At 42.9% G+C, this 72,089-nt stretch overlaps 1 protein-coding gene across 1 annotated transcript; it reads left to right on the forward strand.

Annotated features, from left to right (window-relative positions):
• Positions 1 to 422: 422 nt before the first annotated feature.
• On the forward strand, positions 423 to 29,547 carry MTURN (maturin, neural progenitor differentiation regulator homolog). The gene is made up of 3 exons (XM_037836982.1): positions 423 to 899; positions 10,575 to 10,697; positions 27,986 to 29,547. The coding sequence occupies exons 1-3, from the start codon at positions 738 to 740 to the stop codon at positions 28,094 to 28,096; spliced, it is 396 nt and encodes a 131-aa protein (XP_037692910.1). The 5' UTR covers positions 423 to 737; the 3' UTR covers positions 28,097 to 29,547.
• The last annotated feature ends 42,542 nt before the right edge of the window (positions 29,548 to 72,089 follow it).

Consider the following 72,089-nt stretch of genomic DNA (forward strand, 5'->3'; position numbering starts at 1 on the left):
TTTCTCAGATCTCAATTCTGTGGGCGCCAGTACATTTAAACCACATTCAGGAATACGCTTTTCCTGCCTCCTAACTCTAGGTAATCGCTAACGGAGCAAGGAGCTCTCACCACTTCACTAGAACCGGTTGAGCGGGGTGGGGCGCCGCGCTGTGACGTCACCAGACTCGCGAGCCGCGGCGCAGGTCCCGAGCTCCGGCGATTGGCTGGGGTCCATGACGTCACTGCCCGGGGAGTGCTGCGCTCGCGAGGGCCCCGGCAATCTTCGGGCTCTTTTTTTATTTTTTTATTTTTTGAAAAAAAAAAAAAAAAAGAAAATAGAAGAACCGGAGGAGGTGCGGGCAGCCCCTGTGCCGCGCCCCGCCTGCTGGCGCCCGCCCCGGCCGCGCCAGGCTCTCGGGCGGCCCGTTTAGGGGCGGGAGAGGAGGCGGGGCCGAGGAGGAGCCACGGCGCCGTACGGTCCCCGCAGCCCGCTACTCGCAACGTGTAAACAGTGCCCGCCGGGAGGTGCCCGGGGACCGCGAGGGAGCTGGAGCCGCCCGGCCCAGGCCCGCGCCCGGCGTTGCCGCCCTCCTGTCCGCAGAACCCGCGCCGCGCGGAGCCAAGCGCAGCGCTTCGCTGCCGCCCCGGGAGGAGGGCGCCGGAGGAGAAAAAGGAGGGAGGGAGGGGGGCGGAGGGAGCGGAGGAAAGCAGCGAGCGCCGAGGGTGAGGGAACGGCGGCGGGCGAGGCGGGCGAGGATGGATTTCCAGCAGCTGGCTGATGTTGCGGATAAATGGTGCTCCAACACGCCCTTCGATCTCATCGCCACCGAGGAGACCGAGCGCAGGATGGATTTCTATGCCGACCCCGGGGTCTCCTTCTACGTGCTGTGTCCGGACAACGGCTGCGGGGACAATTTTGTGAGTGCCTGAGGGAGGGACCGCGGGAGCGGGCGGTAGTGGGGACGCTCCTTTGGCCGGAGCTCCTGCACTATGGGAAGGTTGTGGAGCCCCAGATGGACAAACGTAGTCGGCTCGCCGCCGTGCACCCCGCTTCTCCTCGCTCCGCCCGGGAGGCCCCCGAGCTGGGCGCGGCGGTGTCCGCGCTCCGGGTATGGCCAGGTGGGCGGTGGCAGGGGCGCGGCGCGGGGAGGCGCGCTGAGCGCCCTTCGGGCCGGGGAGCTGGACTAAGGCAGGAGGCGTAGGGTATCCCGGAGTTCATCCCCTATCCCTGCGGGCGCTGTTTCGAAGACGCGACCCCGGGGTTAGTGCGTAGTGCTTGTCTTGGAGCATACCTGGGGCGCCCACTGCGTCGCAATCGCCGGGCTGGGCCCGAGCGCACGGCCCCTCCCGCAGGACCCGGAGTTCGGAGCTTCCAACACCCAGCATCCGGTCCCTAGCTAGGCATAGCGTTCCCCTCCTGGTGCGCGGACACAACTCGAGTTCCTTCTGCCCGTATAGAACATCCCTCCCCCCGTGTTATTCCCTGTGCTGCGTGTTTGGACACAAAGCCTCTGACCACACTAGCGATGCCTGATCTCCTGGACCTTCTTTGCGGAATTACACTCCGAATCTAAAAAAGCGCACGCGCGCGTGCGCACACATCCCAACACACATACACACACAGGCACGGGCACGCCTACCCCCACCCCTCCTCCTTCCCTTGCTTTCACTGCTCCTCTTTGAGCTGCTGGCGAGGTGCGTGTGGCCCGGGCGGGTTCTGTCCGGCCGAGGCAATGGCCGCAACCCTGTCAAAAGCCTTTAGTTTTTCGAGATGAGGGGCAATCCCTCCTCTTCGGTCTCGGAGGGATCGGGATCTAGAACTGCGGTGTCCAAACCTTCGACTTTGTTCCCTGCGCACACTTGGGATCTTGGCGCTGGCAGTTTAGAAAGGAGATGCGGAAGGCAGGGGAGTTGGAGTGGGAGGTGTGAAGACGGGATGAGGATGACCCTTTATGAAGTGTTTGTAAGGACAGGGAAAATAATGGTCTCCGAATGTAAGATGGAGGCGACCGTGGGCTCGGGTTACGGTATGGTCGCCGGCCTGAGCCTGGCGCTGGCGCGGCTGCCGCCCCTGCGGACAGGGGTGGGGCGGCGAGGAGGCGCGGCGTCTGCGCTGGTTCCTCAGGTGCGGGTGAGACAAAGCGGGGCAGTAGTCCGGGCGCCGGCTTGCCCCCTGCTAGCCCACAGAAACTTAGCGAAGGAGTTAGAGAGACAGCAAGATAGCCTTTCTTGGTCCAGCAGAGGTCAAGGCTCATGTAGGACTGGGCTATAAAGCATGCTCCTCCCACACACCACACCACCCTTCCCACCAAGTAGGGGAAGAACCTACAAGTGAGACGCTGTAGAAGAGGGATGGACTTGGATGACAGCCAGATTTGAGTTCTGGCTGTATGACTGAGCAGATGCCTTCCCTTGAGCTCAGTTTCCATATCCAAAAAAATGGGTGATTATGTAAATAATGCTCAAATGGTCCCTGACCCACAGAAAGGGTCCCATATATGGAATTTAGGTTTAGTGATCTCGGGTTCCCCAGGATTTAGCACTTCTGCCCCCCGCCAAGAGCCTCAGTTTTCTTAGCTGTAAAACGGGGTTAATCACAAAGCCTCCATCACAAGGTACTTGTGAAAGGCAAGTAAAATATTATATATGTAAGTAGCCAATAAACTGTAGACATTCTGTGTTATTTATTGTATCGAGTGGAGGGATCATTAAAAAGAGATTCACTCTCTTGCAAAAGTGTAAGAAAGCACCAGGGGCCAACTAACTGTGCAGAATCTAAGGCTTTGATTAGAGATCCCTTTGATTAGATATCAGGGCTTCCTTAATCTGCCAGTGTCCTTTACTCATCCTTCCTGTGTAAAACAGGGCAAGAACCCCTCTGTCCCCATGGTTCACATTTTATGGGGGAGAGTTCTGCACAGCCTTCCTCTGGGATTTCAGGGGGCATACCTAAAGAAATGACTCCAGGGAGAGTTAGTAGAGGAAAACATGAGATTGTTCTCTTGCCTTGAATAACTATATCACACCATCATTCATTAAGATTATATCAGGCCTTTTTTTGAGGCCACTTGTATTTTATATATCTTGCATAAAATAATTAAAAGTATTTATTTACTGACAATTGAAACATAAAGAAGATAGAAGATGGGGAAAAAATAATTCCTTGGGTAGACTGGAACTTTTCCAGAGTTTCTGGAGGCCATAATGTACAAGTTGTCAATCACAGGCATTTTCTTAGTACAACCCTGTCGGCGAACCTAGCCCAAGGCAAGCTATTTGCCTCTAGTTATGAAACTCAGGCACAAAGTGTCCTACCTATGTACTTTCCTCTTTTTTTTTTATTTCCCAGGAAAATCTGTTAGGCTTTAGAAGAAATCTGAGATTAGTAGAATCCTTGTTATCTGAAGGATTTGTTAACAATAAAAATTAGTATTTACACAGCATTTCTCAGTTTACAAAGTGTTTTCACATCATTCATGCAGCAAACATTTATTGAGAATTAACCTTGTACCAAGCCAGGGCTTTCTAGATTACAAATAGGGTCATGCTCCTGGGACCATTTTACTCCTCTAGGAAACAGTGTTGCATAGCGGTTAGGAGCACAATTTCAGGCTACACCCCAGTTTTCACCCCGGCTCCTCACTTCTAACTCTGTGCCTTGTGTAAGTTATTTCACTTCTCTGTGTCATGATTTCAACATCAAAAATGGGAATAACATAAATACCTCCCTGGTGGGGTCGTTTGAGAACAGTATCTACCTTGCACTAAGTGCTCTGTAAATGTTAGCCCAGCTTATTGTTATCACTGTAATTGTTACCAGCATCCATCTAGTTGCTCAAGCTAAAAATCTAGGGGATATCCTTGACTCTACTCTGTACCACTTCCCACATCCGGTTCATCAAAAGTTCCTCCAGTGTCACCTCCCAAAATATCCAGTGTCCATCTATTTTTCTCTTCTCCCATGCTGTCACACTAGTCTAAGTCACTATCATTTTTCATTTTCTCTCCTAATTTGTCTCCTTGTTCATAATGCCCACCTAGCCACCCTGAGCCAGTCTCCACATATCATTCACTCTGGATCCACTTAAAATATAATCCATTTGTTGTCACCACCACTCCCTACCTTGCCTAAACTGACTCCCATCACTCTTACAATTTAAGCCCTTGCCCTGGTCTCAGGGCCTCAGGCTCTGTCTCCTGCCACCTGTCTGAACTAACTATGGACTGTTCTTCCCCCATGTTCCTGCCACACCAGCTTTTCTCCTCCTCAGACATGCCAAACTCATTCCCATCTCAGGGCCTTTGCACTGGCTGTTTCTTCTCCCTGCAGATCCTCACATGGTCATTCAAGCCTTCCTGTCCACACACTTCCTCCTTTTATTCTTATTGTTGCACTCATTATTACTTAATATTCTCTTGTTTGTTTTTTGCCTCCCCCTCTAGACTAAAAGCTCTAGGAGAGCAGAGATCTTGTCTGTTTTATTCATCACTGTATCTCCATACATGACACCTGGAACTGTTAGAATGCGACAGGTGCTCAATTCATGCTTGTAAGAATGAATGAGCGAATAAACGAATTACAGAGTAGTGTAGAAAACGTTAAATTTCAAGAATAACAACTGCAAAGGATAATATAATAATGATAACAACTACTTATGTGCTTTCTGTTTATCAGACACTGTTTAAGGAATTCGTATATACAATCTCCTTTCATCTTAGCAGTAATCCCACAGATATGCTCTGTAACTATCCTCATTTTACAGACGGGAAAACTGAGGGACAATGAGGTTTACTAACTTTCCCACAGTTAGTTAAGTGGTAGAGTGACTTGAAATAGCCCTATGCTGAGTACATAGCATCACACCAGTGACAACAGGGGATGCAGTCTGTGGGTTCAAGAGCAGCTTCTTATTGGGCCTCACAAAAATTCTGTAAGGTCGGTGTTAATTATTCCCATTTTATAGGTGAGGAAACAGGCTCAGTGAGTTTCATTGATTCATCCAGGACTGTACTACCAAGAAGTGCCAGAGCAAGGGCTCAGGTCTCTGGTTTCCAAGCCCAGGGGCCTATCTTCTCCACCTTGCAGAACGTTTCCCAGGCAGCAGTAGCTCTCAAGTCCCCCAAAACAAGAACTTCTTTTTATTTTTCCTTCACTTTAGCAGCTCCTGAGTCCCTTGAGCCCTCTTCCCTTTTTCGTTTCACAGGCCATCCCAGCCATGTCATCGCTTTCTAAACTGCTGCCCTTCCTCGGCCTCTTTCTCTGTGCAGCCCATGGTTAGTCCCAGGATAAAATGAAACTCTAAGTGCCCTGTCAGTGTTGAGAGTGCAGGAGTGGGGCTGCCCTGCCTGGCTCTACAGGTGGAACTACAGGCTCAACTGTCAGGGGAACTCACTGGGCCTGGTGGGAGGGGGAGTGTAGCTCACAACCAGGCTGGCATGTTCCAGTCTTCTGCCAACTTGGAGGTGCTCAGGGCTTGAGGAAGGGGAGTTGGCAGCCATGAACATGCCAGACCGACAGACAGGGGCGCACGTGTGTGTGCATGCAGTCGCGTGCTGGCTTATAAGCATGGTGACACCAGCTGCTTTCCTTCCTTGTCACAGGCCAGGAGAAATGTGCTCCATAAACAAAGAGCACTGCCCTGCCTTTCGATGGGCCTGTGTGCTGATGTGGAGGGACAGAGGGACTTGGGTCCCTTTGACCATTTCTGCCAACCCATCAAAAACATGTTCAGATCTAAAATTTTGTATAGTGTAATCCCTTTTCATTACAAAAACAAAGATAGCAATTGTTGTATTACTAAAGGAAAATATTTTATTTATGGAAGGACCATGTGGTTTAATTTTATAAGCATGTATGTATATGAATATATGTATTTTCTCCCCATTTGTGGTCTAGGCATGTCTTTAGTCTTAACTATGTGACCAAATAATGTTATTTTTTTGTTTTGAAAAAAGGAAATATAACTTGTTTAAATGAGAATGAGTGATATTTATATGGTGGTATAGTAGAGAGAAAGTACTTTCTTGTCTAAATTAAACTCTAACCAGTTTCCTCATCTGTCAAATGGGAGATAATTACACCCACATTATATAATTGTTGTGAGGACTAAATGAGGAAGAGTATATGTAAACATACTTGGTAAAGCATAAAGCATTCCACTATGGTTGTGCATTATTCATATAAAGAAATTAATTCAGGGAAAAATATATGTTCATGGAATGGTATTCTTGAGGAGAGTAAAGTTATGTCAAAATGAATTCAGATAGTCAAGAATAAGCATTTACTGGGCACCTGCCAAGTGAGAGGCACTCTACAGGTTATCTCCTGTAATCCTGATAAGCACACTGTAGTACTAGTACTTTCCCCGACTTACAAATGAAGAAGCTGAGGCTCGGTTTGCACAGAGTGCATTGAAAGCATGCTCTCCTGGGTTGACCCTTGGCTCTGCCCCTTGCTCCCTGTGTGATCATGGGCAAGTTACTTAACCTCTCTGAGCCTCAGTTTCCTCATTGGTAAAACGGGTCAGCACAAAGAGCAGGCAGGTTGTAAGCATACCAACCACTCTTCCTACCCTGTGTGGACATCTTTAAGGTGGCATCAGATGACTTGTGGCTTTTATCATCTTCTGCTGTCAGTTCTGTGGATAGGAATCAGTATTAGATTAAGCCACACAAACTTAAAATGGTCTCCCCCATACTGATGAGGGCACAGAACCCACACTTCAGTACTACAGTGGGAGTGAGGTGCCCCTTGACAGAGCAGATAGCTGTGTCCAGAGAGGAGAAGCGGTTGTGTTCTCGCTCCCCTACCACCCCCACTCCCTACCCAAGCACCAAGAGAACAAGCAGTGAGCCTGTTTCACTCACCATGGTACACCTTCCCCCTCCAGTACTTGGAACCGTAGGGGCCCACAAAAGGTGCTCAAAAAGATATCTGTGGAATTGAATTACCTTGGTGATCTAATAACATTTTTGGATAAGCTGGATATTCTCGTCTCTACTGTAGAAAACAGAAAGGTGCTCATTTTCGTATTTGCAGGTGACACGGTTGTATTAAGCTGAACAAGCTTTCATAATAAACTCTGGCCCAATTTAATAACAAAGAAGGGCCACAGATGGTCTATTCAGAAATCAAAGTTCTTGCCAGTGATTTTCTACTCCTACCAGGCAGGTATCCGTAGGAAAGAACAGGCTGCTCAGAAGGGCCCTTCACTGCAACTCATGTGTCCTGAGATTCAGGCCTGGTTTTACTCACTAATGGCATTACTTAGGTGCTTTTGGAAAGGTTTTAATGTAGCACTCCCTGTCTTACCCTCCCCCTCCCTGCCCCAATATGGAGTTAGCCAAAGTTCTGCTATGCTGGTCCTTCTTGAAATGTGGTCTTAGAGATTGCAGCAACAGCATCACCCCAGACCCTGTTATAAATGCATTGTTATAAATGCATATTCTGAGGCCCACTCGAGACCCCCTGAACCAGAAACTCTGGAGATAGGACCCAGAATCTTTGTTTTAGCAAGCCCTCCAGATGGTTCTGATGCCCTCTAAAGCTTGAGGACCACTGCTTTCCTCTCTTTGGATTTCTCCTATAATAACAGGGAAGGTCTGTCATCTGCCTTTGCTCTAACTACCCTGTTGGAAAGTCATTACATTATGTACTTGGTTTATATTTGCCAGAAGGTTACATTGTTCAAAGCTGGAAATTCTCTGATTCCTATTAGAGTTTTTTTCATGACTAAAAGTGGGTGTTTGGTTACACATGCTTAAAATATTTTCCAAAAATATTTTCCATGGTTGAAATTATTGTGACTCTGCCCTGCGGTGCAGGATTCTGGGTCTTCAATTGCCCATTTCTCTTTCTGTGAGACTGGGGCTCAAGTTCTGTTTCCAGGAGCATCAGCCCTGTCCCTAAGTGTTCTCTCTGCCCTCCCCTGGTAGAGGTGGGTTCCACTTGGTTTTGGAATGGTCCCCTCTGTTTTCCTAAGAGATAACCATCCTCCCCGTTTCTTGCCTGTTAATTCTCCTGAATATCTGCTCTGTGTTTATCTTTTGGATGCTGCCTCATGGGAATGATCATGCTTCTTTCTTTGCATTGGGTGCTAGAAAACTTCAGAGCCAAATCTGTGGTCCATCTGTAGCAAGTGGACAGCCTTTAGAGCTTGCACTGTTTGTCCTGATCTCATTCTTGGTTTTATTTATTTTTCTTCCATTGTGTTCCTTGTACTTATTTTCCCAACTACATTTTCTTAGTTCATCTTATCTGGTATTCTGTGGATCTTTGCCAGCTGCCTTAATTAATTTTTGGAAGGAAGCAATTTAAATAAATAAAATTGAATACGTTTTGTTATGAGATACGTATATAAAACAATTAGCATTTAATAAATGATGGCTGTTAAATGGCCATGTGGATCTGGGTCTGCTAACAACTCCAAACCCCCTGCTCCTTCCCTGTGTCATATGGGACAGGATTCAGTTAAAACCTTTTTAAACCCACAAAACTAACAAACTGGGAATACAGGGCGATGTAGACAGCCAAATGAAAGAAATTTAAGACAGACTGGGCAGAAGACCCTTTAGTAGGTGTTAAAGCTTCCTTCTCCAAGATCTATTCATAAATCAACAACTCCAAAAGTGGAGTAATTAAAAGTGTGGTATGAACAATCTCCTCGTGAGGTTAGTGATACAACAGAAACACTTAGCTAAGTAATCTGATTACCAAGATACTAGACACATACGATTCTGTTATTGGGTGAGTGATACACTTTTCTCAGTTTACTTTTTAATTTAAAGCTCAAATACACTTTAAAAAAGATGAGCATACAGGTTTTTCGTAGGTTCCCCTACTTCTTTTGCATTAACCTCAATCCAGGTTGCCTTGGATATTGTTCTCCATGAAATCACATTGGGTATCTGATGTGCTCGGCACATGACCTTAGCCTCCTTGCAGGAGGGCAGATGCAAGAGGGAAAGAGGGTGCTTGTGTCTGCTACGGAGCCAGCGGCATGCCACAGCCAGCCACTGTGCCAGGCACTTCATGAACTTCTGACTTTTTCTCTAATCTTCACAACGCCTCCTGGGAGGTCAGGCTTAACTTTTCCCATTTTGAGGTGCATGAAGTAAGATGGAACTTTTTAAAATTTGACTGTGCAAATAGATGCTGAGCAGAACACGTATTAAGGTAGGACTTTGTTGTTCTTGTTGAATCCCCACTGATTAAGATAAGAATCAAGTGAGATAATGGATATAAAAGTGTTTTGTACTGTTTATTATACTTTTGTACTAAGAGTTGCGTAAATGACATTTCAATGGCTTGCAATGTTAAGGGTCTGTAATAGGGAATAGCATTTGAGCTGTTCTCTAAAGTTAGAGATTTTACGAGTTATCTTTATTATCGAGGAGGAAGCTACTCTAGAAATCTACCTGATTGTCAGAAATGGACCTTTACATCCAAGAAACAAAAATAATTGAGGTATAAAGAGGGCACACTAGCATCTAGTTATCCTCTCTGGAATCTGAGCAGTATTTTAAGTTTATAGATCTAGTTCTTGGAACTTCTGCAATGAAGAGGAAGGAAATGAAGTGAGTGACAGACATAACTTTCTGGTGTGATGCCCTCATCTGGCATATTAGTAGAAGAGGGCAAGTGTGTGCTTACCATGGACCATTTCTCCAATAGGTCTCATCTCTGCCACCTGTTCCTTGTCTCCTGTAATCTGCCCGAGTCTCCTTTCCTCCCAGGCCTCTACACGTTTCACTGGTATAGAGCTGTCATCAGTCCCCTCTAAACAGTGATTCTTGGTACCTAACATATACCCTAAAGTAATCCTGGTAGCCTGAATGCCACTCCCTTGTCTAGCCTTAAAAAGGTACTAAAACTGATATCCCCATGTGGAGGAAAAAACTTGCCTAGCCTTAAATAAAAATAAAATCTAAAACGGGTCTCCTCTCCCTATGTGTTTCTTTGTGAAGTGATTCTTGGATGTGATGCCCTCTTAAAGCATTGTAAGTGAAGATAAGGTTTTAGAAAGCCTTTGTTTCCTGGTGATTTAGTGAACTGACTTCTTGTGTTCTAAATTCATTTCATTTTGAAGTAAATTTACCATCATCACCCGCCACTCACTGGCTCATCTGAATAATGAAGGCCAAATTCCAAGTTAGTAGATACCTAACTGTGCTTAATCCTTCAGCCCTAGCTGGAGGCAAAGTTAAAGATTCTGCAGGCTTTGGTTTCTCCTCCATCCTGTTTTAGAGATATCATTAAGCCTGCACTGGAAGGTGAGCAGTGGAAACCATGGGTGCTGGAATATCCGTCCCTCTGCCCTTTTTACTACCTGTGAACAGACCTGATGGCAAATTGAGCAGGTGAGATTATGGACCAAAAGTTGGGGAGTTTTTATAGATTATACATTTTTTTTTTTCATCTCTTCAATGCAAACAAATCAAGAATGAATATATTGATTTTACTCTGGAATGGAGGCCTTCTTCAAATGTGTCTAATTTTAAAACAAGAAATCTGCTTGGCTTTCTGTATTTCCCACTGAGTATAATGACTTACATGTCTTTGTTTTCTCCTTTCCCTCTCCTGTGGGCTCGTAGCACGTGTGGAGTGAGAGTGAGGACTGCCTGCCTTTCTTGCAGCTAGCGCAGGATTACATCTCCTCCTGCGGCAAGAAGACACTCCAGGAAGTCTTGGAAAAAGTCTTCAAGTCTTTCAGACCTGTAGGTGCCTATTTGGCTTCTAAAGATGGCTTATTTTCTACAGTTATTTTGTCTTGAATAACGTGGATTGTGGGGAAAGTGGGCAAAACCCGGGATGACTAATTGTTTTTCTCTTGTCTGTCCTGTGGCTTAAAGATAGCAGTGAATATTAGGAGGATGGGGGCAGGGAAAGAGGGGAGAAGTAGGAGATGTGACACAGCTGTTTGTTGCAGGGATGATGGTTATTTCTAGCATCACTTCAGTTACGTTAAGAATCCCTGATAGGGTGGGAAGCAAACAAATCCTTTGTGAGACAATGAGTATTCCTGTTTTCCAGTAGACATAAAACCAAAATGCTTGGAAGTGCTATGGAGCTGCTCACGTAATAGTGGGACCTATATTTGGAAGATTGTCAGAAGGCTATATAAAGGATGTACCTTGATGTCTGTAGGTTTGGAGAAAGAAGAAATTGGATACTGGTTCTATTATTTTCCCTTTTCATAAACTTTCTAGTGGAGAGCTTGCTTTTTGCCTCTCTCTCTTGGGATTTAGCATTCTCTATGTCTGTGGCTAGCTGACAGCCTATTTTTGTTCTAGCTGCTAAACATGTAAAATGAATACCAACCCCTAATTTGAAGACTGTTTTCTTCTGTCTTCATTGGAAGATAAAGTGAGATAACCAATATCATGACACTTCCCCCAGGTTTAGTTCCCTGCTTACCATAAATATTCCGCATGCTTGATGATACTTGTTCTGGAATTTCTATTTAATTCTTTTTCAATTCTTTCTTTATGGTAACTACTTCTCTGCTTTTCATTTATTTCCTTGACCACAGTAAGCTTGGTTGATTGTAGACTGTGTCTGATATTCCAGTATTTCAAGTCTTTGTTTGTCTCTTTTGTCTTCTTTTGTTTCTTCTTGTTCTTACTCTTGGTATCTTGTTTCTTTGTGTATTCTATTATCTCTTACTGTGTGCTGGTTATTGTATTTGAAATTTTATTTAGGAATAAATTGAGGCCTAAGATGATGGTATCTTCCTCCAGAGAGGATTTGTTTGCTTTTGCCAGGACTTGGGAGGCCCCATCAGTCTGAGATCACCTTAAAACAATGCCCTCAAGACAAAAGTAGCTTATTGTCTTAGGCTTACCTCTCTGGGTTCTAATTTTTCAGTATTTTTAAGAAGGTGTTTTTCCTGTTTAATCCAGCGTATTGAGCTGGTCTCAGCAACTTAGTCCAGCATTTTAGGAAATGCCTGTCTATCTGATTTGTATCATTCTTCCATCCTTTTCATTTTTTGTTGTTAATTTTCTGTGCCAGTTTAGCTCATTCAGAATAAATATTTGACTTACAAGTCTGGATCTGCCCCCGGTTTCATTCATTCATTCATAAGTGTTTATTGAGGAACCACTTAGCACTTGCCACTATTTACTACTCTGTTCCCAGCACTTAAACCAAACAGATGAAAATCTTAGACTTCATGGAGCTTACATTCTAGTGTGTGGGGATGGTGGAGACATGATAAATAAGTACAATGTGTTAGTGATAAGTGCTAAGGAGACAAAAATAAATCAGGGAAAGGGGATGAGAAGTATCAGGGATACTAAAATTTTTGATAAGGAAACTAGGAAAGGTCTCACTGAGAGGGCAACATTTGAGTAAAAACTTCAAGAGTCAGCCGTGAGGATATCTAGGGAAAGAGGTTTCTAGGTGGAGGGAACGGCAAGTACGAAGGTCACAGGGTGGGAGGATGCCTGTGATCAAAGAACAGCAAGGGAGCGCAGGTGCAAAATGGTGGTGTAGGAAGTTTTACAAATCAGTCTCTCAACTAGAAAAATGAAAGAGCTGGAAAAAGACTGGAATTAACTAGATGGTAACCCTGGAACCAGAATGGACATTTAGAACAACAGTGCCACAGGAAGCGAGAGGCTGCTGAGAGTTCAGCTTTTGCAAGTGAAAGCATTGAACCCGTGACCAGTCCTTATTGCTCAGTCCATGACAATGCTTACTGCTGCAGCAGTGCTCCAGTTGGGACTGACAGCTGGGGCCAGGGCTGGCAGAGGAAACTCCTTTTCTAAAAGGTGGGAGTGGAGGGCCAAGATCAGTCTGGAGGATCCCTGAATGATTAGCATGGAAGTTGGCCTCGGTTTTGGCCCTCTGGGCAGCAGTGCTTCCAGCCTCCCACCAGCATCCACCTGGACGTAATGAGCTAGTTTTTTTGTTTGTTCCTTCTGTGTGTGGGTGTCTTCTGATCTGGCAGATCCTTGAGGGCTTAGCATAGCCTCTAGCCTTGGTTGCAGCCCTTTCTGCATGCAGCCTACCAGTACTTAAAGACCTAGTGCACTTTTTCATTGAGTGGGTTTCTTCTTTCTCTCTCATGAAACAGAGGACCCAGCACAGATGCTAGTCTCAGTTTCTTACACTAGCACCTACAAGGACATGAAGAGCCAGAGTACCTCTTTTTTCTCTATTCTTTTCCTTTGTTTTCTTTTCTTTTTGTTGGTTATTTTTTTCTTTCTCTGTTTTATGTTTTTGGGACTGGCAGATTCCTGAGGGCTGAACAGGGACGCTGACCTAGGTTTTGGCCTCAAAAGCAGCAGCTTTCTTTTCTTCCACTCTCTTTCTTTCCATCCTTTTTTTTTTTTTTTTTTTTCCTTTTTCTTCTTGTTCTTAGTCTCGTGGACTGAAGAGTGTGAGGACTAGATTTCCAGATACTACAACATTATACTCAGAATGTCTGGTTCTCAACAAAAAATTACAAAACATACAAGAAGACAGAAAAGTATGACCCAATCACAGGAACAAAAGAATTTCATGTAATTCCAGAGTAAGTGCAGTCTCTGGAACTACTCAAAGTTCCATCAGAGATCTTAGAACAACTCTTACAAATAAGATCGATGAACTAAAGGAAAACATGGATAAAGAACTAAAGGAAATAAGAAAAACAATATATGAACAAAATGAGAATGAGATAGAAATTATGAAGAAAAGCCAAATGGAAATTTTGGAACTCAAAAATATAGTAATTAAAGTGAAAAATTTAATGTAGGGGTTCAAGAGCAGATTGGAGCGGCAGAAGAAAGGATCAGCAACTTAAAGACAGAGGAATTGAAATTGTTCAGGTTGAGGAGCGGAAAAAAAAAAGAATAGAGCCTGAGGAACCTGTAGGATCCACCAAGCATACCAATATATGCATCATAGGAGTCTCAGAAAGAAAAGAGAGAAATAGAGGGCCAGAAAAAAATATTCGAAGAAATAATGGCAAAAAACTTCCCAATTCTGGTGAAAGATGATATGAATATGCAAATCTAAGATGTTCAGCGAATGCCAAGCAGAATGAACCCAAACAGACCTACACCAAGACACATTATGTTGCAGCTATCCAATGCCAAGGACAAAGACAGAATCATAAAAAGAGCAAGAAAGAAGTGACATGTCACATATGAGAGATCCTTAATAAGGTTGATATCTGATTTATCAATAGAAACCATGGAGGCCAGAAGGCAGTTAGAGGACATATTGAATGTGCTGAAAGGAAAAAAAAAAACAAAAAAACCTTTATCTGAGAATAATATATCCAGCAAAGTTGTTCTTCAAAAATGAGGGAGAAATTAAGATATCTCCGGACAAACAAAAACTGAAGGAGTTCATTACCGCCAGACCTGCCTTACAGAAAATGCTAAAGGAAGACCTCTGTGTTGAAAGGAAAGGGCACTAGACAATATCTCAATTCTGAATGAAGAAATAAAGGTCTCCAGTGTAAGTTACCATATGGATAAATATATATGCCAGTATTAATGCCAGTATTATTTCATTCTTCATTTGTAATGCTGTCTTTTACTTCTTAGAAGGCTGAAAATTCAAATGCATAAAATACAAGTGTTAAATATTTGTTACTGGGAACACTGCATAAAGATGTAATTTGTGACTTGAATAACATGGTAAGAAGTAATGGAGGGATATAGGTACTGTGTGAGTTTAGGCTGTTGAAGTCAAGTTGGAATCCACAAACTAAATTGTATGCTAAATGTAATCCCCATGGTAACCATAAAATCTCTAGCAAATCTACACAAAAGGAAAGGGTAAGTGATTCAAATGGCTCATTACAAAAGATTAAACAAAAAGTAAAGGATTAATGGAGGAGAGAAGAGACAAAAGAGGTATAAGACTTACAAGAAACAGTTGACAAAATGGCAGAAAGAAATCTTGCTTTATCAGTAATTTCCCTAAAAGTAAATGGATTAAGCTCTCCAATTAAAAGGCAGAGGGTGGCAGAATGGATAAAGAAACATGATTCAACTGCATGCTTTTTTATAAGAGACACATCTTAGAGCCATAGTTACAATAGGTTGAAAGTTCAAGGATGGAAAAAAGTATTTCATGTAAATAGTATTCAAAAGAATGGGAGTGGCTATATCAATAGCAGACAAAATAGACCTATGTCAAAAACTATTACGAGAGACAAAGAAATTCATTATATTTTGATAAAGGGGTCAACAGGAAGATTTAACACTTATAAATTTGTATGCACCAACAGCAGAGTGGCAAAATATATGAAGCGGCCAGTGACAGCATTGAAGGGAGAAATAGACAGTGCTACAGTAATAGTTGAAGATTTCAATAGACCACTTTCAACACTGGATAGAATATCTAAACAGAAGACCAATAAGGAAATAGAGGACCTAAACAACACTATAAACCAACTAGATCTGTCATGTACAGAACACTTCCAAGAGCACAATACACATTCTTTCAGGTGCACACAGATTATTCTCTAGGAATAGACATATTTTAGGGCACAAGAGAAGTATAAATAAATTTTAAAATATATTGAAGTCATAAAAAGTAACCTCCGACTACAGCGGAATGAAGTTAGAAATCAATAACAAGGAAAACTGGAAAATTTACAATATGTGGAAATTGAATGGCACAATCATAAATAACTAGTGGGGTAAAGAAGAAATTACTAGGGAAATTAGAAAATACTTAGAGACAAATGAAAACAAAGACACAACATACCAAAACTTATGGGATGCAGTGCTCAGAGGGAAATTTATAGCTTTGAATGCCTACATTAAAAAGGAAGAAAGATCTCAAATTAATAAACATCTTGCGAAACAAGAGAAAATAAACCCAAAGTTAGTAGAAGAAAGGAAATAATTAAGATTAGAGTGGAGATAAATGAAATAGAAAACAGAAGAGCAACTGAGAGAGTGAACAAAACAGTTGGTTATTTGAAAATATCAATAACATTAACAAACAGTTGACTAACAAAGAAAAAGAGAAAAGATGCCAATAACTAAAATCAGAAAGGAAAATGGTAATATCACTACTGACCTTACATAAATAGAATTATTAGAGAATATTATGAACAATTATATGCCAATGAATTAGATAATCTAGAAGGAATGGAAAATTCCTAGAAATACATTAGTTACCCAAATTGATTCAACAAGCAAGAGAAAACATCAGCAAAACTATAGTAGGTATAGAAATTGAATCAATAATTAAAAACTTTCCACCAAAGAAAAGTCCAGGAACACCTTCCATGGTGAATTCTGCCATACATTTAAGGATGAATTAATACCAGTCCTTTTCTCAAACTTTTCCAAATTGTTTAAGAAGAGGGAACACTTGCTAATTCATTTTATGAGACCAGCATTACTCTTATACCAAAGCCTGGTGAAAACATCACAAGAAAAGAAAATTATAGACTAATTTCTTTTATGAATATAGATGCAAAAATCCTTAACAAAATACTAGCATATTGAATCCAGTGGAATATTTGAAAGATTATGCACTGTAACCAAGTGGGATTCATCCCCAGAATGCAAGGGTGTTTCAACATACAAAAATCAATGTAATATGCTTCATAAATAGAATGAAAGGAAAAAACCCCACATGATTATCTCAGTAGACTCAGAAAGGACGTTTGACAAAATCCAGCACCCTTTCTTGATAAAACACTCAAAAAGGGAGGAATAGTATGGAACTTGATCAACATGATAAAGGTCACTTATGAAAAACCCACAGTTAACATCATTCTTAATGGTGAGAGTCTAAAGCTCCCTGCACCGCCAAGATCAGGAACAAGACAATATTGTACTAGAAGTTCTTACCAGAAAAAATAGGCAAGAAGAAGATATAAAAGTTATCTACATTGGAAAGGAAGAGGTAAAACTATCTCTATTTCAGAAGATATGATCTTTATATATTGAAAACCCAAAGGAATCCACAAGAAAACTGTTAGAACTAATAAATAAGCAAAGTGCAGGGTACAGGACCAACATGCAGAAAACATTTATGTTCCTGTACACTAGCAATGAACAATTGAAAGAGGAAATTAAGAATACAATTCCATTTATAATATCATCTAAAAGAATAAAATAACTAGGAATAAATTTAATGATACAAAAAACTTTTATTCTGAAAATTATAAAACACTGCTGAAAGAAATTAAAGAAGACCCAAATAAATAAGACAACCATGTTCTTGAATTGAAAGAGTTAACGTTGTATACATGTTACTATTACCCAAAGCAATATGCACATTCATTGCAGCCTTTTTTGCAGAAGTGGAGAAACTGATCCTCAAATTTCTGTGGAACTGCAAGGGATCCTGAATAGTCAAAACAAAATTGAAAAGGAACAGGATTGGAGGACTTATACTTCCTGATTTCAAATTGTATTACAAAGGCAAAGTAATCAAAACAGCATGGTACTGACAGAAAGATAGGCAAATAGATCAGTGAAACAGAATTGAAAATCCAGAAATAGATCCACATAACTGTGGCTAATTGTTTTTTGACAAGGGTGCAAAGTACATGTAGTGGGGAAATAATAGTCTCTTCAATGAATGGTTTTGGAAAAATTGTATATCCATATGCAGAAGAATGGAATAAAAACACTACCTCACACCATATACAAAAATCAACTCAAAACGTATCAAGGATGTACATATAAAAGCTAAAACTAGGGGCAAATCTTCATGACTTAGGACTTGGCAGTGGGTTCTTAGATATGACACTAAAAGCAGGAGCAACAAAAGAAAAGTAAGTAAATTTGATTTCATCAAAATTAAAAACTCTTATGCATTGAAGGAAGTTATCAAGAAAGTAAAAGGACAGCCTACAGAATGGGGGGAAATAGTTTCAAACCATATAACAGATAAGGGCTTATTATCCAGAATATTTAAAGAGCTCCTGCAACTCAACAACAAAAAGACAAACAACCCAATTTCAAATTGGGCAAAGGACTTGAATAGGTATTTTCCAGAGATGATATACAAATGACTAGTAAACACATGAAAACATGCTCAGCATCATTAGCCATGAGGAAAATGTATCTTAAAACCACAATGAGATACCACTTAACACTCACAAGAACAGCTATTATTTTAAAAGACGGGAAATAAGTGTTGGAGAGGACACAGAGAAACTGGAACTCTAGTGCATTGTTGGTGGAATGTAAAGTGGTGCGGCTGCTATGGAAAGCAATATAGTGGTTCCTCAAAAAGTTAAAGTGTAAAATTACCGTTTTCCCCAGCAATCCCACTTCTAGGTAGATACCCAAAGAAAGTGAAAGGGTTGCAAACAGATAATTCTACAACAATGTTTATGGCTGCATTATTCACAATACCCAAAAGTTGGAAACAACCCAAGTGCCCATCAACAAACGAATGGATAAACAAAATGTGGTACGTACACAACGGAATATTACTCGACCATAATAAAAAATGAAGTTATGAGACATACAACAATACACATAAGAACAAAAATTGTATGCTATCTCTTATAAGAGGTGACTAGAAATAGCAAATTCTCAGAGATAGAAAGCAGATTAGAGGTTACCAGGGGAGAGGAGAAAGGAGAGTGTTAAAGAAAAAAAAAGAAGAACAAGGGGCTAGTGTATCTGAAGTGGAGGGAGAGATGGGGAGTAGTGAGAGATGAGTTAGAGGAATAACTGGGAACTTTGCAGGTCACAGGAAGGACGTGGGCTTTTACTCTGCTATGGTGGGGAGCCACTGGCAGTGTTGGAGCAGAAGAGTGATGTGAGATGACCTAATATTTCAAAAGATGCTCTCTGGAGATTGTGCTGAGAATGACTGTAAGGAGGAGGGTAGAAGCAGGGGGACCTGTGTGTGGGCCATTGGTCTCATTCAGGTAAGAGACGATGGTAGTTTGCACCGGGATAGTCATAGTGGAGATCAGATTCTGAGAAGGGTCGGATTCTGGGTTTGTTTTGAAAGGAGAACTAACAGGACTTGCTGGTGGATCAGAACTGAGGTGTAAGAAAGAGAGAAGACAAGGATGACTCCGGAGTTGTTTGCCTGAGCAAAGAAGGGACTGGAGTTGTCATTTACTGAGATAGGAAAGGCTGCAGGAGGAAAAGTTTGGGGGTGATACCATCAAGAGCTTGAATTTACACATACCGATATTTGAAATACATGTTCTACATCCAAGTGGAGATATGAAGTTAGGCAAGTTTTTAAAAATTTTGTCCCCCCAGTTCTTAACCGAAAAAATATCAATTAGAAACGATAATCCCTTTGCAGCTCAGAGGAGTTCCATTCATTAGCCAGTCAGCTGGTTCTCTTTATGTGGTTCTCTTTACATGGATATCATCTATGGAGAAGCAAAGTACATGCAGAATTGGCTTAACTGGAGAAGCTAAGCTCCAGCCAGAATTTGTTTTGCTGTTTTTATATTTTGTTTTGTTTTTGTTATTTTACCAAGTCTGTGGTTGTATTTTTGGCAACAAGATAGTCACATGTAAATGGGGGAAAAAAAATGCAGTCCCCAAGTTCCAGATGCATAGCTAAAGGCGATCAGATTGGTTGAATGTTTTCTTTTGGATCATCCTATTGTGTGTCACAGAGAAACACAGATTTGATTTAATGTTAGGCTTCCAGATCTTGTTTCTAAAGCATGGCCTTCGGTTTGGGGCAGGGACGGTTACCCCCTAAGATGAGGGAGCCTTGACCCCCTGTTTTACTTTCTTGACTGCTAACACATACCATATGGATTGGCTTACACAATGGAAATTTATTGGCTCTTAGCTTTGAGGCTAGGAAAAGTGAAAAATCAGGAGGCAGGAAGGTGATGCTTTTTCCCCAGAGGCTGCCAACAATATTTGGTGCTTGGCTTTTCTGTCACATGGCAGCATGCACATGGCAGGGTCTTCTTTCTTTTCTGGGTTCCGTTGATTTCCAGCTTCTTGCTGCTCCCCGTGGTTGTGTCTCCATCTCACTTTCTCTCTGTTTATAAAGGACTCCAGTAATCCGGATTAAAGCCAGCCTGATTCAGTGGGCCACACCTTAACTGAAGTAACCTCTTGAAGAGATCTTATTTACAGTGGGTCTGCACCCACCAGAAAGCAAACCAAGGCAAGAATATGTCCAAACTGGGGTACAGGATTCAATCCGCCACACCCCCACTTCTGGGGAAAGTTTTTAAATGCTGGGGTGCCCTCAGGCTGGGCCTTCGTGCCCCTCAGGGAAAGGCTGGGAAGGAGGTTCCTTCTGGGGGTTAGTGAAGGCAAAATGTTTCCCAGCTTTGGGTTTCTCTCAGTCAGGACGTGCCCCAGATTGGATGAGAGAGGAGTGTTATAAACTTGAATAAAGGACTGCTGGAGATCAGTGGGGATACTTTTACCCTCTCCATCTCCACTGAATAGTGTGTTTCTTCCAAGTGGTGCTATTTTTTGTTTTATATTAGAAAGGTTTTTATTCAGAAATAAGAAACAGGAAAGGGTTTTGTTATTCTCGTCATGGTTGAAAGTGTTTGTTGAAGAAGTGCATACCCAAATGCTGCAAGGTGATCGAGTAGATAAAACTTCAGCACATCATTTCCCTTAAAATGTATGGTAATCTGATCAATTTAGGCAGCTGCTCTTTGTTTACAGTGGAAAACCCACAGGGAAAATGTGTTTGCCTTCATTGGCTTTGAATCCTTGTTTTCCCTGCCATCCCATCACCAGCCCCTGCCCTGTCTGTCAGGAGCTGTCTGCTGTCTGTGGGGCCCTCGGTCAGGCAGATCCAGTTAACTTTGTGGAAGCTTGTGCACACCCATGTGCATGGGCCAAAAGAGTCCAGTTATCGCTCAGCCCTGCTGGGCAGCCCTCAAGGCCGAGACCACGTCCATGGAGCGCTCAGTATCTTTCAGCATAGAGACTTTGGAGATAGCGTTTTTTCCCCTTCCTCTTGCTCCCCTGCCCCCAACTGAAACAGTCAATATCACTCTCAAAGTTCCCTTCGAAGAAATTTGTTGTTGGATTTGAAGAGAAAACAACGGTTTTTGTTTTTTTTCTTTTTCACCATCTTACTCCTTCTCTTTTTCCTCTGCTATTTCACATTGTCAGTAAAGTCTGTTGTCTTTTATCTGCCAAAGGACTGAAGGGTGAGGGACAGGACACAGAATGCCTAGGTTTTGCCCTCAAGGAACTGACTCCCTAGTAGGAGAGACAGACACATATGTGTACAGATGAATCCCATGTTCAGAACAGTGTTTGTTTTGGTCCAGATGCTCTACAGATGCCGTGCATAGCAAGTGAAGTAGGCCCATTCCCTCTCTGGTTTCGCAGCTTTGCTGGTTCTTTGGGGAAATGTTTTCCAAGAGAATGTTTGTGAGCATCTGCTCCAGGATATCATTTGCACTGTCTTAACCCAGTTATGCAGACTCAAGGTACTACTACAATGATAAGGAGTCAAAGCAGGCTGCCTGGCTTCACTTCCCAGCTCTGCCACCTGATAGCCGTGAGACCTTAGAAAAGTTACTCACCCTCTCTGTTTCTCATTTTGTCACTTGTAAAATGAGGAAACTAATAACAATACTTACCTCCGGGTTGCCATAAAGATGACCTTAGGCAGTTCTTGCTGTGTACTCAGTACTGTGCATTATACATGGTGAGCACTCAGTCAGTGTCAGCATCAGTGATGTCAGGATGGGAACGCGGGGCAAAAACTGTTGAGAAGTGAGCAGGGCTTAATGAAACCTTTTGTGGGACTTGTATATTTTTGGTGGAGAGAGAAAACAATTTGCAAAGTGGTTTCAAAACATACTTAATAGAAACATCTGGCTAAGATAAGGTATTTTAAAAAGGTATTGGAAAGGGGGAGTAGCCAAAAGTTTATTAACATTGATTTTGGCAAAATAATAACCATTTATTACCTAATCCATACAACCCACTGTGCTAGATGCTAGGATACAAGGAGGATAAGCAGTTACTTTTCTGCCACCCAAAAGGGCAGAGCCTTCAGATGGCCAGATAAAGAACCTCTGGGTTATGGGTGATTTTTATTTTCTTCTTTTCTGTATTTTAAAAATCTCCCAGGCTTAACAGAAAACATTTATAATCAGAAAATGCGTTGGTTTTTTTGAAGAAGCAGTTCAGTTTATACAAAGAGGTGCTGGGAGTGTTGGTTGTCAGAGGGCTCACTGTGGGATGAAGTGCTAGGTGATGCTCAAGAGAGGAGGGAAGGCCACAGAACAAGTCCAGGAAGGGCCCACCTTGGTCCCTTGGCTCAGGGAGTCCTGCGAGGTGTCCCCAGGTTGTACGTCAGCCCTGTGCTGGCCTGTTGTGCTTCCATGCTGTGTGGCTTCGAGCAGGTTGTACAACCTCTGTGTCCCCACCTTAGAATGAGGGTAATAGCTGTTTCACGCTCTTGTCGATCTGTGGGAGCTTCAAAATCAGACAGAACACAGAGGGCTGTCAGAATCTAGCCACAATGCTGTCAAAATCCAGCCACAGTGCTGAGTGTAGTTTCAATTTCTGGCTCATACCTGGTGTTCAGGAAATGTTTATTAGATGAATAAATGACTGTGGATGAAGCTGTCCAGTTTCCCTCCTAGAGCGACCCCCATGCTGCCTCACTCAGGTAGCCTCCTACCCTGCTAATGATGATGTGTCAGAGAGGAATGATTTTTACCAAGTTACCTTCCTTCCTGCTGGAATTTCGTATCCAAATGGTACAGGTATGCAAATGATAGTGCCCAGCAGGCCACTGCTGCCCTCCTCAAGCAGGCAGGTTTATCCATGAATCTAGTCTCGGCTTCAGAGACACCAGTCAATAGCTGTGATAAATGTGAATTGGATAATCTTTGGAGACCTATATTTTTCTTGTTTGCATGACCCTTGGTTGACAGTTGATGGTCATCTCATGATTGAATTAGATAATATAGTAGCTATGGCTGTCAATTATGATAGTCATGCCACTCATTTTTCCCTCAAAAAAATTTTTTATCTTTCCCTTAGTGACAACTGACAGACTTACTCCTGCTCAAAAAAACAGTTCACAAGAAAAGAGATAGCCTGCTATTTCCAATTTATCTGAAGACTAAACCTTATCTCCACCCTTTGAAATTCTCTCAAGGTTGTATAATATAACAAGGAAGTACTGTTTTCCTAGAGTATTATTCTTCCCATTACCAGCCCTGGTAGACAGTAGGGCCAGGAGGCACCTGTTGCTATTAAGTTGTGTCCAGTGTTTTGGTTGACGTTGCTTTGATGGCTCAACATGGAGTTAGGTCTCAGGTCCCCGTGGTTTCTCACATCTGTTTGACTCCTGGCTTTGCTGCTTACTGAGCAGCTTTGGGTTGCTGTGTGACTCCACGTTTCTTCTTTCAAGAAGCAGAGACACTTCTGCCAGAAAAATCCCCTACTTCTAGCTCACCAGCATGAGCAAGCTTGATTTCCCACTACTGACTGGAGCCCCAGGGATTACCCCCACAGGGAAACCCTTTGTGGCCCAGCAAAAGGCCTCTTCTTGCTTCTGCTTGTGTAACCTGGTCAAGAGCCTGGAAAAAGGGAAAGAATCCACCTGTGGGAAGCTGCCCTCCCTGCCTCCCCACAGGTCAGAAAGTCTTACAAGAAGAGATCTTGTACCCACAACTGAATGTGACAGATCAAGTTTATTTGGGCTTTTATTTTTTTACTCATGTTGTGAACATTGAAATTCTTGTCTTTTTTTAAATATGGCCCCTAAAAGTAGGACCCTACTACTCTTACCATTCCATGCCCTTTTAGCAGTAAATTGCATTTGGTTCCTATGTCCATCTTGCTGCCTACTTCACGTTTGCCTGGTATCGAGAATGCAAACTGACCGGTATCCCTTCATGGGTTTCTGGGTACCATCAGCATCTTGGATCATTAAGATAAATGGTGTCACATTCTCCAAATATTTTAGTTTCTTGTTATCCAGAGTGTGGCCTTCACTGAGGAGCTTGTTAGAAATGAAGAATCTCAGGCCTCATCTGCAACCCACTGAATCAGTTTTCATTTTAACAAGATCCCAGGATGAATCATATACAGTCAAGCATGAGAATGGCTGCTTTGAAGGATCCTTGAGAAGGAGCCACAGGGCACTTGCTGGATCACCAGTTGACTATGCTCCTCCAGGTGTAGATCTCCTCCCTTTATGAAGGTGCTCCTCCAGGGTGTAGACCTCCTCGCTTTCCTTTATGAAGATGCCCTAATTCATGGGACTGAGAGAGCGCCACCTAGACAGCAGATGCCAGATGCCAGCTAAACATGCCGAAAGTTGTTTATAGTATTTTCCAGAAGACCTGGAGTTAGTCCTACAGATAACTCATACTCTTTTGGGTTTGAAGGACTTTAATTCTCAAGAGCTGGCAGCTCCTCCTTCCCAGCTCAGCCCTGTTTACATGGGTGGGCCCTAGCAGTTCTTTGTGGTCATAGGTTCCTCAAAGGAAGCTTATGGATAGCAAGATACTGGAAATGCTATTGTCCACAGTGAGCATAAAAACTTTTTTCTAGTCAACTGAAAAAACTTTTTACTGAAATAGGAATAACATAAATATATCAGGCCCTTCAGATATTTTGGCCCATCTCCTTTTTCCAAATATGAAGTGTGGGTGCAATAAAAGCAAGGACTCCAGGATTCCTACCAGCCAGTTTGTACTCCTGTCTCTGATACATCGTCTTGACTGTTGAAAATTTGCATCCAGAAGTTAAACTTTGATTTGTCCATCATAGATGGGAGTGGAGGACAGAGGCAGAAATGCTAGATGATTACGTATCTGTGTGATAGCCTTTGAAATTCCAGGCAAATTCCAGTTCTAGTACTTATTCTACTCTATGACTGTGTCTCCAAATTGGACATATTCATAAATGTAGATATTAGCAATTGCAAATTGAATTTTTGGATTACCCAGTAGAAAACATTGAAACCTCTAGCTAATAGGAACAGCACTGACAGCTAGAAGGGACTCTCCTGGATGGTTTGGTAGTTGGATGTGTGAAGTCTGCAGTCAGATGGCCTGGATTTGAGTCCTGGCTCTGCTGCTTACTGGGCAACTCTGGGCAAATTATTTACTCTCTCTAAGCTTTATCAGTAAAATGGGGTTAATAATAGTACCTACCCCAGAGGATTATTGTGAGGGCAGAAGGAGCTAATATATGTAAAGCTGCTTAATACAATGCCTAGCAGATAGAGAGTTAACCAATATTATCTATTATTATGAAATCTGAAATCTGGTGAAACCATTTGGTTCAATGGAATGCTGACTACAAGCCTGAGAATCAAATTACGAAGCTAACAGAATTCAGTTTACCTCTTCTTGTTTCTTACAGTACTAATTAGCAGTGAGATGGTCCAAAACAAGCATGGCAGGAGAGAAGGAAAGCTGGGGCTGGAGGCAGTATACTGATGCAGCAGTAATTTCTCTTGAATAATTGAACTTACTGTGCTTTAAAAATGTCTTACATCTGAGAAGCACGATAAAATAACTAGGTGCATTTGTATAAAGATCTACAGTTTGCAGATCATGACCACATTGATTTTCTCATTTAATCTCCTTAGTTACTCTGTGAGGTAGAACATAAGTTGTGGTTCCTACTTTAAAGGTAAGGACCCTGAGGCTCAGCAAAGGCCTCCAGACTAACCTAAAGCCCCTGCTTCCCAGTCCCCAATTCCAGTGCCTTTTCCACACAGCCTCTCAATGAGATTGTAGACCTGCATTAAAATCCAGAATTGCTTGTGAAAGTCCGGGAGGCAATTGAGAACAGCTTATATTCTTTTCCCCCTTCTATAAGGGAAGGGAAGAACAGCTCTTGAAAGAGCAGTCAGAATACTTCTGGCAAAGGGAAAGGCCTCCCATGAAGCTAATGCCCTAGGACCTATAACTAGGTGCTTTGGATTCACATCTAAGGTAAGGTAGGAAGCTGGGAAGAGGAAACGGGTGCAATGGCCTCATGCCTGGCTGGCTGGATCCCCCTCTGCAAGCCACCCTAAGCTGAGGAGAGTGATCAGTGGTATTTACGGTTTGAGTTAGTGTGAATCACCTAAGTGTATTATGGAGATGAAGAATTGACGGCATGTCTCTTTAGGAGAAGGATGGCAAATGTAGATCCATGCCTCAACTTACCCAGGACAGTCTTTGCTAATTGACCATAATCTTCGCCCTTAAGCCTCAGAATCCTCCTGAGCCAGAGCTCCGACAGCTACTACCAATCAGATTTAAGTGAGAGAGAAACCATCAGCCATCCATCTGTTGGGGATATCTCTTCAGTGCAAGGAACACTTGTATTTATTGTTGAATTAATGCATTCTCTTTTGGAGTTTAGGTGATTCGGGAGTTCCTGGTGGTGGCAATAATGTTTTTATCTTACCAACTGTTTAAATGTTACTATGCATTTGACACTTTACACTTTGCTGTGTCCTTGAGCAGCTCTTCAAATAATCATTGAGCCCCAAAATAGGAATCACTTAGGTTCACTGTGACCAGCCATCTTCTCTCTGTATTTAGAGGCAAACGTCATCTTTTTTTACCAGCCCCTAAATTCTGGAAGGGGGACAGCAGCAAGAGAAAGGGGCTGCTCCTTTCTCCCAAGCACACACAGATTGGTATCCAGGCACACTGAGCTATGCTCTTCCTGCCCTTCCCCTGCAAGCTAACAGTGTCTCTCTTTGAGACCCCTGCCTGCAGTACACAAAGCTCTAGGGGAAAGCACATGTCTGCAGTTGACCATGTCCACTCTGGTGGGCCACATGTGTAGTATGGCCAGTAATGCTCAGCAGTTTACTGTCCTGAGTGTGTTCATAGGGCGCCATGAGGCCTGTAAGTTAGGTTGTGGTTGGAGAACTTCAGAGTAAAGACATTTTGACCAGGACTCTGCTTATCCTTTCATCATTGAAGCAGATGGGAGTGCGTGGGAGGAAGAAGGTAGCAGGATTCTACGGAGGCAGTGCAAAGTAGACAGAACGGTCTGTCTTATTTTAGTGTCATGATGTAGTTAGTTTTGGGGTCATTGGGGCCATTCAGTGAAGTTGCCTGACAGTAACCAACCAAGGGGCCATCATGTGAGAAAGTCCTTTGGTCACATGTGAGGGTCTGGGGAATGGATGCCTGGCTATTGCAGACAAGGACCAGTGCCGAAGGCCATGCTTTCTGCCAGCAGAAGAGACTTTTGCTCATATGGAGCAGGCCTAGCAAATGGCACTCACAGTTTCTAACCAAAGACCAGTCAGTGCTTTAAAAAATTGTTCAGTGTGAATTTATTTTGAAATTCCCTGAGGATAATTGTAGAGCATTTAGAGAATACAAAAAGATGAGGAAAAAGTTCCACTGTCCAAAAAAGATCTCTTAAAATTTGGATGTACTTCACTGAAATATTTTTTCTATGCATATGTGTATAAATTTTTAGAAAATCCTTATCATAATGAGAATGCAGTTTTTATCTTGCTTTTTTAAACACATATGGGCCTGTTTTTTGTATCATTAAATTTTTTTAAAATGTCATTTTTTTAGAAGATACATAAAATTCCATCTTATGGCTATATCATAATTTATTTAACCATTTGTTGTTGAATATTTTAGTAGTTTCCATGTTTTTAATAATTGTGTTATAAGTAAAGATAGTGCATGTTTTTTAGGGGAGAAAATAAAGTAGCAAATTGATTTTTGACATCTTGATTGGGACTGTCAATGTCATTCAACTTATATGATTGCTAACATCCCGGGTGTGTGTGTGTGTGCACGCATAGATAGTATATTTATTTTTTAGGCTTTTATAATATGCTTTGTGGTACCATGTTTTGATTCTTCAAAATAGAAAATCTCCAGGCCCTCCCAACAAAATCTAGCCCTTTGAGCAATGATCCATTGGAAGTATTGGTATTTCTTCCTAATACATTTATTGAAATAACTCTAGGAGTTGTTGACGCTTGTGGGAGAGCCTTATCTGCTGTTAAGTACTGTTCCCGTGCTGTTTAATTTAGATCAGTTGCCTTTGGTTGTCTTCCTGTCTGTGGTCCATTTGGCGCTCACAGCTGATTCTTGTCCTCTCCCCTGTAGTTGCTGGGGCTTCCTGATGCAGACGACGATGCGTTTGAAGAGTACAGTGCAGACGTGGAAGAGGAGGAGCCAGAGGCGGACCACCCTCAAATGGGGGTCAGTCAGCAGTAGAGCTCCGCGGGCTGGCACCTGAGAAGACGAGTGAGCCCCGCGGTTCCTAGGTGGGGTCACGTGCTCCTGGGTTAGCATTTTGCATTAGCACTTGGAAACAGGACACCTGGCTCCCAGCATCCAAATTAAAATGAAGTACCTTTTAACGACCACAAAATATCTGTGATGAGCTTTGCTCGGAAGTGACCTGAATTTTGCTCCTGCTTCAGTGGGGTTTCTATGGAGTTGTCTCAGTAGCCTTTGCCATTTTAAATTTAGAGTCCATTTTGTGGCTGACTATTCTCTTGAGTTTATGTTGAAGAATTAACATTTGCTAACTTGAATGTAGAGAACTCTGAATGTATTGAGGGTATGTTTTGAGTCCTCACTGGTGACCTTACTGAGGGGAAGCGTGGCAGAGAAGAAATGCAGTCTGCACTTTTTATGTAGCTTTTAAGTGTCCATAAGTGAAAAGTTTTGCTTATAAAGCGTGCATTTTAATATCTAGTCATTAAACCACACAAGTGCAAATACAAGGGCAGAAAAGGATAATCACTTGGCTTTGGATTAAGAGGGTAAGAGATGCAGAGCAGCCTTTGTTCAGGTGTTCTGCCACTACTAAATTACCTGGGTGTGTAGCAACTGGTTCATGGTTAGGTGTAAACATTTCTTGGGATGTTCAGTTATTTAAAAACAGGCTAAGTCCAAAGCCATTTTAAAAAAATTTAACAGTGGAAAATATAAATGAGATGAAAGACATAAATTACTGATTTCTTTAAAATGTTTATTTATAAACTGTCCCACATATGAAATAAAACATTTACCTTTTGTCTTTATAACGAGATGGCAACTTGTTAATTCATGAAAACATCCAGAATCCAAGTGCCACTTAAACTTTGAAGCCATAGATAGATACATTTAATAGAAAAATAAACTGAGATAAAACTTTTTGAAAATATGATGGAAACTCTTTTTACATTCTTCATCTGTCTTTTATTCTTTAAAAAATAAAATAGACAAGAAAAGGATCCCACTATATGATTTATTTAAAAATAGGAATCAGGTACTTCGAAGAAGCTAATTTCAGTGACTTCTCAAAGCAACATGAAAGTAGGAATCCTTTAATTGTGGATTGGCTTGGTTAAAAGGAGAAGTTTTAATAATCAAAACATTCAAGACAACTCACAGAAATAACTACTAAACTAACTAGAAACACTGCTGTCATCATGTAGCCAACAAATACTTACTGGGGAAATTCTAAAATGGAATCGTTTAAAACGCTCGTTTTCTTGGACCCTTCCCCAACTTGGGTTCTGATGCAGAATGCCTCTTTTACAACACTTGACCAAACGTAGCATCTGGGGCGGGAACGTGTTCAGCATGCCCACACATGCCTGTGAGATTGTTAGCGTTCTGAATTAAAAAAAAAAAAAAAATGCAGAGGCCACAGAGCTTATGGGAGTCTTGTATATCTTCCAGGCATGTCAGTGTAACCTGATTGTCTCAACAGTTTTCTGTTTTAATTGGTGCTGTGAGGAGTGTGGCTGGCTGTTCATGGTGAAACAATGGACTGCAGTTTTAAGTCATCGGGCTAAAATAACGTAGTGGTTTCCATCTGTGCTTCAGTACCCAAGTGTTTTCTTTTCTTGGAAGAACATATTAAAAGTTCATTTCAAGTAAAATGAATTTCCTTCAGAGTAGCCTTTAAAACGAAACTTAGTGTTTTATCAACATGAGGTGAGGTTATTCGGTGCTTTGTTGCTGCCTGGCCTGTCTGCTGACTGGCTCTGTTTATGAGCAAAAGTGATTGTGAGCTGTGAATTTTGTAGATATCACCCAGGTTTGGTAACCTCCATTTAAACATAACAGGCCATAAAAATGACTTCTGCAACTGAAATTAAGACGCTTGACTAGCTTGTTCCAATTGTAGGTAAACTGGAATTTTATACCTAAAGGCTTAAAATTTAAATTTGCATATGTCTGAAAATGCAGTGAACATTAATATAAAATGTATTTTATCAAAAAGTGTTTAGACTTTGACCAAATACATTTCTGTATTATTATGTTAATGTTCTCTGTTTATAAAAAGTGAGCTGAGAGAGACTCAGCCATTCATGGGGTAGATAAGAATTCTGGTCTTAGTTGCACCCCAGGGATAGGGGATAAAACCCCTGTGTGTTATTTATTTTCATGGTAAAACCCAAAACGCATTAGCAAATCTGGATCGTTTTCTCTAGGACATGCTTTTCTCTGATGTCTGCGTACCCCTCCCAGTGCTTCAGTCCCCACACACTCACTCCCACCCGCACTGTGGATACTAATAGCCCTGCATCGTTAGAGCTTGGACAGTGCAGAACTTTCTGGGGTCAGTGACATCAGGCAGCCTGTGATTTTTGTTATGGAAATTGTTTCATGGTTAGACAAGTTCCTGACCTTTCACAAATATATAAACACACTTACTGGGAGGCATTGTGGCTCAGTGGCAGGAGCATTGGACTGAGAATTAGGCGAGAGACCTGGGTTCTGGTCCTGACTGTCATTGACCATGTGACCTTGGGCAAGTCACTTACCTACCCTGTGAAACAAGGGCTGTTTGCCCTTCCAGCTTTAAACACTATACTTTTAGAACTGCCTTATGATGTGTGCGTGTGTATAAAAATAACAATCAAGGAAACCTGTAGGGAAACAAGAAGGAAATATATTTTGAATCTTGCCAAGATGCTGTCCTCAGGACCCTGGCCATGGGACTACGTTGGAACGTTTCTGCTGGTCTGTTAGTGTCCAGCCCTCTTGGGCATGATCCTAAGAGATTGTTGAAATTCTGTTCCTTAGATGATAGGGTAAATAAAGTGAGGTCCTGGAAGACAATGGAAAGGTCCTTGTCCCACATGTACATCCCCTGCCTGTAGAAGGCATAGAGTTTTTTGTGTGCCCTGACAGATTGAGGCTTTGGACGTGGTATAAGTTTTATATAACCAAAAGGGGAGATTTTGTGAAGAACAGCTGGAAAAGGGTGAAAGATGAATGCATACTTGTGCTTTTTTTCCCATCATATCATCCACTAGAGTGAGAATGAAAGTACAAGAATGAATGAGTGTGTGTGTGTATGAATGAGGGATGGGGAGAGATGACTGGTTGGTTGGTTGGTTGGTTGGTTGGTTGGTTGGTTGGCTTGTTGGCTGGTTGGCTGGTTGGTTGGTTGGCTGGTTGGCTGGCTGGCTGGTTGGTTGGTTGGTTGGTTGGTTGGTTGGCTGGTTGGTTGGTTGGTTGGTTGGTTGGTTGGTTGGTTGGTTGGTTGGTTGGGTGGTTGGTTGGTTGGTTGGTTGGTGGGTGGGTTGGTTGGTTGGTTGGTTGGTTGGTTGGTTGGTTGGTTGGTTGGTTGGTTGGTTTGTTCATTGGTTATCACTGTGGGCCAGTAGTGCAATCATGCCTATGATACAGGACCTTGATCCCGGATTTGAGTGTATCATGGAGACCTTTTCTTATAGCTACCTGGTTACTTTCCTCTGCATAATCATGCCAAGCAGACTTTGGTGGATCAGGAGTGAATTGCCAAGTGGGGAGTGAGATGAAACCCTGCACAACACCTGTCACACCAGGATTAAGTCACACCAAGGTGTCTTGCTTGTGTCCCTGAGGCCCAGAGCAGCACGTAATCTTTTTCTTCACATGATTGGAACATAGAAAGTCTTTCATTTAAGAATTCTCCCAGTGTCCTGGTGCCAGAATTTAGGTTTCCAGTGGACTTTAGTGAAAACTCTCCTCTGGTAGTTACTGTCATTTTTCATGTATAAACAGAAGCCATTCTCTAGCACAATTCTGTCTCTGAAGATTGTTTTTGTTTCCTAAGAGCACAAAGTACATGGACCTAAGGAAGCTGTGATACCGGGGCATCATGAGAATTTGTATTTTAGGAATCTGCCTTGCACATAAAATTCACAAGTTGGCAATCTGTGGCTTGAGCAATCTGATTTCCCATGACCTGAGAGGCATGTAGGACTAGGCAGTACTAATTTGGGATGGGTGGAGATGAATAAAGGAGAATGGGAAAGTTAGGTACTAACTCAAAAACAAAACAAAACAAAACAAAAAAGCTGAGATGTAAGGTGCAGGAAACCTGTTTCATGACCATCACACTAGAACCTGCTTTTTCAAAGGACTGACTGCATGTCAAGAGCTTTGTGATTTTGAAAATGCCTCCCAGCCAAGGAGACCAGAGGTGTTCTTTGAATCTGCAAGCTGCCAGCCAGAGCAGGCTCTCTTTGCAGGTGCTTTTAAATCCAAGAGAGGTTCCAGTCACACAGCAGGTAGAACATATACCAGACTTGGGCTAGTCTCCCTGGTAGCTACTGAGAAGGCCCTGGGTCAGCATTGCCAGCGGGCCAGGGCACAGAGCCCACCAAATCCTGCTTGCTTCAGGGTTGTAGAAAGAGCACAATTAAAACTCAAAAGGATCTCAAGTCCCTCTTCCCTTACTGAGTGTTAACTCCAAAGAGATGCCATTGCTGATTGCTTAGTCTTCAGAGTACCAGAGAAGCCTACAATTTTTTTGAATTAAAAAGTAATCCTCTTTCATAAAGACCTAATCAGTTATCTTGGCTTTGTGATAACCAGGTATGATGCAAAAGGCTGAAGTCTTTTAGATTTTATACAGAGTAATTCTAAAATGTGTCAGAATGCCAGTAGCATGTGGTGTCCATGGCAACATTGTGTCCACGGTAAAATAGCTATAGCTCATGCTCCTTGGGAAAACTGTTAAATAACATGTCACCTTTTATTTTTTTATTTAAAATTTGAATTACGCAGATAAAGGACCTACGAGCATTTCATGTTGGGAACCCCATTGAAAGCACTGAAAGGCCGAATAGGCACAAACACTTCAAGTTTGTGCCAGGCCACATAAAAATAAACATTTCATTTGCTTAGAAATGCATTCAAGTTGTTTGGTACCACAGAAAAAGCTGGCAGTCTCTTCTTTGTAAAAATGTGTTTTCCTTGTTCTTGGTTTTGCTTTGCTTTTGTTTCTCTAAGATTCATTTCTACTAAGTATCTTCTGCCATCAAGGCAGATGGAGATGCAGAGCGGTGCTCTGGACAGGTGTCCGCCTGTTAGAGGAGAAAGTAAATCTTCAGTTCTAGGGAAAAGCTGAGACTGTGATCCAGTCTTAAGTTGTGGATGAGAGCAAATGTAGGCATCTACATGAAGAGCAGAAGCAAGGAACAGGTTTGTTTTGTTGTTTTTTTTTTTAAGGCAAGAAATGTTTCATTTAGGGTGTGTATGCATTCTTTGCCTTTATATTTCCTTTCAAAGAAATCTCTTGTAAATTACAAAACTGTGAAATGGGTTGCCAAAAACCGTTGTGAGATGCTTTAAACGGTGTAAATCCTATATTGAACCCTGTCCACGTCTGCCCTCTCCTCCCTCCCCTGTGAGTGAGGAGCTCATCCAACAATGTAGTTACCCTACGCTTGCTATTAAAGAGCCTTCCAAACCCTGGTGATGTCTGCCTCTTTTATACTCCTCCACAACGCTTGGTCCTAAAGGACACCTAATGTGATCTATAAATGAGGAACAGGGAGTAAGGATCATTACCTAACTTTGTGGTCGAGGGGTGGGTGGCTGGGAAAGAGGGGGAGGAGGTGATTGCATAAAACATTGGTGTAGATTAACATGTTAATAATCTATGTGTTTTTGGACCCTAATATGTGTATTCGGATACTGTAGCTGGTTTTTAGTAATTTTCCGCTTTTCCTTTGATCTAGTACTTGAGTTTTGTTTGTGAGGACCCTTTAGTATCCCCCCTACCCTTTGTGGCCCCAATTAGAAATCTATATTCTCTGCCATTCTATGGATGACATGATACCAGTTCCCCACTACTTTCCTTCCAGTTACTGTTATTCACTAAACAATAGCATTTAAAGAGTAAGCCTGGCAGTTGGTGGTAAGTTCCATTACTTGAATAAGAAGAGCAAGTTTCTTTCCCCCAAATGACATTAGATTCTAGAGATTGACTTAATGGGCACAGCATAGAGGTTTGGGTTTATATTTTAGCGTGGTTCTTTATTTTTCAATACGGCTCTTGCTAGAGATTGTGCTCAAGTGGTGGGACTGTGTGCACACATCCCAAACCTTATTTTCAGTCCTAGCTCCCAAGTGCTGTGGAGTGGCAGCCTTACCCTCCCCAGACACAGCCTTTCATGTGGGATAATTCCTTGGCTACTCCTAGTTGATCCTGTTCAAAGATTTATTTTTTTAGAATGCAGATTCACTCCTTTAACTACAGACACTGGTTTTAGAAATACGTTTCTCCTTTGCGATTGATCTTTCTGGTATCGTATCAGTTGGATATGGAAAAAGTGTTCTAGTCCTGACTCCTCCCTGACCAACTGTGTCATCCCAGCCTCCCTGGCCTTTGTTTCCTCAGCTGTAAAAAAAAGAGTGTGTGGAACTTCTTTCAGTGGTCCCGTCTGGCACTGACACTGTGGAATGTATCCTGTCTTCACTGGTAATGTTGACAGGGAGGGTGGAAAGCAGTTTTTGCAAAGTCATTTCCACAAAACGAGCTGGGCAACTGGTATTGGCAGAACTGCATCCCTGTGATTTTGAAACTGTCTTCTCTGTGATCTCCTTTAAAAATAAGGAAAGGCCCCAACTGATACAGTGGATGCATATTAATGCCCAAGTACCAGCATCCCTGAATGCTTCCTCCTGCTTTCCTCACTTTCCTTCTGTTTGTGATCAGTAATAGGAATAAAAAGGTACAGCAAAATAGGAAAATCTGGGGTGTTTGCTTACGGATGTAAGGAAAAGTCTCATTTCCCTTAGAAATTAGTCTCTTACAGAGTAAAGTCAGGCTGGATAGGACACCACATTGTCCTTAGTGTACATTGTGGACATGTTTGGGTTGAATTAAAATGAAGTAAGCAGAACAACTTCCCCGTACCCAATGTTTGGACCCTTCACCAGGTGTGCAAGAGTGTCTGGTGGATGGTTGTGCCTGGCGCCCTGCTGAATCAGAGTGGGCGAACATTCCTTTTCCGTTTGGTGAGCCCAGCCACCTGGCACTTTGAAAACTCAAGAAGCACATCCTGAAATAGCTGGCACTGGGCTTTTCCTTAGTATCGTAGTAGGCAAATAATTTTCAAATACTTTCCCTAGCTCTGACCCACCGTTTTTCCTTTTTGGAGAAGAAAAAAATATATAAAAATCTGGACAGCCAAAAAAAAAAAAATAGCCAAAGAACAAGGGAGGCATTTCTTATTAGGGAACACTTAAAGTATCAAAGGTATTTTCTAGGAAAATAACAGCAACTCCACAGGGTTTTAAAACCAGCACTATAATTAAGTTGGGCCTCTGGGATGCTTTTTAATTGGAGGCCTCTAGAGGTCAGCACCACATAAAGAAAGGGCTTTCTAGTTCAGGGTAGTCACGCTGCCCTGTCTCTTTGTACAGAACCTTTGGGAAATGAGGACTGGCAGCCCTCCAGAATGAGGAAAGTGGTAAATAACCCCAGCTGTGCACAGGAGCGGAAGATGTAGAGCCCTTTTCTTTATACATAAATCCCTAGTTTTTACCCTGGTTTTTTTTTTGTTTTTTTTTTTGGTTTGTTTTTTTATTTTATTTTTTTTTCTTTTTCCCTTCTCATCTGTCTCTGCAGCTCCTTGACTCCTGTTAGGCACATGCTGTCAACTCAGTAAACACGACTTATTGACCAATCGATAAAGCGTGGCATTTAACTCACTGTGAGAAGGGCTGGAAAAAATGCCAAAGCTGAGAACGGAAGGCATATTTCATTTTGCTTTGAGCAAGGTGAAAGGCTGTTCTGGTAGCCTGGGCCTTTCTTTTTGCTGCCCAGCAGGTAGCTTCCAACAACTGCAGGGTACGGTGGGCAGTACTGGGACCAGATTTCTACTTGGAACCCAAATTAGGCTTCTTGTGGTCGAGGCAGGCCAGTGATGGGGTGGGGAAGGAAATTAGCATCTTTAGAGGTTCTGCCCACACATGAGGTCATTGGGAGCCTCTAAACACTGGCCGACACTCCTGGGGACCCTGGGGAACAGGACTCAGGAGCACCGTGCGGTGACGGCCCCAGGCTTCCCAGACCACTCGAGTCCAAATCTAAAACCAGAGGCAACCTCAGAGCCCCCAAACGCTCCCAGAGTCATTTCACGGTTTACCCTTAGCTCGACAAGGAACAGGAAGGGGAAATAGCATAAAGGCCCTCCCTCCCTCTGTCTCCATTGCCTCTTAGGGTTTTTAATTGATCCTGCCTACCAAGTTAGACCTAACCCACACCACAAACAGCATAGAAGGTGGTTCTTTGATGGGTGATGTGGATGAGCCTGGGACCCGCTCACTGAGAAGGGAACTGGTAGAGAGGACAACAAAATGTGTCACAGCACAGTGGAAGATCAGACTCATGGGAAAACATCTTAACATGTAATGGGCTTAACAGTAATTTTTTTTTCAAATGAAATATTTTTTTTTAATCTCTGAGAATTCTGACTGCATTATAGCAATAAACTTAATTGAGTCTGATATGAAAAAGATATTTTAAGCACACCATTAACAAATGACATTGACCATATAGAAACAATGAATAGCAGAATAGCTGTTGTAAAACAAACAAGTAAGCTGAAGAACAGCTTAATTTATTCTACCAGTAATCTGTGGAAAGAACAAAGTGAAAAGAAAATTCCCAAATAAAAGATGAGGAAAATGGAGTGCAGCCAGAGGCTCTCAAAGGTGGCACTCACTGCTGACTCAACAAGCTTAACAGTAATTTCACTGTTACCATTAGGTTTTGAAATGATGGTTATTGATCCTGGTGAATGTAGACAAAGTCCAAGTTACCTGGTCCCCAGTGCTGGCTGTGTTCTTAGCAAGTATGGAACAGCTTGATGACTTTTTCATTGTTTTGTCTTGAAGTAAACAGTGTTACGTGAATATACCCAACATGTATATGCTCTTACTATACAAAATTTTATTTGGCAAACTTGCTAAGTACCAGGTACTGTACTAAACTCCTTTTGACTAATTTAATCATCCCCACAATCCTAGAAGGTAGATAGGATTAACATCACCCTTTCACAGATGAGGAAACTGAAGCACAGAGGGATTAAGTAACTTTCCCAAGGTCACACAGTAAGTGCCAGTGTTGGGATGCGAACCCAAGTAGTTTGTCCTCAGAGCCTTCTTAACTAGGGCCATAGGGTTTGGACTTAACTTTTAATGAAATCTCTGGTTCTTTTTTCTCAGCATTATGGGGCACTACAGAGTCCCTACTCATAAACTTCCCACGGTGAAAGCTTCTAATCTCCGTGATCACATGGAATGAAACGAAGAGAACATTTCATCAGCTCTTCGCCTTGCCCACTGTGCTGGGTGAATCAGGATGATAACTGATACATTTTGACTCAGTATCCATGTACTTGCAAAGATTCAAAAGTGGCTGCAAGAACTAGGGCAACAGGTGTGTTAAAATAATTTGGTGGCTGGAAAAACAAGAGGATCCTTAGGCCATAGCCAGGCTGAGGAAACAACCATTTGTGCTCCTTTTCTGTATCCTTCTTCCTAGGTCTTGCTCCCTGAAGAGACCTTTACAAGGGCATTACAGTCTCTCTTGGCTTCCTTCTCAAATGAACGAGGTTTTAGCCAACCTAACCCCAAGCAGCAGCTGAAGTTTACTCTCTAGTCACACCAGGGCCTGAGAGCTGGCAGAAAGCTCTTCTCTGCTGATACCTAATAAAGAGCAGTTGAGCCACCATCACACACCCTGAGGATTTCCATCTCAATGTGTGTCTCTGTACTATGCAAACACATCTCCAGCCTGCCTTCCAAGCCTTTCCTTCCCCACCTCTATGCTGAAGCAGCAGCAAACACACACACACAATACCATTGCCACTGCTGAGCAATCATCATGCTTTCTTAGTAAAACATTGTGCACAGTGGAAATCAGGATGCATTTCAAAGGCAAATTCAATTCACTTTTAAGCTCATCTGCTTGTTTGGATGATTTCTCCCGTTACTTCCATTAATCTAGGGAAAGGAAAGCTGGCCATGTAGTACCCAGCCCCAAATCTGCTTTTCTGGCTTCTGAGGTTCTACATGTCATCACACCGATCCCTTGTGTCCGCGTGATCTTCTGGGGCACCCTGGCACATGAGCACGGGCTCACTGGTGGGTGGCTACGGGGAGAAGGCCGTAAGCCTTAGGGACAGTGCTTTTCTTTTTTCCAGATGATGCACAGATGAGAGGAAGGAAAGCAGAAAGGAGGTGAAAGTTGAAATGCAAGTGAGTGAAAAACAACCCTTTGGAAAATATAAATACTCCAGCGGAACATAAAGATCCCTGAGTTTAGGTAGAGGAGGGAACAGTGCCACATGGTGATAAGGAAAGTTGATTTTCTGAAACTGACCCTTGTTTCTCATATGACTTTGGTCATGTAGATTTTCAAATTTTTTTATTCAGAAATGTTAGGGCCACTGTGAACCTCAGGCTACAAGGAGCTATAAAAATACAAACTGTTGTGCAGAATCTACTCTAGCCTGGGTCTAGAAAGTGTCAGAATTTTCAAACTGCTGACTTTGATATTTATTCCATGTTGTCAGAACTGTAAATCTAATAGATGCAAAATAATGTGATGTATACTGTCTCCCCTTCCAGTCTCCCACTGCAGTAAGGTTTCAGTCTGAACACCTCACATGCTGAGTGCTTCATATGCTGGGAAAATCCCTCAGACTGCTGCCCTCAGGTCCGTCTCTCTTTCCCACCATACCTTATCATCCCTCCATTCTCTCCTCTCCCCCTGGCATTACATTGGGCCCTTTGTAATTCAAGGTTCATTATCTAAATTTAATATGAGGATGTAACACAAATCTTTATTATAAAAAACTATTCCCTCAGAAGCATGTTCTCATAAGTATTCTCAGCTTTCTGTGCTCAGAAAAATCCTGGTATGCAAAATGACTGTTACTTAAACCATGCCATTTTTAAGCTGGCTTGTACGTGACAGCTCCCCAGCAGTGGCTGGAAACAGTTGTGAACACTAACATTAGCAGTGCTTTTCTTTCCCTCAAAGGATATGAATGTGGAAAGGATGTTGAAAAAGTTGGGGAAGGGGTGAATGAACTCATCTATTGACCCACATTGTTTCTTTGCCGTTTTGTGGAGATTTCAGCTCAGAAGCTTAATTGGGTGGCAGCATAGTGGTCACCACCGGGCCGAGCGCTGTGGGTGAAGCAGGGGAGGGGGCTTCAGCTGTGCTTTTCCCTGTCTTTAGGCCGACAGTAGTCACAGTTATCCTCATCAGGGCTGTTGTCAGGACTGCTTTCTTTCTCCTGTGTTCTACCCCCTCCCCAATCTTCCTGCCTATCCCTCATCCCCAAGTTAAAAGTGGCAGTTTCCCTGAGGAGTAGGTTATGCGTGGTGGTGGAGCAAAACTATTCCGATCTCTTTTTATTTCCCCTTCCTTCAAAGACTCCATTTCTGACCCTGGCCACTTCCAAATAATTCCTGAAATTGGTTACAAGAAGGGCTAAGTGAGATAATATGAGTGGCTTGATATAAAGCTATTCCCACTCACCACGAGGAAGGCATTGGTTTGTGTGTGGGAAGCGTCTTCTCTGTATATAACTCACAAGCTGTTGAAAAGTTCTTATCCAGAAGCAAGCCAAAAATGACATCTAGCTCGATGCTAATGAATTCATCAAACCCGTGCCCGTGGTCTAGTCTCTTTAGAATGGCGGCCAACCCTTGGCTTAATGCATGAAAGAATATTCTTTAGGGTGCATTTCAAGCCTTGCTATCCTGCACTCTTAAACTCTGGAAAAGTACAAACAGAATTGGCCACATGCTCTTGAAATATTCTATTTGGAAGTCAGCATCAGTGACTACAGATTGAGTTTTGACAAAAGAAAGCAGACGCTGAGTCAGGCTCGCTCCTTGCTACTTAGAGTTGGCCTCCGAGGAGGGCAGTCCTGCTGCTGCTGCTGGAGAGTGTTACAGACGTGCAGATGGGCCGCGAAGCTGCTGGGAAAGACAATGACCTTGCTCTGTTATTCTGTCATCAAAATAATGGCACTTTTGTGACTCCTCTAAAAATAGCATTTTTCATCTGGCACCACAATGTGCTGCACTTTAGAGCAGTGATGTCACCAAGGAGGCAAAAAGTAGGAATTCGTCCTCTTGGGCAGGGTGACTAATGCTGTTTCCCAATCTCTGAACATTTACTGATGTCATCCATCTTCCCCAAACCATACCAGCCCCGGGGGCATGGGAGAGGACGAGAATCACACCAGTGGTGACACATTCACATTTCTCTGGCACTAACACATCCTTTGAGGATTCCCAGCCCTGCTCCGATGGCTCCCAGATATTCAGGGGGTGGTCCTCAGGGGATCTCACATAAGTTTCACAAACTTGTCTTCTGAGCTGTCCTGTGGCATCTGGTATTCTCCTCCTCTCTAGCTTTAATTCACAGTGGTCTCTGCTAATGCTGCAGAACCCAAAATTGGCAGTTGTGTTGCCATTGTCCACAGATGGGCACAGTGGTTGTCCACCAACACCAGCAAAGTCCTTTGCTGTGCTGCTGGCCGGTGCCAGCCCCGAGTCTGTTCCAGAGTGCCGTTGCCAGTGACCACAAAGGCTGCCAGCACCAGGGGAGATGTCTCGGTGACAGCTCCTTCAGGTTTCTTAATTTTCTATTCCAGCCATTCACAAAAGGGCCATGAGTCTGAAACACTTACAGTGCCCTGAGTGACAGAATCACCTCGTCATCCACCCCTACCCAATGTCATTCTTGAACCCAATTTGTAAGGCTGACACCTTTCCCTTATGATGAATTCTGCCCAAGGAGGCTCTTCAGCCCCTCCCCTAAGCAGGCTCCTGGCAGGTCCACCCTCATGTCCTGCCAGTATGTCCAGAAAGAATATAAGCTGGTCTTGCCATCCTCCCGAAATAGGGTGGATGTTTCCCTCGTGTGGGATCAGGATGTTGAGTGGAGGTGGTTTAGCCAGAACAGAAGACGGCTAACGGTTCCAGGCGATTTAAATTCTCCCTTTCCACACAGGAAGTAATTTGGCAAGGATGTTGTCAGGCAGCTGACTCTCCACACCTGTAAAAGCTATTACATTTTAGAGTTGACCATTAAAAAGTGTTTTCTTGACCCTCAGGGTGACAAAAGCCTGGGCCACCAATCATGGCTGTGGACCTGTGAGTCTCAAACTTTAGGGCTCTTAAGAACCACCTGGGAGCCTGGGAAACATGCAGATCCCTGGTGCTGACCCCAGAGGCACATGGAGTACAGGACACTGCACAATTATAAATTCTCCAGGTGGCCTTGGTACAGGTGGTCCATGAACCCCACTTTGCGAAACCCCAGGGCGCAGCCTGCCTCCGTGTTAGAAGCCATTCACCATTTTGGAGAGGGAACCAAGATTTATGAGGAAGTTACTGTTTGCCAGGTGCTGGGCACAATTCTTTCATGATCTTGCTACATCTTATTCCACAAAAAGGAAATCCTTCTAAAGATACCACACTTATCTCAGTTCGAATGGATTAAAATCCCAAGACTTGGAGGAAAAAGTAGTTCCACTAAGCTCACATGGTGACAGAGCTGGGAGTCGACCCTCATTCTGCTGACTCCAAAGCCTTGTATCTTGGCACAGGATGTCACGTTGCTCCCGGGGCATTTGGGGAACAATGATGGAAAGAGGCCAAGTTGTGTTCAGCAATCATGCTTTATTATAGCCCACAATTACTACACCACTTCAGTATATCCATCAGCCCCAATGAGAAAGAACTGAAAGTATTGCACAAGGATCAGCAAGAATGCAATTGAATCAGAGGAACCCTGAGATTCAAAGTCACTATGCATTCAGTGATATAATTGTACCATCAGGCTGGCCAGATGAAGATTATACTTAGCAGAAGAAGACACGGGGGACTTCGTGATAAAATATGTACTTATGTATTCATTTCTCTGTTTACTTGTTTACTGCCAGTCCACCCCACCAGACCACAAGCTGAATGAGGGCAAAGATTCTGTTTTGTTTTTTTGTTCTCCATCGTATTTCCAGTTCTCAACTATACTGGCATATAGTAGGCTTTCAGGAAATCTTTGTGGAATGAATGAATGGGGTGTGGGGAGAAGAAAGGTAGAATTATTCTTTCTCCACGGGGAGGTGAGGAACCTGCTTTGCTCCAAGGTCACACTGCTCTTGGAGGAACACCCAAGATACAAGTTCCTGTGACCCTGCCTTTGTCCTCACGCCTTGGGAAAACTCTCTGTATCCAGGAGTTGGGGGTGTTGTAGGCAAGTCTCAAGACATCTTGGGTTTATCAGGGAGTGGGAACAGGAGTGGTGACGGTACAGGTCTCTGTGTCTCCCACCCATGATTCCTGGATGACCTTCCACAAAGTGTCCTCAGCAGATAGGACAATCGTGAAGCAGGTGCAGCCCCAGACACAGCTTCTGCTGTTGCCCCTCCTGCTTCCTGTGCTGTTTCTGACCTGGAGTAGGGCCACCCCAGGCACAAGAGCACTTTCTGCTGGCTGGTGCCAATCTCCAAGGTCCACCTATATATATACACCCTCTCTGGAAGACTCAGGAAAGTGCCCCATTCTAGTGGGACATCCAGCAGACAGAAAAATGCAGTGTGCCTCCCAGGCAGTGTTGAGAGATTGGGGTGGCAATCCTCAAGTGAAGCTCCCTAGGTGTCTGTATCCATCCAACCACCTGGTCCCCTGTTCTCAGGGTACAGGAATCCTGGAACCACAAGCCTCTTTTCCAGTTTGCTAATGTTGCTATTAAGCAAAATACCAGAAATGGATTGGTTTTTATAAAGGGGGTTTATTTGATTACAAAGTTACAGTCTTAAGGCCCTAAAAGTATCCAAGGTAAGGGGGTACCTTCACTGGAGGATGGCCAGCGGTGTCCAGAAAACCTCTGTTAGCTGGAAAAGCTGGCATCTGCTCCAGAGTTCTGGTTTCAAAATGGCTTTCTCCCAGGAAATTCTTCTCTAGGCTGCAGTTCCTCAAAAATATCACTCTTAGTTGCTCTTGGGGTGTTTGTCCTCTCTTAGCTTCTCTGGAGCAGAAGTCTGCTTTCAAAGGCCATCTCCAAAATGTTTCTGTAAGCTGCAGCTCTTCTCTCAACTCCTGTGCATTCTTCAAAGCATCCTTCTTGGCTGTAGCAAGCTTGCATCTTCTGTCTGGGCTTATATAGTGCTCTAGTAAACTAATCAAGGCCCATGCTGAATGGGCGGGGCCACGCCTCCATGGAAATTATCCGATCAGAGTTATCACCCACAGTTGGGTGGGTCCCATCTCCATGGAAACACTCAATCAAAGAATTACAATCTAATCAACACTAATACGTCTGCCCACACAAGATTGCATCAAAGATAATGGTGTTTGGGGGGACATAATACATTCAAACTGACACAGCCTCTTTCAAATACTACCTTTATGAAAGAGTCTTCTATGAATCTTCACCATCCCCCAACAGGCCCTACAATTTCTTAATCACTGATAGGACAAGTCCACCACTCCTGGACCACTGACTCACCGTGATGGCACAACCAGCCTATGAGATTCAGTAGCCTCAGAACCCTTTCTGTTTTTAGCTTCTATCTGCCCACCTTTCTGGTTACCTGATTCCCAGTGATGCTCATTTCCTATTGCAGGGTTTACACCTCCCTTCTCATCCCTGCTCCAAACTGCCTTCCCTTTGCTTACTGACAGGACTTCGCATCTTCCCTGTGACTTCAGGCAGGTCTTAGTTACCAGGTATGGTCACTCCAGCCATAGACTTGACCTTTCTACTTCAGAGCCTGCAGAAGATTGAGTGGCTTTCCCTACTATTTCCAAAGATGGAAATGAGAATTTGGATCTTAGAGAGCTGTGTTGGCATTCTGACACCTTCGAAGCCAGGCCACTGGATAGCAGAACTGGCTGTCATTGGGGCCAGGTTCCTACTGTAGCATCTCCTTCTGGCAAGGTCTTTGTTGACCTCAGGGAGCCCTAAGTCACGGTCACGTGTTTGCAAGGACACAGCTGGAATCATTGTCCAAGATGGGTCAGTGATTCAGGAGCAATGAAAAGAATCAGGTTCATTTTCTTGCTAAACAAAATCTGGAACATGTCTGGACTCCCTGTGAAGCTAACCGCAGCTGTGCAAAGAATCTGCTCATTGACTGTTATCGCCCCAGGCTATCTGATTGGAAAAACTGCCTATCAACAGTACCAGCTCCTCTCCCAGGATTATCTGTCTCTACTTCGCCTGCAGCTGGTCCTGTGCAGAATGTATAATATATGGAATGGTGTGGATGCGGTGCAGGCTGCCAGCCCAGTGGAAGCCCTGCAAATGGCTTCTATTTATAGAGAAGGCATTCCTCGGGCACACATGCTCTCTCAGGCCTGCTGAGAAGGCTGAGTCCCCAGCAGACGCTGAAGAGTAGGGCTGCCAACCTCCCTCTGCCACAGAAGGGCATTGTTCTGCCACAGACAACTGTGGGGTGGCCCTGACATGATGTCAAAATGAGTTGACAGCAGCTGCTGGTGCCTTCCCTCTCCACATTTACAGCTGAGCTCTGCCAGATGCAGGGAGCCATTAGACTTGTGAGTTTGGATTTTGGAGAATGAATTGCTCCAAAAGGCAAGGACTGTCTGGCTCCAGTTGGCTTGAGTAAGGAAATGGCCAAAATGCATAGGTCATTATTTCATTCAGGATGCCCATGTCTTTTGGGGCAAGCTAGTTGCCAAATGCAGTAGCATGGGCAGCCAGGGCCAGGGCAAGGCAACAGTCACGGCAGCTGGTGGGTGGCCTGGTAGCCTTCCCCCAAGACCTTTCTCCATTCCCTAGCAGCACTCAAACCCTGCCAGGGAGTACAGCTTGTGGCTGGGTTGTTTCAGGTTAAAGCAAGAGGGCCTCACCTCTGTGGGTGAGTGATAATAGTTTCCTTATGCACCCTTCAAGTTTTCAATCTTTAGCTGACTGTGACCATACCTGGGAAGGCAGAACAAGCTGGTAGTGAGAGTTTGCACTTTAGAGGAAGAAAGAGCCAAGATCAAGCACCAGTTCAGCCTAGTTGTGGGGCTTCAAGCAAGTTAACTTAAACCCCCAGGCCTCAGATTTTCTATTAATAACTTGGGATAAATAACACAATAGAAAAATGGTTTATGTGCAAACCCTTTGACTTCACAATCCCACTTCTAAGAATCTCTCCTAGAGAAATTACACATATGGATGTGAATGTTCATTGTAGTATCATTTGTAATATTCTTAAAAATGGACCAGATATGGATTGGGGTAACCAAGGAAACCATTCCTAGACGACAGAAAATTACAACCTGCACTAAGAAAAACGAAGTTATGGCCTAGTCAAAGGAACAAACTTACACTTCAACTGAGATACACGAATTGAAACAACTAATAATAAGTCAATTCAAAAAGTTTAGGAAAAATATGGTGAAAGAGATGAACTGTATAATGGAAACACTGGGTGTACATAAGGTAGAAATTGAAAGTTTGAAAAATCAACTGAAAGAATCTATGGAAATGAAAGGCACAACACAAGAGATGAAAGAGACAATGGAAACGTACAACAGCAGATCTCAAGAGGCACAAGAAAACACTCAGAAACTGGAGAACAAGACACCTGAAAGCCTACACAAAAGAACAGATAGAGAAAAGAATGGAAAAATACGAGCAACGTCTCTGGGAACTTAAGGACAAAATGAAAAGCAAGAATGTATGTGTCATTGGTGTCCCAGAAGGAGAAGAGAAGGGAAAGGGGGCAGAAGCAATAATAGAGGAAATAATCAATGAAAATTTCCCATCTCTTATGAAAGACATAAAATTACGGATCCAAGAAGCACAGCGTACCCCGAACAGGATAGATCTGAATAGGCCTATGCCAAGATACTTACTAATCAGATTATCAAACTTCAAAGTTAAAGAGAGAATCCTGAAAGCAGCAAGAGAAAAGCGATCCATCACATACAAAGGAAGCTTGATAAAACTATGTGCAGATTTCTCAAAAGAAACCATAGAGGCAAGAAGGAAGTGGTGTGATGTATTTAAGACACTGAAAAAGAAAAACCACCAACCAAGAATCCTATATCTGGCAAAACTATCGTTTAGGTACAAGGGAGAGCTTATAATATTCTCTGACAGACAGACAATGACAGAGTTTGTGAACCAGATACCTGCTCTACAGGAAACACTAAAGGGAGCACTACAGATGGAATGGAAAAGACAGGAGTGAGAGGTTTGGAAAACAATTTGGGGAGATAGTAGCACAGCAATGTAAGTACACTGGACAAAGATGACTGTGAGTATGGTTGAAAGAGGAAGGTTGGAACCATGTGGGACACCCAAACAAAAGACAGAGGATAAAGACTGAGACTGTATAACTCAGGGAAACCCAGGGTGCTCAGTGATTGTAATAAAAGGTACAAATATGTTTTTACATGAGGTAGAACAAACGAATGTCAACATTGCAAGATGTTAAAAATAGGGTGGGATTGGGGGGCAAATACAATCAATGCAAACTAGAGACTATAATTTATGGAAACTTTGTATAACACTTCCTTTAATATAACAAAGACAATGTATTAAAAAAAATGGATCAGATACAACAGGACAAATATTGTATGGTTTCACTTACGTGAAATACCTAGAATAAGCAAATTCATAGAGCCAGAAAGGAAATTCTAGGTTACCTTGGGCTGGGGAGTACAGGGGGAAATGGGGAGTTATTGTTTAATGGGTACAGAGTTTCTGTTTGGTAATGGTTGGTGGTGATTGTTGGTGGTGATGATAGCACAATATTGTGAATGTAATTAATATCACTGAATTGCACGCATGAAAATGGTTAAAGTGAGAAATTTTGTGTTGAATTTATATTGCCATAATACAGTTGTTTAAATGGAAACAATAACTGTTCATCAGGAGAAGAAATTTTAACAGATCATTGACATGTGATTGCAGGTACATCTATAGATTCTGAGGGGGAAGCAATTCTTATACACGAAGCTCCCGGAAAAGAGCAAGTCAGGGAACAGTATGTGTAGGGCCATATCATTTATGCAAGAAGAAACGTCTACTCTCATTTTTATAAGGAAGCACATGGTACAAGTGTAGGAGTTACCTCCAGGGAGGGGAGTGAGGACAGTGAGGGGGAGAGAGGAAGACTTCCACTTTTTACTCTTTATACTCAAATCTATACTTGCACACCTTTTACAACATGTACTGTAAGGTTGTTCTTGGCTTCCGTCATCCCAGTTTTCTGTTATTTTGTCAGAGGAAGCACTGAATTGAGGAAGGCTGCCCATTAGGCACAGAGTCTGGAGTTGGGAAGAGAAGTCCGGGCTGGAGAATCACATTTGAAGAGGAGGCTTCTAGGATTTATTGGGCATTTGCGTGGATAAGATAGGGGCTCCGAGCCACGGGTGGTGGACACCCAAGCCCTGGGTTCAGTTCCCTCAGCATGAAGCAGTTTGTGCGGTGCACCCGAGTAAGGGTACTGTCCTGATGAATTCTCCCAGCCTCTGGCATCCCTGGCACCTAGTGGTACATCCCTCCATCTTACTCTTAGCTCTGCTTCCTGTTTCCCTTATAGCTCCGTCTAACTAGACTCTTTTGACAGCCTCTGGGGTTTCCAGCTTTGCCTGGGCTTGACATCTTGTCTTTAAATTCCCTTTGCTGCAGCTTCACGGCTGTGGGGAAGCCTTCCCTGTCCTGAGTAGCTCCACCTACCCCCTCACCCCATTCTTTAAACTCCATCCCAGGTAGAGCCCAGCACCTTACTCCCTCAGTAAGGGAACTTCAACATTTGTACACTTTTCCACACAATTTCTCATTTAAGTCCCCAAAAGCAGGCATATTAGTATTATTACCATTTTTATTATCCCTGCCCCTTTGACAGATGAGAAAATTGAGGTTTAAGGAGGTGAAGTAAACCTGCCCTAGTTAACTCAGATGGGAAGTGTCTTAGTTCTCTATTGCTACACAAGAGATTGCCATAAATTTAGCAACTTAAAACTGTCACATTTATAATCTCACATTTCTGTGTGTTGGGAATTTGGGTATATCCTAGCTGGATCCTCTGCTTCAGGGTCTCTCTCATGGGGCTTCAGTCAGGGTGTCAGCCAGGGCTGGGGCAAGGATCCACTTGCAAGCTCACGCAGGGGGTGTTGGCAGAATTCGGTTCCTCTTGAGCTGTGGAACTGAGGGCCTCCTTGCTGGCTGTTGGCTGGAGGCTGCCCTCGGTTCCTTGCCACGTGGGCCTCTGCAGTGCGGCTGCTTACTTCATCAAAGTATGTGGGCCAAGAAGGCCCTAGAGAGTCTGCTGGCCAGACAGAGGTTACAGCCTCATAACCTCATCTCAGAAGTGATATCCCATCACCTTTGGCCCACACACAAGGGATCCCACCAGAGCGTGAAGACCAGGAGGCAGGGACGGTCGTCTGGCCACAGGAGTTAACACCTGGGGCTCTAACACAGGTCTGCCAACCTCCAGGGCATGGATTCTTCCTCCTATGTGTGCCTGGGTCCTGATGGCTGTGCCTTGCTGTGGCTTGAACAAAAAGGTAACAACGGTATTTCTTTCCTCCTATGACTCCATCTACAGACACTCCTTCAGCCAGGGGTGTTGAGTAACCTGGTTTTAACACTTAACATGCTTTTCCAGAACAGTGTCGTTCAAAGCTGGTAACTAAAGAGGGAAAGGGAGGAGCAAAAGGTGCCCTGTTCACAGAGGCAGCTGATAACAGCTGACATCGCCTCTTAGACCAGTCCTTCATCCCCAGAGACCACTGGTGAACAGCCTCCCCACAGCCAGCCCAGCAAATTGGCCTTCAACACTTCCCTCTGGGGAGGAGGCAGGACAGAGGAGCAGGAGGGAACCAGCCCCCACACCACCATGCCAGGCTTCTCTCAGAGCCCAGTGAAGCATCCAAGCTGGTGGGGTGGACACAGCTCCCCGTCTGTGTGACGGGTCAGTCCCTGAGAGACAGTATGTCCTTCTGTGACGACAGCTGGGAGAAATGGTGAGCGTCAGCCCACCCTCACCATCTCCAGCCCTCCCCAAAAGCTTCTGACAGGGATGATTCCCAACACTTTGGCTTCTTGGCAGCCCAGATGTCCGTCTGTTCCCCAGGCTGCTGCTGAATGAGGCCCTCTTCCCACTGCCCCCACTCAGAATAGCTGTTCTAGTTTCTGAGACCCGCATTCTTCTCAGTTATCTGGGACCTTTTGTCTCTAGCTTGATCCCAGATGGGCATGTTTATTTAATAAATCTTTATTGAGAACTGACTATAGGCACTGAAAAAGAAATATTCCTTGTACATAAATATATATGTACCTAGATGCCTATGAAATAGAGGTTAAGAGCATCACTTTGAAGTCAGATCAATCCTGCCATTTAGTAACGACGAACTTGGGCAAAGTCACTTAAACTTTCTGAGCCCATTTCCTCTTCTGTAATATGGACATGATTATTCCTACCTCATGGGACTGTTGTGAAGATTAAACGAAATAATTTGTGTATAGGGCTTAGCACCACGCCTAGCACATGATAAATACTTAACGATACTTCTATGTGATCAGCGCGGGGCAGACATTAGCACTGATTCCTCATCCCCACCAAGCTGTAGACTCCATGACAGGTTGGACCGCATCTTTGTGGATCACAGTTGTAACCACAATGCCAGGCACATGGTGAGTGCTCAGTAAACATTTCTGGAATGGATTAATAAATGAGTAACACTGCAGTTAATGACAAAATATTTATCCAGTGTAGCTTTCCATGGAGCTCACAGATCTCTCAATATTATCTAATTCAGGTTCAAAGTCCACCTTGGATGATAAGTAACAAGTCTGTGGGCCGTATCCACATGTGACCAAAGCCTAAAAGGGTAGACTTTAGACTTGCTTAAGACCATGCAATAAATTTGGAGTGGTTAGGGGTTGGGATTCAGATTCCTGGATTTGCAACCCATTACTCCTATATATCCAGTATATTGAGATCATCTTCCCAGCCTGAGTGATTTAGCAAATGGGGAAAAGCTCCTCAGAACCCCAAAGTCAGGGAATTTCTGATTCCTTGTAACCATGACTCATTTTGGAGGAACCTAATCATTGTCCCAGGGCTTGATGCTGAACAAAAAATGGTGGAACAAACTCCTGCTGCCTTCTACTTGTTAGTCCAAAGAGTGTGGTATGAGCAATCCCTACACCCCCAAGTTCATCCAGAACTCCAGTGAGTGGTTTCCCCATATGGTGATGTTATCCACTCAGGCATGACTAGCAGCAGTTCTTGAGGAATGAGAACTAAGTTCAGGATCAGGACATCTGGCCTCTAGTCCCAGGTCCACTAGCGTGTGAGCTTGGACGAGTTACTTAAGCTCTCTGCTCTTTCATTTTCTCATTCAAAAAGGAGGGAAAATAACATCTTGTAAAATTTAACTATCTGATATATAACAAAATGTACTCAGCACAGTTCCCAAAGAAGGCTTATAAAGCTTACATTTGCAGACAGGTGATAGGCCGGGGAAAAATGTCAAGCCCCTCTTCTCTCCCCCAGAGTCTGGCTCAATTCCCATTGACAGTTTAGGTTGTCAGTGATTTTCAAGGTTTATCTCAGAGCAGAACTCTTTCATCAAGGAAACCTAATGTAGAATGGAACCAAAGTATATGAAACTGATGAAGTTGAGCTCACTTTTTAAAGCAGAGCTGAGGGATAGGCTAGATCTTTGGCTGTTATCTGCCACTCAACATTTGTAGCGGTTTCCCAGGCACCGCCGTGAGCCCTGAAGCTTCCCAGAAGTTGGTTTGAAAATAACAGAACTAAAATATTTTAAATGGTCCCTGTCAAAGTAATAATCATATCAACACATTATAACGGTATAAATGCTAACTAATATAATACATTTTTTATTACAGCTAACTTTTCACTGCAGTGATTCTCAAACTTTCACCTGCACCAGAATCACCTGGAAATCTTGTTAAAACATATCTTTAACATCTTGTTAAAATCCTACCCCCAGAGTTTCTGATGCAATGTGTCTGGGCTGGGGCTGAGAATTTGCCTATCTAACAGACATCTACCTGATGCTGATGCTGGGGTCTGAGAACACACTGTGAGAACAACTGATTTACTGTGTGCTTTCTAAATGATAGACACCATGCTAAGCACTTTACATGGGTAGTTTAGTTTTGTTTTTCTAGTTTTTATTGTGGTAACATGTGCAACACATAATTTCCCATTTTAACCACTATCATTTATACAATTCAGTGATATTAATTATAGTCACAATATTATTCTACCAACACCAATCCATTACCAAAACTTTTTCATCTTCCCAAACAGAAACTGTGTACTAAACAAGCAATAACTCCCCATTCCCATCCTATCTCTAGCCCCTGGAAACCTATATTTGCTGATTCCAGGTATTTCAAATAAGTGAAATCAAACTATATGTGTCCCTTTGTGTCTGGCTTATTTCACTCAACAAGATGTCTTCAGGGTTCATTCATGTTGATGCATGTATCAGAACTTCATTCCTTTTTAAGGCTGAATAATATTTCATTGTATAGATACAGCACATTTCGTTTTTCTGTGAATCTGTTGATGGACATTTGGGTTGCTTCCGTCTTTTGGCTATTTTGAATAATGCTTCTGTGATACTGGTGAACAAATACCTGTTTGAGTTTCTGTTTTCGATTCTTTTGTGTACATACCTAGAAGCAGAGTTGCTGGGTCATATGGTATCTGTTTAACTTTCTAAGGAACTGCCAAACTGTTTTCCACAACAGCAGCACCATTTTACGTTCCCGGGAACAGTTCACAAGGATTTCTGTTTCTCCACATCCTTGCCAACCCTTATTTTCCTGGTGATGTGAAGTGGTATCTCATAATTTTGATTTGCATTTCTCTAATGGCTAGGGATATTGAGCATCTTTTCATGGGCTTATTGACCATTTTTGTATCCTCTTTGGAAAAATGTATATTCAAGTCCTTTGCCCATTTTTAAATTAGGTTGTTTGCCTTTTTGTTGTTGGATTGTAGTTCTTTATATATTCTGGATATTAAACCCTTATCAGATATGTGGTTTCCAGATATTTTCTCCCATTTCTGTAAGTTCTTTCACTTTCTTGACAATGTCCTCTGATGCACAAAAGTTTTTAATTTTGATGAAGACCAATTCATGTATTTTTTCTTTTGCTGCACATGCTTTTAGTATCATATCTAAGAATACATTGCCTATTATAAGGTCATGAAGATTTTCCCCTGTTTTCTTCTAAGAGTTTTATGGTTTTATCTCTTATATTTAGGCCGTTGAATTTTGAGTTAATTTTTGTATATAGTGTGAGCTTGGGGTCCAATTTCATACTTTTGCATATGGATGTCCAGTTTTCCTAGCACCATTTATTCAAAGACTATCTTTTTTTTTCCACTTTTTTTTCACTTCTTTTTTTTAATAAATTCAGTTTTATTGAAATACATTCACACACCATACAATAATCCATGGTATACAATCTACTGTCCACAGTATGATAACATAATTATGCATTCATCACCACAATCTATCGCTCAACATTTTCCTTACATCAGAAAGAACCAGAACAAGAATAAAAAATAAAAGTGAAAAAAGAACACCCAAATCATCCCCCCATCCCATCCCATTTGTCCTTTAGTTTTTATCCCCATTTTTCTACTCATCCATACACTAGATAAAGGGGGTGTGATCCACAAGGTCTTCACAATCACACTATCACCCCTTGTAATCTACATTATTATATAATTGTCTTCAGGAGTCCAGACTGCTGGGTTGGAGTTTGGTAGTTTCAGGTATTTACTTCTAGCTATTCCAATACATTAAAACCTAAGACGTGTTATCTATATAGTGCATAAGAATGTCCACCAGAGTGACCTCTCGACTCCATTTGAAATCTCTCAGCCACTGAAACTATTTCGTCTCATTTTGCATCCCCCTTTTGGTCAAGAAGATACACTCAGTCCCACGATGCCAGGTCCACATTCATCCCCAGGAGTCATATTCTGCATTGCCAGGGAGATTTACACCCCTGGGAGTCGGGTCCCACATAGTGGGGAGGGCAGCGAGTTCACCTGTCGAGATGGCTCAGTTAGAGATAGAGAGGGCCACATCTGAGCAACAAAGAGGTACTCGGGGAGACTCTTAGGCACAATTATATGCAAGTTTAGCCTCTCCTTTGCAGTAACGAGCTTCATAAGGGCATGTCCCATGATCGAGGGCTCAGCACATCCAACCGCCAGTCCCAATGTTTGTGACAGCATCAACACCAGTCCAGGTGAAGAAGTCCAACACATCCGCACCTTCCCCCAGATCCTCGGGGCTGGGGAGGGAGAGGCTGTAAATGTATTTTTTATTATCTGCCCAAATTACTCTGGAATGTGTCACTATTTCACTCCAGCCTGTACTAACCTACCATATCTCACTTCCTATTCAAAGTTCCATGCAGTTGTGGTGTTTGAACAAATCTACTGTAGCAAAGACTATCCTTTTGCCATTGAGTGGACTGGGCACCCTTGTTGAGAATCAATTGGCCATAGATGTGTGGGTTTGGATAGTTTTATTTAATCCTCACAACTATGCTATGAGATAGGCATTGTACTATTTATATCCCTTATTTTAGATGAGGAAACTAAGACTTAGAGATTCTATGTAACTTGCTCAAGGTCTTCCAGCTAGTATGGGGCAGTTCCCAGTCCAGGTCTGCCTGACTTCTAAGCCTTTGCTCTTAACCATGATGTTACAATGAAAATGTAGTATAAGGAATGAGTACACTTATTCCTATTTCTACTTGTTTTCATTAATTGACCTAGGACAACTATGTTAATAAAATGAATGGGCTCTGAGAAGAAGGTTTGATGCCTGAAGAACAGGCCATTGCTTAGTATGGCTTGCCCATTTGGGGCACCTGGGAAGCCGTATAACTTCTCAGGACACCTTGGAGATATTTAATCAAGAGAGGCAGTACTCATGACAAAGGTTAGAACAGTGGTGGTCAAGAAAACAAACTTCACTTTATTCATTTATTTATTACTTCATTAATTTACAAAATACTTATTGCATGCCCATTATATATTAGGTGCTGTTTTGGTGCTGGAGAGACAAAGGGGATTACACAGTCCTGGTCCATCCCTGATGGAACTTACAGCTCACTCAACACCATAAGTCTAGTAACAATTTTGCCCTGAGACTGGTCCCGAAATCTTGAAAATTGGCTTTGGCTGTATGATTCTCTTGTGCCTCAGCCCTTTGGTCCTGACTCTTCCAAGTCTTTTTGTCTTGTATTTGCACTCTGGCTTGACCTAATGGGTTTCCATTCTGACTCATGCAGTCCAATCCAATTCTGACATCATGATCTCAAAAGTCTGCCTTCTCAATAGACTTTTTAAAAAGTCTTGATTATGAATTGGATTGGGCTGGTGTTTGATAATTGATATCTTGCAAATATGACTAATAGGTGGAGGTTTTTTAATTGGTCTGCTCTTGTATTCTTTTTCATTACCACCAGTTACCCAATATGTTTGTTATGCCAGATGGATGCCTAATGAATAGTCTAATTACTGGATCTGAAACACTATATTCAGGATCAAGAGAAACTTGGCCCTGGGAGGGAGGTTAATGCAGTTCTCCATTCTCCCTTCCAACATCTCTCCATTTGGTGTAGGCTTGAGGAGACCAAATTAGATCCTAAAGATCATACGGCACTTTTTGATTCCAAGGAAAATTTCCCTTCTTCCTGGCCTTAGCATGCTTTCTGTGAAAGCTCATTTGGGAAGGAACTCTCAGTCTTACTTATTTCAATTTGGATTTGCTCACTCTGGCAAAATTATGACCTATAAACAAAATAATAATAGACACAGAGAGTCTTGACAACTGAAAAACAAGTTTCAAGAAACTGTGTGAAGGAAAGAAAGACAAAAAATGCTAGGAAAGAAAGGCTGTAGTTTTTTAAAAATCCATGATTGAACATGGAGTTTTTGTAGCGAGCTAAAGAAAACCTCTAGGCTGTCTCCTAGAGACACAAATTTTGTACTCTCTAATCTACAGATTTATTTGCCTTAAAAACAAAACTAAATTTAAGCTTCAAATTCAGAACTCAATACTCAGAGCACACATATGGGCTGTTTGCTTTGAGCAAGAGGCGGCAGCCAGTTTTCTCTCACAGTTGGCACAGAGAAAGGTTTTGAAACACAGACTACAAAGGTAGCTGGCACATGGGATCTGTGGAATGAAATAAGTGCTTTCTAAAAGGGAAAAAAGAAAGATACTAAAAAAATAAAATAAAATCAGCCCACACATTTAGCTCTTTGGGTTAATGTCAAGTTTTACTCACCCATCTTAACAGACCCACTAGTGATTACTCTTATTTGGGTATTTCCAATGGAAAAGTACCCAGTTTGTGAAAAGCGTCAGTAACTTTATTATGAAGGACACAGCTTCATCCTCGCACAAAATTAGCCTGAGCTGAATTAGCCCCACCAAGACATTCATGCTGCCTACTCATGCCCAGCTCTGCCCTTGTGTTTGGCGGGGAGCCCTGCAGCACAGCCCTCAGCCCTGGCCTAGCCCCAGACGCCTTGCCAGGCCCACATCAGAGCAGGGGTGCAGGGGAGGATGAGGATGAGGAAGTGGAAAACAATGAGCACTTGAGAGCTCAGCCTCAGGAGCCAGAAAGACCTGGCAGAAATGTCTAATCTGCCTCTAACTGTGTAAATGGAGGCCTCCAGTTCCTGACAAATCTTGATAATACCATTACTTATGATAAAGATTCAGTGAGATAGTGTATACCAAGAGCTTAGCTCAGTGCATGGCACATTGACATGTTGTCAGCAAATGGTACCTGTTATTGCTACCAGTCTTGGCCTTGGCCTTAGTATTTAGTAGAGTTGGGTAAAAAAGGAAAGTACTCAAATGAATTTACACCAGATTATGAAGTTTTTCAAAATTAATTCCTAAATCCACTATACAACACTTTCTAATACAACTTTTTCTGTGATGATAGAATTGTTCTGTATCTGTGTTGCCCAATATAGCAGCCACTTGTCACATGTAGCTAGGGAGCACTTGAAATTTGGCTAGAAAAGTGGATTATCACATTTAATTAATTTAAATTTAAGTAACCATATGGGGTTAGTGGCTACCATATTGGGCTGCACAACTCTATAAGATTCATTATTGCCAAATCTATGCAAGAAAGGGCAAACATTGTGAGAGAACAATTAATCAGAAATGCAAGAAAGCAGAGAGCATGTTAGGATTGAAAATAGCAGAAAGATCCAAATTTTTAATGAGTAATGGACATAGTTCTTCTTATTTCCCTTTAGGGTGGAAAAAAAAAGCAGAACTTGAGACATTTCTAAACCTTAGAAATCAAATAGTCCAATTTCAAGAACTATTTGACAAATTGTAATTCTGCTGCAATGAAAGAAATTGAACTTTGACATGACATTGACAATAGCAAAATTTGCACCATTTTGTAAAGAGCCATAAAGAACAGATGAGGCATCATCAAATCTAATCACCCAAGCCATCAAGTAGAGAAGTTTTCTAAATGTCCTACTCAAAGCACATGTTGAACCTGTACAGGGGAGAGCCAATTTGTGGAAAGTTAATAGAGGAGGCAGTGCTTATGAAACTCACTGCTGTGTTGGCAATGAGATCACTCATTGGCAGTCTAATGAAAAAGCCTGTAGGCAGAGAAATTAATAAACTGAACATGTTTTCTGTTCCTGTTGGCACTACCCAAGATTTAGGCATAAATGGTGTTTGTTCAGGAATAACTCAAAAATGTTACAGACCTTGTGAGAGTATCTAGTGTCTATGGCAAATTTAAAGCATTAGGAGAATTATAATCCAGAGGGTTGAATGGGTCCAAGATTAAAAACTAAATGATTTTAAAAGTGCAGGTTTTACCTAGCACTTGATTTTTTTTATTGTGGTAAATTATTGTGCTAATATATATACAACACAAAATTTCCCATGTTAACATTTTTAAGCATGCAATTCAGTGGGGTTAATTACATGCACAATGTTGTGCTACCATCACCACCATACATTACCACAACTTTTTCATCACCCCAAATAGATATTCCATGCCAATTAAGCAATAACTCCCCATTCCAGCCTCTCCCCAGTAACCTGTAATCTACTTTTTGTCTATGAATTTGCTTATGCTAGCTATTTCATGTAAGTGGAATAGACAGTATATGGCCTTTTGTAGTCTAGCTTATTTCACTCAGTATGACATCTTCAAGGTTCATCCCTGTGGTTGCATGTATCAGAATTTCATTCCCTTTTAAGGCTGAATAATATCGGAGTGTATGGGTATAGAACATTTTGTTTACCTATTCACCTGTCAGTGGACACTTGAGCTGTTCCCACTTTTTGGCTATTGTGAATAAAGTCGCATAGCAGTTACTAGTTACATAGAGATCCCACATAGTTGAAGTAAAAGTGGCCCTAAATTGAGATTGAAGAAAACTGGTTTTGAGACCTGGTCCTCCTGGTTACCAGTTGCGTGTCCTGAGCAAGAAACTTACACCCTCCATGCGTTACAGTTTCCACACGTGAAAATAGGGTTGACACTAACTAACTCATAGGATTCTTGTAAGAGGTAAATGGAAAACAATTAGTAGAGGTATAAAGCACTTTAAAAATTGAAAAGTGTTGTCATTGTCATCATCATCATCACCATCATCATCATCAACATCATCATCATCGTTGTTTTGACTTTCCTAACAGTCCTCTGAGGGAGACAGATAGAGCAAGCTGACCATTTCCAGAAAGGAGACTGAAGCACAGACAGGTTAAATAACTTGTACAAGGTCCCACAACATGACCAGCGTTCCCATCACAGCTATGAAAAACCAGGTGGAGTTTGGGTGATGAGCACAAAGGTTTTAGATTTCTTTTTTTTTTTTATTTTGAAATCAAAGTTATAGGAACAGTTGCAAAAACAATACTAGCCCCATACACAGAATTCCATCATACCCTGACTCTCCTCCCCCGATAGCTCAATCAACCAACTTTAACATGCTGTCACATCGCTATTTCTTTCCCTCCCTCCCTATCTATCATCCATCGTCTATTGCTCTGTCTTCTGAACATATGAGAACTAGCTGCACACATCCTTGAACATACACTATAATTCACGTATACACTTCCCATGAACAAGAACATTCTTTTATGCAATCCCATTAAGCGCAGCTAAGAAGTACAACAGGTTCAACAATGATACAAAGATTACATTCTATATTTCCTTTATCTTATGTCTCAACTGTGTCCCTTTGAGCCACCTGTCCTCTATCCTCTAATTCCATCCAAGTTCATCCTTGGCATTCAATCATCTATTTAGACTGTCTTTTTTTTTTTTTTTTTTAGTTGTGGGAACATACATACAGCCTAAATCTTCCCATTCCACCCCCTCCCTAGCCTTCCATTAGTGAGATTAATCACCTTTAGAATATTGTAATGCTCTTTCCCACCATCCATTACTAGAAATTTCCCTTCACCTCAAACAGCAATTCCACCCTCATTTCTTAACTCCCCATTGCACCGTCCCCCATTTCTCTTAACCTGAACTCTACAATTCATCTCTATGGTTACATTCTCTGATAGTTTCTTTGTGTTTGCTGTGGGGGTTAAAATTAACCTCTTATATCCGTAACAATCTTGTTTTTCTTTGATACCACCTCCACTTCAATAGGACACATAAACTATGTTTCTATACTCCTCCATTCCCCTACCTTTATATAGTTGTCTAAAATTACGTATTTTACATTGAGTTCAAAACCACTGATTTGTCATTAGGGTTTGTGTAATTTATATCATGTAGGAAGTAAATAGTGGAGTTACAGTTCAAAAATTATTGACTTCTATTTGTATTCCATTGTGGTTGGAGAATGTGCTTTGAGTATATTCAATTTTTTTTTTTTTTTTAATTTCTTGAGGCTTGTTTTATGTCCCAGCTTATGGTCCCTTCTGGAGAAAGATCTGTGATCACTAGAGGAAAATGAGTGTCCTGGTGCTTTGGGATGTAAGGTATTATATATTTCTGTTAAAATTCTCTATATCTCTTTCTTCTTTCTGTTGTTTCTCTGTTGGTAGGGTTCCCTTTAGAATCTGAAGTAGGGCAGGTCTTTTATTGGCAAAGTCTCTCAGGATTTGTTTGTCTGTGAAAAATTTAAGCTTTCCCTCAAATTTGAAGGACAGTTTTGCTGGATAAAGTATTCTTGGTTGGAAATTTTTCTCTCTCAGAATTTTAAATATGTCATGCCACTGCCTCCTCGCCTCCATAGTGGCCACTGAGTAGTCACAACTTAATCTTATGTTGTTTCCTTTGTATGTGGTGAATTGCTTTTCTCTTGCTGCTTTCAGAACTTGCTCCTTCTCTTCAGTATTTGACAGTCTGATCATAATATGTCTTGGAGTGGGTTTATTTGGATTTATTCTATTTGGAGTTCACTGGGCATTTATGCTTTGTGTATTTATATTGTGTAGAAGGTTGGGGAAGTTTTCCCCAACAATTTCTTTGAATACTCTTTCTAGACCTTTACCCTTCTCTTCCCCTTCTGGGACACCAATGAGTCTTAAGTTTGGACATTTTATTTTATCTATCATTTCCCTGAGATCCATTTTGATTTTTTTTATTTTTTTCTCCATTCTTTCTTTTGTTCTTTCATTTTCTGTTCTGTGGACTTCTAGGACACTGAGATGTTGTTCAGCTTCCTCTAGTGTTGTATTGTGAATATCTGGAGTCTTTTTAATTTGGTCAACAGTTTCTTTTATTTCCATAAGATCTTCTATTTTTTTTATTTAGCCTTGCAATATCTTCTTTATGCTCTTCTAGGGTCTTCTTTATGTAGCTTATATCCTGGGCCATGGTCTTCTTGATGTCCTTTAAATCCTTTACCATGCTTTCGTTCCTCGATTGTGTTTCTTTGATTAATTCTGCGAGGAATTTCGTTTCTTCTGATAATTTGATTTGTGTGTTTGGTGTTGGATTCTCCATATCGTCTGGTTTTATCATATGCATTGAGATTTTCTGTTGTTTTTGGCCTCTTGGCATTTGCTCTGCTAGACAGGGTTCTTTTAATTTGTGAAAAAAAAAAAAAATAACCTATCTAATTTTTCAGAAACACTGTTTGGTGACATACACTTTCTCTAACTAACCAGCAGATGGCGTCTGTGAGTCACCTATACCTCTCAAGTCAGTTCTCCACCTTGTCCCCACGTTATATGGGGAAACGATTCTCGTGGGGTCCAGACGGAGAACTCAGCCTGGGTATGTGGCTGGAGCCGTCTGCCCTGAATGCGGGGTGCTTGTATGGGTGGTCAGGGAGGAAGGACAGCCTCAATATTCAAATCCCCCAGTTCCCGGAGATTCAAGGCCGCCGCAAGAGTCCAAGCGTTCATTTCATTTCAGCCCCAGCCGCTCTCTCTCTCGATGTCCCACAGACCACCCGACTTGGTGTAGTCTCTCTGGGATCTCCGAGCATATCCCCCCGCCCAGCCGCGATCCTCCAGGACCACTGTTGAGAGAATGCTGTGCTATGTCATCAGTGCGCGCCGTCCCTCAAGGGAAGCCCCAGGCCACCGGGCCCAGCCGGCTAGCTTTCAGCCTTATGCAAAAATGGCCAAACGGGGCGTCTCCACACCCTCCTCCTCGCACAGTTCCTCCTTCCCAGCTCTGGGACAACTGGAGGGGCTCTGGGCTGTGGGCACGGCCCCAGGCAGGAGTTTATCCAGCCCTCCCAGGAGCGAGCTGCTAGCCGCAGGGATTCTTTCGGCTTCTGGCTCTCTGCTCCATTCCCCCGGCCCCAGGGATATCTGCAGCGGGCTATCTTCCAGGCCAGTCACCGAGAGGCCAGCCCAGCCCCCTCTTGCTGTGTTTTACTGCGTGTTTCCCACGATCGCACCTGCAGCCGCTCGCACCTGCAGCCGCTCCTGGCTTTTCCCCTTTTTTCTTTTCTTTTTTGTTTTTTATTAAAAGAGCCTGTTGGTCTCCAGATGCCAAACCCTGGTTTCCCCGGATTGACGAGCGGCTGCAGGACTTTCAGCCAGCTTACTCACTCATTTCAGAATGCAGACTCTCAGTTTCACCAAGTATACAGCCCCTGGGAACTAGCAGATCTTGTCCAACTGGCACATCACTGTAACCGGTATTCTGGGTCACTCTCTGGTCCTTATCTAGTGTTTTCCACGGAGGTGTTCCTTAGCCCTGTCTCACCTAGCCGCCATCTTCTAGGTTCTCTCTAGATTTCTTTTGAATTCCTTTCTTTAGAAATGCTTAAAATCATGGAACTGTGAACTGGGACAGTTGCCTGGATCTTGCCTTTAGATCCAGGCAAGAGGCCCCTGCCCAGAACCCTGTGTGTAAGTTAGAACAAGGGTTAGCAAACTGGACCAAATCTGGCCTATCTTTGTAAATGAAGTTTTACTTGAACACAACAGCAGAGTTGAGTAGCTTCAATAGAGACCATATGACCCACGAAACCAAAAATACTTGCTATCTGGCCCTTCACAGAGTGTTTGCCAACTCCTGCTTTAGATCCCCAGTATCACAGACCACCCCAAAATAAATTTATTAAAGAACACATGACAGTTCTGTTCCTCAGGATCTGGCGATCGGTACTGGAAGAGTGTGACCAAGATCCGTGACCTACACGGGTTAGGCCGCCGGCTACAGACCCCTTCCTCCTTTTCTGCTGCAGACCCCTTCCTCCTTTCCTGCTTGAGGTCATGAACAAGTGGGGTGGCTTCCGGGTGACACGGAGGTTTGAGGCTTCTGCCTTTGCTGACTCTGGTCGGCCACACTTTGGGGTGTAAGGAGGATTTGAGCGGCTTAAGTGCCTAGATAAGAGAAAAGACCAATTAATTTGTCAAATCCTTCCTCTGGGAGAGCATTCGTGTAGTAGATTCTTGTGTAACGAAGTATTGGTTCCCAGTGGTGCCTGTCATCCCTGCTTTTCTTTGCGTTTCTGTTCCTGGTTCTGGGGTGTTCACAGGTTGGCACACTATTCACAGCAGATGCATGTGGCAGCGGGGGAACATTTTTGCAATACTAAACGACATATTACTTTGGAACAACCTCAATACAACATGCATAAAGTATGACACATTCTTTACATTGGCAGCTAGATGGACACTGAACACTAAAATTGTGAATGGTTTTGTTTTTACAAAAATAATTTTGTTTAAATCATTTTGATGTAACATTTAATATTCCTTTATTATAATATGTATTTTGCTTTTTGATTTTAAAGGAAAATTTTGAATATTTTAGAAGAAAAATACTTATTTGAAAACATGAAAAATTTTAGTATTTTGAACTTTTACCTGTACTTTCATTTATATTATTTGATGAAAATAATTCAAATTTTGCACATTCTGAATACAATTATATTTTATTTTTATAATCTTTGAGCAGTACTGTCAAGGAATAATGTCCAGGTTTCTCATTTGTGGTGGTAGTCAGGCCTTTTTTGTTTTTGGCAATAACAGAAATACTATGCCTATATTTGATTTTTTTAATTAAACAGCAGATGGGAAAAAGATAGAATAAAAAGATTAGTATGGTTATTTGTCCTGCCTTCCCCATCCTCCTGATAGGAACTCTCTAGTTGGAGTTGTGCTGATTCCAACCTACCACAATACCTCTGGGGTAGATTTAGGAAAAAGGAATAAAATAGCTCTCTTCAGTTCGGGACATACAGAATCCCAGTTAACTTTCCCTTCCAGGTGGGTTCAAATCTGTTTTTCCAGTGACTAGTTTACTAGGCCGTTGCTTCTCTAGAGGGTCTAGCACTGAGTTCGCTGAAGCCCCATCTTGGGCTGCCTTTCCCAGGAGGCGGTGGGAGGGACCGCCTGCCGGGCTGGGAACAAGGCCGGCCTTTGTCCCGCAGACAGCTGCTTCCCCTGGGGTACCACTGGCACCCGCTATTCAGAGAGGGAACCGAAAGCCCGCTTCTCTTGGAGTAGATACACCCTTCTAAACCCACCTGGAAAACTGGCACAAGGCATGTTAATTACCCAAATGTGCCCCAGGACTGAAGCTCAGCTCCGCCACCTTCATGGGGCTCGGGGGGAACATCTCCCACCTTTCAGACAGAAATCATATCTTAGTTTGTTAGCTGATTCATTCATTTAGCAAGTGTACACTGCATACCTACTGCATGCCACACACTGTGTGGGCATGGGGCACAACTGCGAACATGATCAGTGTGCTTCCTCTCCCAGACAGTGTAGCAGGGAAGGTAGATGGTTCGACTAGCCATTACAATAGGGTGATGAGCTTGATGACGGGCAAGGACGAGGTGCACTGGGAGCATGCACAGGGGAGCCTGTCCTAATCGAGGAGATGCAAAAGGTATCTCTGAGGAAGACACTCTCAAGGTGAGACCAAAGGTTACAAGGTAGGAGCAGGCAGGCAAAGAAGGCAGGAAAAAGCTCCAGGAAGAGGGAGGGGCATGGGCTTGAAAGAAGGATTGGCAGAAGGTAAGGCAGGAGGTAGCGAGGGGCCAGATTTGCAGGGCACGCATGGGAGGTAAGATGAACTAGGAGAACCCTAATCTCAGGAGGCCCTACCACAACTTCTCAAAACCTTTTGGATGCCCTTGAGGTGTTTCCTCTTCAGAACTCAACTGAATTGCATTCTGTCATTCAGCAAATGTTAAAGAAGCACCTTCTGCATGCCGTGAATTGGGTAAGGAGCTGGGAATACAAAGTGAAATTAGACATAGTCCTTACACTGAAGGAGATTGCATTCTAGTTAAGAAGACAGGTATAGCGATGTATGCTTTAGTGTGCCCAGCATCTCTTTGTGGGGCAACTCTGCTTTGTGAGAACTGAAGACCACAGGGCCCTCCCTCGATGTTTTGCTCCATCTGCTGATTCTTGCTCATAGTAGATCATTTTCTTATGTGTTTATACTCTCACTCCAGTGGGGCTTTATCTGAAGCAGTCAGTGTGGTCCCAGTGGTACCAACTTCACTTCCCATAACTCCAGAATGAGCACATGACCAGACCTGGCCAATCAGGTCTCACATCCCCTTGTGTGGTGGTTGGCTCAGAAATGGACATGTGACCCGAGTCCAGCCTTTTAAATCCTGCCCTAGGACTTCTGATGGAAGCAAACAAGAAGGCACTCATCTGAGGTAGCTAGATAAGGACAGTGTAAGTATGGAGATGCAAGGAGCCACCTTTCCCATCTTATGGAAAAAGCTTGCCTGAAATTAGAGCTACCAGAGAAAAGAAGATCTAAGAAAGGGGGAAAAAGAGTGAGAGTGAGATTACATTTCTTAAGCCCCTGGATCCAGCTATACTTCATGTTAGATGGAGCTCCAACTGTGTAGTTCATGAACCAGTAAATTCCCTTTTATGTTTAAATTCATTGAAAGTAGGATTTCTTCACTCACAAGCAAAAGAGTTCTGATTAGTATAGCAGACAGCTAAATCATCCATTTCACAGTCATGTGATAAATGCTGTTACAGTAGAGGTAAGACAGGGAGACAGGAGAGCGTATTGAGTGAGTAGGTGGTAGAGCAGATGCAGGTGGTGCCCTGCTCATATCCCCTTGCCCCACCCAGGAGGTCTCCTGCAGCTTCAGAGGACCAATTCTGTACACACCGTCAGCTCCCTATTTCAATTCTGCCTGTGTCTCTTGGCCTGCAGGAGTGTGCCTGGCCCTAGCACATGGGAGGCCAGCAGTGTAGAAGTGCTTAGAGGTTAGTACCCTCAAGAACAACTCTCAACAAACAAAGACTAGGGTTAGAGTGTCAGTACCCCAGCTCCCTCACTCCTGGGGGACAGTTCTGAGGGGTGTTTTCCACAGCCCTTTGGAAGGTCCCTCGCAGGATTGAGCCCTGCCATGCATAGCAGTGACCATCTCACTAATGCTCCCTTACAGGCTTTCCTCCTTCCACTGTCACGCTTCCCACTGCCTAGTCTGTGCTCCCTGGGATTACCTCCTCAATAGACATTTACACCCAAATCCTTATCTCAATGTTCTACTAGTTTGGAAGAATCCAAACCAAGATAGGATAGGTTGGCTCTGACATCAGGCTGAATAGGGTCCCGTCCCAATTCTGATGCTTACTGTGAAACTTTGGACAACTTGTAAAATCTTCTTGTGCCTCAGTTTTCCCACATGTAAAAAGAAGATCATTTCACCAGCCTTGTAAAAATTGTTGGGATTTAAATGAGATATTACATGTAAAAGTTCTCAGAACAATGTATGTTCTCAGTAAATGTTGACTATTGCTCTTCGTATATTCGTTTTACTGGATGTTATGTAAATGGGACAAGAGAGCCTGAGAAATCTTCTTAGAGGAGGTAACATTTGAGCTGAATATTAAAGGGCCAGTGGGTGTTAGGTGGAAGATGAAGGAGATGGGCATATCAAGCAGAGGGAACAAAAACCTCCACTCCAGAACTAACTTCTCTGTCTAAACTAATAATCTTGAAAAAGATATCCTTTTCTAAAAGAATCTGAAAATATCTTCTTTGGCTATAAGATAGTTTATTGAGATATTACCTTTGTTTTATATCTACTGCAGAAGAATAAGAATAAATGAAAGGTTTGTTTTCTCCCCTTTCCACACTCCCCCGTTGGATGCAAGAAAGGCTTTACATCTTTCAAGAAATGAATTATCCAAATGTGATGATGTGTGTATGTGTGTGAAGCCTGCAGTGAGTCCTGAGACGAGACGGGTCATCTGTGTTCCCTTTTTGTTCCTTGGGTTAATGGCATGATAGCGGTGAACCTAGGGGGGTTCCAGAGTTCCCAGCTTGACATCCCTGTGCTCAGGTTTGGCATGGGCTTCTGTGTGGGCCTGGGCAAAGAGCATAATGTCTGAGAGGAGTGTAGACTGAAGACCAGAGAGCCCTTTCCTAAATGTTTTGCTCTGTCTACTGACTCTTGCTCATGGTGAATCATTTTCTCATATGTTTTGAATTCTCATTTCAGTGGGGCTTTATCTATATGGTCTGGGTTGAAGGTGTGTCTCTCCTGGGTAGTTCTGCCTTTGATTCTGCCTGATGTCTGAGGGGTATACAGGCTTAGGACCAAGTTTTGTGTTCTTTTCTTCTACCAGACCATGTAGGTAAGTTTGAAGCCCAAATGTAAGTGGAGGCAGGCCTCTGGGTGGGAATAATCATGGAATACATTTTCTCCATCCAAATCCAAGTCAATGGTAAACATGTTTCCTTCTCATCTCCCCTTTACAGTGAATGGATTATATCCTAGCTAACCATTTTCTTAAGTGTGTAGCTCTACAATGTTCAGTTTTATGAGGGATATTCACTTCTAAGTCTCCATTTTATGTGGGCCCAAGGCTTTCTCTCTTATTCTCAAAAGGGCATTAAAACGCAAGCTCTTGAGTATTGAATTAATTGGGATCTAATACTAACAGCTTTAAAAGAGATCCTAAATAACAGTAGCTTAAACCAGATAGTTTGTCTCTTTTCCATCTGAAAGTCCATGCTGGCATAGCAGTCTAGCACTGTGGAATCATAAGGGGTTCAAGCTCCTTCCATATTCTCATTCTGTCATTCTCTAGGGTGCTGACTTGGTCCAAAAGGGTTCTCTGCCATGCCCACTTTTCAGCCAGCAGAAGGGTCAGGGCAAGAAGGGAAAGCATGCTGGTTTCCTTTAGGAGGATGGCCTGAAGGTTTCACACATCTCTTATGCTCTTGTCTGATTGATTAGTATATAGTCACATGGACACATCCCTCTGCAAGAGAGGCTGGAAAATATAGCTGTTATTCTGGGTGTCCATGTGCCAAGCCAAAATTAGGGAGGGATGGAGAACATGGATATGGGTGGACAATGAGATCAGTCTGTGCTGCAGTCATGCAGACCAGCGACAGCTCCTCTCCAGAGCAGATGAAATCGTATTTGGATCATCAAACACATGTGACACTTTTGCACCACCTGTGGCACATGCTAATTAATACCACAACACCTCTAAAAGGGAAGAATCCTGATGGTCCACCCATGGTGGTGTAGAAAAGCTGAGTAGCTTTGAAGGAGGAAGCATAGGTATATGTGGGTGTATGTGCCTGTATGTGATGTGTGGTGTGCATGTGTGTAGACGTGTGTCTGTGGGGGGTCTGTGCCCATGTGTGTCTGTACTGTATGTGTTTATATTGGCACATGTATGGAAGCATCATGTATGTGCCTGTGTGTGTTTATCTGTGTATGAATTGGATGTTTGTGTGTGTTTCTCTCTTTGAGCTCTGTGACGCTGAACCCTTTTTTATGTCACTATTCAGCATGATAAGCAATAACTTAACAGAAGTAATAATATAATTTAGGATTAAATCACTGCCAAATCTAGTACATTAAGTACAAATCTCAGCCCACAAGGACAAATTTGCATGAAACATAACTTGTCATTCTTCAACAAAACTTAATATCTATCGTAAGTCTCCATTTCTGGGAGAGGGGAGCAAATACAGAATCTCAGTAAATTCAGTATTCCCTTCTCTCGCATTGCCGCTTCCCTTGAGATGGTCTAAGTTCAAGAGGACTTGTTTAGTTCCAGTATGTGAGAGTCAAATTTAATACCCACAGGCATCTGTCATTGCTGGTATCTACCAGGACCAGGGCTGGGGACAGTGGGGCACAGGAAGCTGGTGCAGATCTCCAGGGCTGAAGGTCCAAAAGGGGGTCTGAGTCCAACTCTGCTGCTGTCACACAGATGCACCTGAATCCCCTCTCTGAGGCCTGCTTGGGGCTCCTGCTACTCCTTTGGACCTTTGATTGTCGATTCACCACTGAGAGGCCCCTTGCTCCCTTCCATCCCTGTTCTCTGTGTGACAGTTTAGTGCTGCTTCTGAGCACATGCTAATCCAGCTGTTCCCATGGAGAACTCAGCCAAGTCTGCAGACCTCTTCTTCGCTGTCTCACCACATCCACAATCTTCTACACACTCAGATCCTCGAAACTTCCAGGTCCTTCTGTGACCCCACTGCCCTCTGAATCTCAGTTTGGGATGGGGAGCAGGCAGAGCGCATACCCCCCACCCACCCCCACTCCCACCCCCAGTGTCCAGCCCTCCCTCCTTCCTGCTCTCCTTCCCCATCTGGGCAAAGTTTGGTTTGTTGACGGGGTGGGATAGGGTAGACCTTGTGCCTTGTGCTCCCTCATAATACACTCTTCCAAATATATTGTCCATGCCCTCAGTTTTTCTTGTTGCCCCTCTCTCCCCAAGTTTAGGCTTTTGAAAATCAAAAGTCAAGAACTGCTTTTTTAATGTGTTTCTTCAGCTTTCTGCAGTGTCTCCATCCCTGAGGCAAAGATACTGTGTGTCAGGCTGAGTGAAGGGGGAAGGGACCCATGGCAGAAGGACCGAGGGGAGGGAGGGAGGAAACACATGAGAAAATACAGCAGTCAGGCATCTCACCTCAGCAGGAAAGCCACAGAGCTGCGGCCGAGGGAAACTGTTTCTCACACGTGTGGTACATGTTTCTGCCCCGGAAGCCTAAATAACCCCCAAGACTGTTTCAATTTTGGAGAGAAATCTGCAGAGTGCATTCCCCCATTTAGTCCAATAGATCATAGACCTATTTCATAGTGACAGCAAATACTATGAATATTCTCTCAAATCCAGTTTTTGTGGGAAATGTGCCAGCGTGCTCCCAGGGCACCACCCATCCCTGTGACTGGCTGGGGGTCCAGCCCTGACCAGCAGGATGTCACCGAGACTTTGAAATGAGCTCACACTAAGCCTGAACCAGGGATTGGTGGCTCTACCCCAGGGGTTGCCAGCCTTTGCGGGGCCATGTACCAAGATCCCCACTTTCTGGCCCTTCTAAGGTCTCTGGGGCTGATTATCCACCAAACCTCCCTTGCAAGTGCCCAAATGTCAATTCCTGTAGCAGAGAGACAGGATAGCCTTTCAGGAAAATGGATGAGAGAAGATGTAGTAGTGCATGCCATTTCAGGCAGAAACATATTGCAGGTTGCCTATCCCTGCTCCACATACATGAGAATGCTACTGGTGACCATCAGGGCCTGGCACTGTTTCTTAAATTGGGTCCTGTGCAAAAGTAATAGACATTATATGAAAATAGGATTCTGAGGTGAATATGCTTAACAGGTCAGCTTCTTGGAGCCTTTAGTATTCCACTGGCAATTTAAATACCTGAGGTGGGGTACAACATTCAATGTTTACTAGACTCACTGGGCCACTGAAAACTTTCTGCCACAGATAGCTCCTGGGCCTGTCGCTTGGTTGCACACAGTCTGAGAGATGCCACGGCCACACCCACCTCTCTTGTTACAGTCTGGTATTCTGTGGTTCTGAACATTGTGGTTTGGGGTTAGAGAAAATACTAGCTTGTGGAAGCTAAGGGACTGAGAAGCAGCAATCCACATTGTTTGCCTATCAAGGCAACATCATCATTTTTGTAAATTTCCAGATGCTGAGAAATCAATGGCTGGATTATTGCCACTTCTCATTACCGAGCTGAGTTTTTCTGGCTTTGTTACTATTTGTCCACGGTCCAAGCTGTTTCTTTATTTATGCTTTCTTTTTTGAAGCACAAGCACAGTCCTCCGTAGCCCTAAAGATGGTAAGGATCATATGAAGCATCTCAGTACTTTAAGTTGATAAATCTGTAGCCCATTTATTATTACATTAATTCATCCACCTACTATTTAGCACCTGCTATGTACATACAAAGTGGAAGAAGGCAAAGTCCTTACTCTTACATATCTTCAGTACCAGCTCTTTCTGATGTCTTCAGCCATACTAAAAAATGTTACAGTAACACATTTGGAGATCAATGAAGTAAATGGCTGGCCCGTTTTGGTGCTATCACATGAGAAATTGTTCCAAGACAGCAGGATAAAGAAAGAAGATCATTATTGTCATTATTTCCCTTCTACTTAATTTCGGTAAACTTCTTGAAAGAGGTGGTATTTCAAAAGATCTGAAATCAGGACATTGGATTGATCTCCAGATGAGTGGTTCAGCAATTCCTGGAGGAGCCAGGGTTGGCAATGTTAGACTGGTAGATGACAGGAGGCAGCCTCTACTGACAGCTCAGAACCATAATGCTGGGTTTTCAGAACCTCTTTGTTCACCGTTGGAGACAGCACCTTCTGTATTTTCTAATTTCCACAGTTGGGAGCTGTCAAACCAGTGTTTCATTATCGTCTTGGCCCTTAAACAGCACAGTTCATCCAGGGATGGCAGGGTTTTATGAACAGAAATTAGACCTTGGACCAAATTTGTAATAAATCATAAGCTCCATTATATAGGTGAGGAAAAAAGACCAACTCCTGGATGACAAATTCACTTTGGAGCAAAATGACAGGCTCTCTGTGGTCATTTCTGAAAGGTTCCACTGTGGATTTTGACTCTGGCTTTTAGTGACTTTGTCTGGGAGACCTGGTGTGGAAGGAGGACCAGAAAAGGCAAAGGAGAAAAAGAGGGATAATTAGGGCATAGGAGGTAAGTTCTCTCCATGCACTACCACATCAAAATCATTTGAACCTTCAGAGAAATTTTAGCATGGTGTGATGCTTAATAAACATTAAAGAAGAAAAATGAAGTTATTTTTCTATTCAAGACCAATTAAGACCTATGTGAAAAATCGAAGAGCTTTTCCTCTCAAAATGAACAAAATGTTGTATGATCTCACTTATATGAAATAATTATGATATGCAAATTCCTAGAGTCAGAAACTAAAGCACAGGTTAACAGAGGCCGGGATGAGGGTGGAGAATGGGGAGTTAAAACAAACAAAAAGGACAAAAGGCCTATTAATAACGTTAGGATGTGATCTCACTGTGTTTAAAAATATTTGTGTTGTTTGTATGTAAAAGGGCAGGTAAATCATTCGGGACTGGTGTGGGCAACAAGAAATAGAAACATAAACGAGAAGAGGAAATGAAAATGCAGTGATAATAATATACTTGGATTAACACCATTATTTTCAAAGGGGCCCAAACAACTTCAGATTCAATAGAAGTCCCCGTTGCCAAGGAATCCAACACATTCCCTCTGTCAGCAGCCTTGCTGCTGTTTCCTAAGGAATGTCTCTAAGATCTGCCCTTTCCCCTTGGTCCTGCATGCCAAAGCCTATCTTGTTCTCAACGCCTAATGCTGTGACCATCATTGTGTGGCTGCGAAACTCAGTCCAGCTGCTCTGGTTGCCACCAATGAGTTATAATCACCTCATTTGGTTATGCAACATTCATTCCACATTCATTTTTTTCTCTATCTATAATTGAGGGAATTGTAGATAATTAGATGATCTTTGCTGAGCCTGAACAGGCAACTTAAGACTTGTCCTGGTTTGCCTGGTGATGTGCTGAGGCAGGTAGACCAAACAGTGTCTATTTGATTTCTTTGAATGGTCGGAAATCTTTTGTATTTGACTGAGATGGAGAGGTAGAGCCTAGAGTTGTGAAGCCCTGGGTCAGGAGAGGGGATGTGGGGCAGCTGTGTCTCCCTCTGGTTCCATGGACTGGTTTTTGAGCCCTTCTTAAAGAAAGAGTTAATAGCAAAAGCTGGAGATGTTGTTTTTATAAATTGACCTGGGGTACGATTGTAAGATGGAGGGTGAGTGAGATTCCCAGGCTGTGCTGCTTATGACCCTCTGGTGACACTGTGCCACAGAACTGGGGAGGGGCCACTCTCCTTCCTTCTGCAGAAAACTCACCTTCTGTCTGGCCCCATGAAACCGAGAGCCTTGAGAACTGGAGACTGTGATGAAGCAAACCTAGGCTGCCCAGGAACCTGGTGTGGTCTGATCAGCAGAGCCAGGCTATGCCCTCTGTAGGAAATATGAGCTAAAAACATTGAAAAGAACCAGCCACTTAGGAGTTTGAGACAGAGACTGCTAGTGCCCACCAATATCTGTGTGTTCCTTCTGCAGGCACAGCCAGATAACATTTCCTGACTCCCTTGCATGGGGGTGGGACCATGTGACTAGTTCTGG

Source organism: Choloepus didactylus, chromosome 5 (genome assembly GCF_015220235.1).
Source record: "Choloepus didactylus isolate mChoDid1 chromosome 5, mChoDid1.pri, whole genome shotgun sequence".
NCBI classification, from domain to species: domain Eukaryota; kingdom Metazoa; phylum Chordata; class Mammalia; order Pilosa; family Megalonychidae; genus Choloepus; species Choloepus didactylus.

Excerpts from the sequence above, each read along its gene's own strand:
- MTURN (XM_037836982.1), top strand. The coding sequence starts at position 738 with ATGGATTTCCAGCAGCTGGCTGATGTTGCGGATAAATGGTGCTCCAAC. Across the intron at positions 900-10,574 it reads ACGGCTGCGGGGACAATTTT|CACGTGTGGAGTGAGAGTGA; the intron begins GTGAGTGCCTGA and ends GTGGGCTCGTAG. Across the intron at positions 10,698-27,985 it reads TCTTCAAGTCTTTCAGACCT|TTGCTGGGGCTTCCTGATGC; the intron begins GTAGGTGCCTAT and ends TCTCCCCTGTAG.